The sequence below is a fragment of the Ostrea edulis genome, chromosome 9 (assembly GCF_947568905.1).
Source record: "Ostrea edulis chromosome 9, xbOstEdul1.1, whole genome shotgun sequence".
In the NCBI taxonomy this organism is placed as follows: domain Eukaryota; kingdom Metazoa; phylum Mollusca; class Bivalvia; order Ostreida; family Ostreidae; genus Ostrea; species Ostrea edulis.
This window is the reverse complement of record NC_079172.1, coordinates 12,418,154-12,490,242: the sequence shown is the minus strand read 5'-3', so window position 1 is coordinate 12,490,242 and position 72,089 is coordinate 12,418,154. Positions and strand designations below refer to the sequence as shown.

The 72,089-nt window shown below is 35.9% G+C and overlaps 3 protein-coding genes across 14 annotated transcripts in view; 1 reads left to right on the top strand and 2 right to left on the bottom strand.

The window, feature by feature from the left end:
• The window catches only part of LOC130050045 (zinc finger protein 808-like), a 21,384-nt gene extending 339 nt beyond the window's left edge, over positions 1-21,045 (top strand). Inside the window, exons 1-7 of one of the 12 annotated variants that reach the window (XM_056148556.1) lie at positions 1-229; positions 1,378-1,471; positions 2,011-2,119; positions 4,312-4,468; positions 9,305-9,400; positions 16,627-16,764; positions 17,741-21,045. The exon at positions 1-229 is cut by the window's left edge and continues 290 nt beyond it. In XM_056148556.1, coding sequence (XP_056004531.1) covers positions 2,057-2,119; positions 4,312-4,468; positions 9,305-9,400; positions 16,627-16,764; positions 17,741-20,556 — 3,270 coding nt within the window. In that variant the 5' untranslated portion in view covers positions 1-229; positions 1,378-1,471; positions 2,011-2,056 and the 3' untranslated portion in view covers positions 20,557-21,045. Of the gene's footprint in view, positions 1,483-2,010; positions 2,120-4,311; positions 4,475-9,304; positions 9,401-16,626; positions 16,765-17,740 lie in introns of all 12 variants that reach the window. The other 11 variants (XM_056148551.1, XM_056148553.1, XM_056148560.1 and 8 more) reach the window with 11 other exon arrangements.
• Positions 21,046-29,498: 8,453 nt separating this feature from the next.
• LOC130050047 (tripartite motif-containing protein 45-like) lies at positions 29,499-35,021 on the bottom strand. The gene is made up of 5 exons (XM_056148562.1): positions 34,482-35,021; positions 32,623-34,074; positions 32,440-32,511; positions 30,785-30,874; positions 29,499-30,683 (listed from the first exon to the last, which is right to left on the bottom strand). The coding sequence occupies exons 2-5, from the start codon at positions 34,061-34,063 to the stop codon at positions 30,043-30,045; spliced, it is 2,244 nt and encodes a 747-aa protein (XP_056004537.1). The 5' UTR covers positions 34,064-34,074; positions 34,482-35,021; the 3' UTR covers positions 29,499-30,042.
• A 4,538-nt stretch (positions 35,022-39,559) lies between these two features.
• Positions 39,560-56,437, bottom strand: LOC130049954 (uncharacterized). Its single transcript, XM_056148211.1, has 6 exons — positions 56,389-56,437; positions 53,566-53,728; positions 45,030-45,307; positions 40,530-40,763; positions 40,369-40,434; positions 39,560-40,059 (listed from the first exon to the last, which is right to left on the bottom strand). The coding sequence occupies exons 1-6, from the start codon at positions 56,435-56,437 to the stop codon at positions 39,560-39,562; spliced, it is 1,290 nt and encodes a 429-aa protein (XP_056004186.1).
• Between the last annotated feature and the right edge of the window lie 15,652 nt (positions 56,438-72,089).

The window sequence follows — 72,089 nt, the reverse complement described above, 5'->3', positions numbered from 1 at the left end:
AGTGGACACATATGTATCCACTATTTGTACAATATGTTGACAGTGCATGACAGGGGGGGGCATGTATGACAGGAAATAAGGACTGAGGCATTTGCTTGATATTTACCTGAGTGCATGCATTGCATTGCATCCCATGCTGAACTAACTTCAAGGCAATGAGAGGGAATGGAACTGTCACCATGTCTCCCATCATTGGGTTATACCAAGGAGTTAAAACTGAATACTCGACGTAAATATTTGCTATATTTTGATATGGAGAAACCAGATGTTTGTAGTTTCTGTTTTATGAAACAATCTTCTTATTTTGATCCCTTACTGCAACAGTCCCAGTGTAAAAGCATAAGACTCTGGTGTCACATGTTTTGTCATGCCCCAGAAATGAACTGTTAATGCTTCCATTTGGGGTAAGAATTCCATTCACATATGAGGGATTTTTTAGCATTTGTAAAACTGCATTTGACAGTATTTGCACTTGGCTACTTTATTTTGCTATCTCCAGTAGAAGACTGGTTTGTGGAAAGAAACTTTCGTGATCATTTACGACTATTTATATGAAGGTGTTGAATTCTTAACACTTTTGTATCTCGGGGTTGTCACTAACGCAAGAATGTGTGTCCTAGACGCAGCAAATTCATTTGAGATGCAAGTTTGTCTGATATGGCGAGTCCCACAGACGCGTCAGTGACGGTCACGGACTCTGAATAAAAATCATAATTTTTTTTAGAAGCCCTGATATTGTGTATCAATTAAAACTCGTAGGAAAAAATCTAGGTAAAATGTTACGCTCTAGTGAACCAAAATAATACCACAGAGTTCAGTGTCCCAATCCGACTTGATTGTTTAGCGTCGGTCAATTAGGTGTGAATTAGAATATAATATTCAAAAGATAATTAGATAACATGCAAAATGAAGAACGTTTTGCCACAGACAAGTTATTTACTCTTATTGCTTTATTTATTTGTTTGTTTTACATATCGGGTTAAAATGGTGTTTAATATTGTGTTGTGATGATAGAAGATTCGGGGAAATAATTCTGTTGCCGTGGACAAGTAGTCGTCCGAGGCCAAGTAGCGAATGATAAAAAACAAATCTTAAAATTTATATATTTTATACTGCTTCCATTTTAATTATCTTATATAAAAAAGACTCATTAGATATCCATTGGACTCATCAAATTTTCGTAGGACTCAAGCTGCTTATAAACCACAAGTCCGGGACTCGTCTTCAATAATTTTTAGTGACAACCCTGGTATCTGATACAATCACTAAAAATAATAAGAATTCATGAAACTTATTACAAAGCAATATTGATATCCATTCATTTGATTTACTTTGTTGAATTGTATTATAATGAAACTGATGTCGGATTTCATATAGATCATCTTCAACCAATATGACAGGCATTGATTGTGAGTGACATGATGAGGAGGATCTTGGGAACCGTACAAAATTTTCTCACACTCAAATAAAAGTTGGTTAACAGTAAATAATACATTTTTCAGTCAATTCAGATTACATTATTACAACTGAAATGTTATGAACATCAGTTGTCATTCAACAAGTCACTAAACCCGAATGATGAACTGAAAATTATTCATGATATTGTTACTTCAACTTGTAGTGATTGGCAGAATTTGAGTGGCATAAATTACTGGTTAAATAAACGAAGTAATTTACAGCAACAGAGCATTACGTAGCAATCAAGATATCCCTCTCATTGTATCAGATCACCAAAAAACCACAATGACAAATTTCAAATTGAAATGTGAAGATGAATTTTAATTTTCTTGCATCCCAAACAATTTTGCTGTGTCCAGGATATTTGCATATGGAGAACCCTTTATTTACTTTTTATATGTCAATCAATAGCTGCTATCCATCTCTCCGACCCCATCGGTCACCACCTTCTCCCTCTGAATAAAAGCAAAAGTGTTTCATCATAAGAAGAAATTACCATCTTAATAGTTGTGTAATGGTGAAGGTTTTGTAACTTTTCCCTTTCTGTTACAGGGAACGTCATTTTTCACAGAGGACATGGTTTTGAGTACTACAATTTATGTATGGACATAAGCAGATGGAGTTCTTGAATGAACAGTTGATCTTAGATGCCAAGTCTCTGGTAATTGAACACCATGCACAATGATTTTAGCTCACCTCAGCTGAAAGCTCAAGTGAGCTTTTCTGATCACATTTTGTCCAGGGTATGGCTGTTTGTCCATCCCATAATATTTTACATTTTCGACTTTTTCTTGAGTACCACAGAGCCAATTTCAACCAATCTTGCCTTATTCACCATCGTGAGAAAAATAGATTCATTCCATAAATCAGAATATAATATGTGATGGAAAAGCTAAAAAATTGTGAATTTACTGAATAATATTAATCAATATGGGAATCTTTGATATCTTTTCACCTTGGTAATGCTACATCTATCTTTTCACCCTGCGTTATTTTCATTTTCAAGCATTTCATCAAAATAAAGACTATTATGAACCCCAATTTAGTAAGAAATTGAATGTCTTTCTATATTCTTGTGACACATTATCATGGTTCTTTCTCAAATTATTTCAAACCTTGATTTCAGCTCATGAAGCAAATATTCGTGCAAATTTTCATAGTTGCTCGAGTTGTTGTTGTGGGTTCCTTTTTATTTCCGTGCAGAATTACGGGTAGTGTCCACACTAGTGGGCCCCCTTCCAGGTATCTTGAGTGTTTGAGAAAAGTAACTACTTTCATTCAAAGTATTCGTAATATGTCTGTGCCTTCTGTGCACTATATTTCAGACAAAAAAACTCTCATTTGTGTTTTTTTTTTTTTTTTTTTTTTACAAAATATAAATAGACTGATCGCTTCAACAATCTGGAACCCATGCGTTACTGAATCTTTTCACCATGGTCACGATGGTCCGTGGTGTTAGTGCATTCTTGAGTAAAGGGTATTAAAGTTTGTTCAAATGAAGGATCAAGCTCCCTTCAAAGGGAAGATGATCAAGGAAAGACAAAGTAGGGTGGGGTCATTAAAAAAATCTGGGCCAGAAAAAAATTAAAATTTATAGAAATGACAGAGTAGGTTCAAGTTTGTTAAAATCATGGCCCTTGGGGTTAGAGTGGGGCCACAATAGAGGATCAAAGCTTTACTTGCAGAAATATTGGAAATATATTTAAAAATCTTCTTGAAAACAGCAGGGGCAATTTAACTCATTTTAGTATGCAAGCATCCTCAGCCAGTTTGGTATTGTAGATTCAAGTTTGTTCAAATTGTGGTCCCTGGAAGTAGGAAGGGTCTACAATAGGGGATTAACATTCTCCATGGGAATATATAGGAAAACATCTTTAAAAATCCTTTTCTCAAGAACAACTGGGTCATGATAAGTCATATTGATATGCAGGTATCTTGAGGTAGTTCCAATTCAAGTTTACTTAATTCAGAGGGTCGGGCCACAATAAGAGACCAAAAGGTTTACTAGGTCACCAGAATCGCTCAAGTGACCTATTGATTCATCTATGTTATGCATTAACAATTGAACATTCTTGATATCTACCATTCCAATTCATCTTTAGGACAAAGTAATTACAAATTGTAAATTCCAGGACTACTGCACCCCATGGGCAAAAAATGACAAAATTTCAAATATCATCTGTACAACTGAACATCTGTAAGAAAAAGTAAATGCATAGTCATGTGGAGAAGGAAAGCCTATACCAAAATTATAATTCATGATCCCCATTGTAGAGGTTCTGACTCTAGGGTGGGTCCAAACTTGGCAATAATTAATATATAAATGAAGTTGTATGCAGGTAAGATCATGAAATCAATTGTAATGTAAAGAACACATAATGATATACTTATGTTCACTCTTTAGCATGAAGAACAACGTTGTAAAGCAACATCACCTTTCAAAATGTTTGTTTTTCTCACTATTTTGTATGCAGTTTAGTTTCTAAAAAAAATATGTACCATTCATTTCACAAAGTACAGTTTCAATAAAATGAGGGTATTGTTCTTACCTGTGATGGCTAGCTGTAGTTGCTGTATGATAATAAAATGAGGATATTGTTCTTACCTGTAATGGCTAGCTGTAGTTGCTGTATGATAATAAAATGAGGATATTGTTCTTACATGTGATGGCTAGCTGTAGTTGCTGTATGATGATAAAATGAGGGTATTGTTCTTACCTGTGATGGCTAGCTGTAGTTGCTGTATGATGATAAAATGAGGGTATTGTTCTTACCTGTGATGGCTAGCTGTAGTTGCTGTATGATACTCGGTGACCTTCAAAGGTTTGGATGAGCATTAATTCTTTTGTTTCAGTGTGACCGCTTGCAGAGGAACAACTATGAAGTACTTTTACTGGTTGCCCACAAGACTGAGGCTAGTAGATCATTCCTGGAGGGTACTCAGATGGGGAGGCAGTTTGTGGAGAGCAGTGTTTCACTCTTGAACAAATTCACCAGCTTCTGTTATGATGGTATTTGTATGAACCAATATTTTTTTTTATAGATTATCGAGATGTGTTTGTGAAACACTAATGCCACCATATGGTAGCAAAATAATTCTGGCAACAAAAGAAAGGTTTTACAATAAGGAATGCACATACAAAATATGAAAGCCATTACACTAAGCATTCAAAAGTTAGGCCACAGTTAAATGTTTTCAAAAGTAGGTCTAAGTCCAAGGTGAAAGTCATGAGGTAAACAATCTTGGTACCATAAGAGAGGTCTTGTCACAGAGAATACACATGTGAAATATGAAAAACCCTAAAACTAGTTCAAGCATTCAAAAGTACCCTAACACTAGTTCAAGCATTCAAAAGTACCCTAAAACTAGTTCAAGCATTCAAAAGTACCCTAAAACTAGTTCAAGCATTCAAAAGTACCCTAAAACTAGTCCAAGCATTCAAAAGTTATGGCCAAGGTTGAAGTTTTTTAACTACTTTTGAAAAACTTTAACCTAGGCCCTCACCTTTGAATGGTTGGTGATAGGATTTATCCTTGTGACATGGCCATTCTTTGGGTATCAATATTACTTTGCTGCCATACGGGATCATCACTGTTTCAGCTTTGCACTTCTCCTTAAAATTAATGCATAATGTTACTATGCAGTGGTTGGTCATTCTCTCACCAAAAGGCACATTACACAAGCTTCATTTACACCTCTTTCAATGCTTAGAAAATAGTTCCTGCAGTAAATCACATGATGTCAAAGATAGATATGATGGAGGGTGGGGGTGTAGAATCCATGTAGTGTGGCTAGCATGCCCATGAAAACAATTGATTTGACTGCTGTGTGTGAAATTGAAAAGTAAACAATATGAAACGGAAAGATGAAGGTTTTCAGTCAAAACTTGAAAATGATATTATGTGCAGCTCATGCGTCTGCCTGAATTATGTTTAATAAATGCATCAAGTACAGCACTATAATGAATGGAGTTTTCTTTGAGTTTGTCCAATTATTCCGTTTATATCTCACTGGTAATTTTTTCTTTACTATGGAAAATGCAAAGTGAAATATTCAACTGTGGTTTCTTTCTGAGTATGTGGGCTTGTTTATTTTTACAATATATATGGGAGTTGGTGTGTATTCATTCACAATATAGTTTGAAGTTTAGGGGAAATGGGGAAAATAATGTGACAAATTCACGTGATGTAATATTGAAATAACTACACTGTTTATCAGTTGAATATTTTATTTCTATTTCAAAAATACAAAATCAGAATTTTTTGAAGTCATTGATTGTACAAGAATCTTGTTGAAGAGGTAAAAGTGAAGGTTGCGTAATACACCCTCTGGTGAGAGAATAATATTGGGTATGAATTTATGTTTATTTTTACTGTGAATTTACAGTAAGTGTGAACGACTCAGCTTCTCAAGTTCATTCGAGGTCCCGGATAGTTGGTTTCAAAACAAATCTGTCAATGATGACGCATCAAGGAAAGAACAATCACTGCGATTGGACCAATATTTAAAGGGGCAGGAATAAAAATAATTTTTGATGGGCACACGTGTCTTTACACTAGCGTGTCAATACATAATCTTTAAGCACGATGGAAGAGACTGCGAAAAGGGAAAACCAATACCAACTAAAACAATGACGTTGATTTTAAAATTACATGCCGAGGGTTTATTTTATGGTAAAATTAGTAAGAAATTAGACGTCGCAAAGGCCACGTTATAAAATTGTCAATCATGGGAACACTTGCACCGAAAATGTCGCTAACGAAGCTCACACCGGATGTACTTTTGTTTATCGAGTATGAAATTAAAAAGAAATTAAGTGTATATTAATGGAGAAATCAGACAAAATTTATTAAGAAGAAATATTTGTACCCCTGACAATGTACCATAGGTGTCTTTAATTTGTAGAGCTGCGAGAAATTTTTAGGGAAATGACTTTCAAGAAACTGCAAAGAAAATCCAAGAGAAGCATATTTCGTCTGAACACAGGGACTCGTCACGAAATATTTGTCTTTTTATACGCCCGTCTTAAGACGGGACGTATTATGGTATGGCGTTCATGTCCGTCCGTCTGTCTGTCTGTCCGTCCGTCTGTTAGCTTTTTCGTGTCCGACCTGTAACTTAAATACAAGGCCTAGAATCATCACACTTTGTCTGTAGATACATCTTGGGTAGAAGGTGTGTCGCACATTAAAACCAGGTCACTGTGACTTTTCATTAAGAAGATATCCGTCTGTCCGTCTGTCTGTTAGCTTTTTCGTGTCCGACCCGTAACTTAAATACTACAAGGCCTAGAATCATCAAACTTTGTCTGTAGATACATCTTGGGTAGAAGGTGTGTCGTACATTAAAACCAGGTCACTGTGACTTTTCATTAAGAAGATATCCGTCTGTCCGTCCGTCTGTTAGCTTTTTCGTGTCCGACCTGTAACTTAAATACTACAAGGCCTAGAATCATCAAACTTTGTAGATACATCTTGGGTAGAAAGTGTGTCGCACATTAAAACCAGGTCACTGTGACTTTTCATTAAGAAGATATCCGTCTGTCCGTCCATCTGTTAGCTTTTTCATGTCCGACCAGTAACTTAAATACTACAAGGCCTAGAATCATCAAACTTTGTCTGTAGATACATCTTGGGTAGAAGGTGTGTCGTACATTAAAACCAGGTCACTGTGACTTTTCATTAAGAAGATATCTGTCTGTCCGTCCGTCTGTTAGCTTTTTCGTGTCCGACCCGTAACTTAAATACTACAAGGCCTAGAATCATCAAACTTTGTCTGTAGATACATCTTGTGGTAGAAGGTGTGTCGCACATTAAAACCAGGTCACTGTGACTTTTCATTAAGAAGATATGGCCATATATGGCAAAAACTTGTCCGGCTCATAACTTGAAAACTATTAGACCTAGAATCACCAAAATTGGTCAACTAATGCATCTTAGGTAGAAGGTGTGTCACATCCTACTTTAAGGTCACTGTGACATTTAATTAAGTTGATATAAAAAAAAATGTTTTAATGGGTACAATCTATACTGTTAACAATATGTGACAGGCGTATCATGTGCCGTGGCGGTGCACTTGATTAAAATTTGACATCGTCTATTCTATATTTGCAAATAAATGTAAATATAGAATAGAAAGGGTCAATTCGTGACGAGCCCCTCTGGTCTGAACACGAACGAAGAGTTGAAAACTTCTTTGCTACTGATTTTATTGCAATTTAGGCCGAGTCAGTTATATATATAGAGAGAGAGAGAGAGAGAGAAAACTCTAAACACTTTGTTGAAATATTTTGACCGTGTTACCGGTCTTCTTCACGAAAACACGACTGAAGAAGACCGGTAACACGGTCAAAATATTTCAACAAAGTGTTTAGAGTTTTTTCTGTATTTTACTTCCAAAAAAGAGACTTTATATATATATATATATATATATATATATATATAAAACAGTAAAAGACATCAAAGCATGCCGTGTGTTGAAAATAAATGTTTTCTCGAAGTAGAATATTTGTTGATCTTATTACTTAATCTGACAAATTATTTTAGGGGCGAGACGAGATCAAATGTTCAATGTTAGAGAAAACTGAGTTCGCATAGTTCTCACCAAGACACTCCCCCCCCCCCCCCCCCCAAAAACTAAATATGAAGTATGTTGAAACTAATCGATTAACAAGTAAAACAAATGAAAGTGTACATTGAAACTATTAAACGTTTATTAAAATGTATTATTATGTTGTTTTAAAGTCAGTTGTCTTTTTTCCCCACTAACGTGTAATCGATGTCGGATGACAGAAACTTACGAGTTTTTACCCCCTCTTCCCCCTAACTATTTGAATTTAGAAATTTTTCCGACATCGATCTTTTCCAATGCTTTGCAAGATTTCGAAAATATCCTCTGAGAGATTTATTTTAAAATAACGATATGGAAACTGTGAATGTGAAAGAGACAACAAAACAAAAGCATTGTTCTTAAATGGACAAAATCGCCTATAGAAACATGTACTGGAATTTCTGATCACTTAAAACTGAAAGTATCTACAGGAATTTAAGGGAGTAACCTTCAATTTTTATTGGGATATAGAGGCAACTGCGGATCCTGCCTTTTCCTGCAGTATTTTCGATCCCGTCATTTTTTTTTTCTTTTCAATATTCAGCACTATTTGAATTCTGGGATATTGCTATCCTGCCTTTTCTTTACATATCGGACTCGCCTTTTTCACCCTGTATTCCCCCTCCCATACCTATTGATACTGCGATGGATTATAAGTATAACACGGTTATTCCTGTTTAAAAGATAAAATTTATAAGGTATCTGATAAAAGTTATATCTTCTAAAGTTTACGAGATATCTTGTATCTTTTATAAGACATCTTATATTTTTTTCTTTATAAGATATCCCATCACCTTTATACATGTAGATATCTAGTATATATAAGATGAACTTTACAAGACATTTTATCAACGTAATCTCAAATCTCCGTTGTCAAATCAAAACTGATATTGAATCTCACGCTACGTACGGTGCAACTTACACTGAAATCAAATAGTGAAACTTACACTTGTTGGGCATAAGATAATATAATGCCAAATATTTGGGACGGCCTACCTTTAATTTAATCGACCTATCAAAAGCGCTCTTTAAAATCACTCGGGGACTTTCCAATGAACTATGTGGAGCACGTCATGTACTTGCCGATATGTCTCGTTCACACTTACTGTAAATCCACAGTAACTATTCAAATTTACTTTCATAGATTTTGTATGCTAAATATTTTGTTATGTAACAAATTGATAGTCTTTGAAACATGCAATTAGACTGCTATTTTTTTTTTCAAATTAATTTCCAGGTACCTCAACATTAACTGAGGAAGAACACCTGTCTGTTTCATCATCAGTAGTGGGAAATGTTGCTGGAAGTGTCCGCATCAAGAAAGAAGTAGAAGGTGAACAAATATTGCAAACAAAGACAGTTCTGGTTTTTTTTTTCCATCTAGTTCATCTAAATTTGTGATTTTTAGCTCGCCCGAGTCAAAGGTTCAAGTGAGTTTTTTCTGATGAAAATTTGTCAATTTTACATTGTTTTTTTTGTCGTTTTAAACTTTTCACATTTTCGTCTTCTCCAGAACTGCTGAGCCATTTTCAATGAAACCTGGTACAAATCATCCTTGGGTAATGGGGATTTAAGTTTGCTCAACTGATAGGTCATGCCCCTCTCAAGAGAGAGATAATCAAGAAAAGGCAAAAATAGGATGGGGGTCATAAAAATCTTTTTATCAAAAACCACTTGGCTAGAAAAGTTGAAAGCTTCCTTACATAGAATAAGTTCAAGTTTTTTAACATCATGGCCCCCATGGTTTAGGATGGGGCCAAAAATTTTACCTGGTAATATACCAGAAAAATCTTTAAAAATCTTCTTCTCAAGAGCAATAGAGCCAATTATAGTCATATTTTAAATATCTAAGCATCCTCTGGTAGTGCAAATTCAAGTTTGTTCAAATTGTGACCCCCTTGGGTTAGGTTGGGGCCACAATAGGGGATCAAAGTTTCAAATGGGAATATATAGGATAGCATCTTTAAAAATCATCTTCTCAACAGCAGCATGGCCATGATTAGTTACAATGATTCAAATTCAAGTTTGTTCAATTCAGGGGACCATGGGGTAGGGTAGGACCACAGTAGGAGATGGGAGATCAAAGTTTGATATGGGAATGTATAGGATAGTAATTTATACAAATTCCTTCAAGAGCAGTAGGGCCACAGTAAATCATTTCAAAATGCAAACCTTCCTAAGTTGTTTGGTTCATTTTTAGCTCACCTGAACCGAAGGTTCAAGTGAGCTATTCTGATCACATTTTGTCCGGCGTCCGTCTGTCTGTCTGTCTGTCCGTCTGTCTGTAAACTTTTCACATTTTCGACTTCTTCTCCAGAACCACTGGGCCAATTTCAACCTAACTTGGCCAAAAGCATCCTTGGGTGAAGGGCTTTCAAGTTTGTTCAAATGAAGGGCCATGTCCCTTTCAAAGGGGAGATAATCACAAAAATGCAAAAATAGGGTGGGGTCATTTAAAAATCTTCTTCTCAAGAACCACTGGGCCAGAAGAGCTGAAATTTACCTGAAAGCTTCCTGACATATTGCAGATTCAAGTTTGTTCAAATCATGGGCCCCGGGGGTTGAATGGGGCCACAATAGGGGATCAAAGTTTTACATACAAATATATAGGAAAAATCTTTAAAAATCTTCTTCTCAAGAACCACTGAGTCAGAAAAGCTGATTTTTACATGAAAACTTTCTGACATAGTGCAGATTCAAGTTTGTTCAAATCATGGCCCCCGGGGATAAGATGGGGCCCCAAGGGGGGGATCAAAGTTTTACACACAAATATATAGGGAAAAACTTTAAAAATCTTCTTCTCAAGAACCACTAAGCCAGAAAAGCTGATTTTTACATGAAAACTTTCTGACATAGTGCAGATTCAAGTTTGTTCAAATCATGGCCCCCGGGGATAAGATGGGGCCCCAAGGGGGGATCAAAGTTTTACACACAAATATATAGGGAAAAACTTTAAAAAATCTTCTTCTCAAGAACCACTAAGCCAGAAAAGCTGAGATTTACATGAAAGCTTCCTGACATAATGCAGATTCAAGTTTGTTCAAATCATGGGCTCCGGGGGTTGGATGGGGCCACAATAGGGGATCAAAGTTTTACATACAAATATATAGGAAAAATCTTCTTCTCAAGAACCACTGAGTCAGAAAAGCTGATATTTACAAGAAAACTTTCTGACATAGTGCAGATTCAAGTTTGTTCAAATCATGGTCCCCGGGGGGTAGGATGGGGCCACAAGTGGGGGGGGGGGGGGGGGGGGGGTCAAAGTTTTACATACAAATATAGAAAAAAGCTTTAAAAGAACCATTGGGCCAAAGAAGTTGACATTTACATGAAAGCTTTCTGACATAGTGTAGATTCAAGTTTGCAAAGGATAGTTTGGGCCATAATAGGGACCAAGGTTTTACATGCAAATATATATGGAAAGTCTTCAGATATGGGCCAAGGTGACTCAGGTGAGCGATGTGGCCCATGGACCTCTTGTTTTTATACCCCAGCTATTGAAGTTGGGGCATATTGGTTTTGTCCAGTCTGTCTACAACTTTAACCTTGCTCATAACTTTTTAATGGTGAGTGATAAGACTCTCTTATTTCATATGAGCATTTGTTGTAACAAGACCTTTGCTTTTGGTATCAAAGTTTTAACCTTGTGACCTTGACCATGGAGTTCTACCTACTTTTATGAAAGCCTAATCTAGGCAATATCCTCTGAACTATTTAAGGTAATGCTTTCATACTTTGAATATAAATTCCATTTGATACCATAATGGTTGACCTTGTGACCTTGACTTTGGAGTTTGACCCAAATAAAAACTTTAATCAAAACTTTCACCTTGCTTATAACTTTTGAATGGGGTGTGATATATCTTTCTTTTTTTAATTTATGCAATCCTTGTGATAAAACTTCTTTTCATAACAGAGTTTTTGACATTGTAACCTTGACCTAAGATGTTGACCTACTTTTGAAAACTAGTTAATTTAGGCAATATCTCCTGCACTGTTTAAGGTAGAGTTTTCATATTTTATGTGTAATGACAAGATTTCACATTTCATACAGACCCTGAAACGTGCTACTACACCTTAAAAACGAACCGAACCGTTCCATGCAAGAAACGAACCGTACCGTTCAAGAAACGTACCGTACCGTGCAAAAAACGAACCGTACCGTTCAAGAAACGTACCGTCCCGTTCAAGAAACGAACCGTATCGTTCAAAAAGCGTATCGTACCGTGCAGAAAGCGTGCAGGATAATATTATGCAAACCCCGCCCCCAAAAGCCCGAAAGCGTACCGTACCGTGCAGAAAGCGTGCAATTTATGTCATGTGACCCACTTTTTCAGCCACAGTATATTATTTTCACAATGGCGCCCGATGGGAAAGGAGGTCGTAGACTATCGCTGGCTATTCGAAGCATTATCCTCAAACATCACGAATCAATAATTTTGACATATCTTTTTCTCTTCTACATTGATAACGACCCATATAGATAGATGTAGATTGGCGGATTTATTATATACACTAATAAACAATTTTTAATTACATCGACAGAGAAATAAATAGATACATACATGTGTAAAAGAATGTAAACAAGTTAAATTGATGCAAAGCATCAAATCGGCCGCAAAAAATTATTCATTTCAGCATTTTCAAGTATTTCAACAATATATAGAAAAGGTATATGAAACATTTTTATTGCAAACTATACACTTGCCTTACTTTTCTGTTAATTTTTTTAAATTCAATTTTCAGTGATCAAAAATAAAGTCAGGAAAATGAAAATCGGACTTCGCGTGATAAAGGATAGGAATATATATGTATTATCATCATTTTATTTGATTCAAAGACAAATGCAACAGATATCTAACATTATTAATTATGAATGACTGAATGCTGACAAAAAAGGACGTACAAACTTCACGTGCAGATATCCTGGATCTTTCATAATGCCGATGATAAATCACAATAAATGTGAAGTGCAGAAAATAATCATTGTGTCATTTGCGACTTTAGTGTATTCAAAACAAAATTCACTTCTTCTTAAAAACTTTTCCAATTTAGGCACTGTAATTTATATCCGGAAACTTAATAGGCTTTGTTTTTACACTTACGCACGCCCATGTCGGGGAGCAGTTCATGTAACAACTTTTTATAAAATCGTAAATTAATAAATGTCTGATGAGAAATGAAAAACAAATTGAAACGTAACAACAACCATTAAGACTTAGACTTAAGCAAATTCTAAAAACTTTTATTCATAACTTTTATGTACGTTATCAATATGGAATTATTCCATCGAAGCAATCAAAGATAACGTCTCATTTCCCCATGTGCACATTCTAACACAACCACAAATCCTGCAGCCGATAATCAAAGAGCCGAATAAGACCGATCGAGTGAAAACAAACTATCGAAACGTACAATTTATACGAAGTCAAAGCGTTCAGGCCACGCCCACCTCATTAATAAAACGTGCAAACCGTTCACAAAGCGTGCAGCTATTTTTAGCAAACCGTACCGTGCAAGAAGCGAACCGTACCGTTCAAGAAGCGTACCGTACCGTGCAAGAAACGAACCGTACCGTTCAAGAAACGAACCATACCGTTCAGAAAACGAACCGTACCGTTCATAAAGCGTACCGAACCGTACCGTGCAACTGGTGTAGTAGCACATTTCAGGGTCTGTACCTTGATTGTTGACCTTGTATCTCAACTATGTTATGACCCTTTAGGGCTATGTTGGGGCCACAATATGGGGATAAAACATTTTATGTGAGGAAAGATTTTAAAAAATACACCAGCTGGGTCAAAGTGACTTAGGTGTATGATGTGGCCTATGGGCCTTTTGTTACACCTATAGATATAATTAAGAAATTCTATTAATTTAATCAAGTCCTTCCCCACACTGGATACACATATATCGTATTAAACAAGTAATATTATTAAGTATTATGTAGAGTTTCAGACAGTCCCAAATGTCTTACAAGTCGTTTTCCTTAAGGACATGCGGGACGATGTGGCCAAAAATAACTCGTCAATGAATATTTTTTCTTTTTTTCATGAAGCACCATCAGGATGTCCTGTACAATGTGTATAAAATTTCATGGTCACTTTCTAGGTATACAAGGGAGATAATAAGCTTTGAATTACCCCCCTTTTCGAAAATTGTGAATTTTACAAGATCATTCCGATTTTCAATTCAAAAAAATAATTTGATGGAATTTTTATCTATATCTTTTACAATAATCTTTAGAATATATGCAAAATATAAAATATATAATAATAACATGCTTAAACATAACCATATAATAAGAAATTGGGAAAATTTAAGGATTTGGGGTGGAAATTGGTACTCAAAAACAGGGTAGTCCAGATACTAAGTGAAGCACTGCTCAAAAACTTCTCAATGAATTTTTTTGCAAACACTGCAATTAAAAGCTATTCATATACCTAACTTCCTGTAGAAATATGAAGGGGTGAAGCTAATCTTGATTTTGAGGTAGGCGTCCTTGAAGTTATACATTGATATGTTCACTTGGGGTTAGGCTTGGCGAAATATTTGTTATTAATAACTTTAAAGCTTATATTCTTTTCATGTACAACTACTGTTAAAAGTAATGGGGGATGGGACAGTCTCAATTTATTTGCACTACACAAAAAAAAGCTCATTGTCAAAAACGGGGGGAGGGGGGGGGTAGCCTAATTCTTCGTGCCTGTTTTGGAATACATTGTTAGAAACTATATTTGTTTTGAACCTATTGAAATATTTAGAATTTTCATGATTATGGAACCAAAATTGAGTTGATGAAAACAAATTAAAATTTATTTTTTAAAGATATACATGTATATATTAAACATATGACTTCGAACAAAACGTCTAGTCTAGCTCTAAACAATACGTCTTCTTTCAAACCACGGGTTAGGTCTAGTTAACGTCAATATGAGCTACTACTTCCTTTACAAGATCAACAGCATTTCCGCGGCCATGGTAGCTAATGTCACTTGACTCGATCGTCTCCATGCTATTTTTCAAGGTATTTATGTATCGCACATGTTGTGACTTTGCACCTTTTTCTTTTTCACACTTCTGCTTCTCGCATACATTCCGACGTGTGTCATATTTTTTTTTTTTACATTAGTTACCATTTCCGCAGCAGTGTTTCGTAAAGTTAGTAAAAATAATTTGGAATATGAAATAGTTTGAGAGATAAAGCGTACTTATATTTACATGAAAATGCTTGCAAAAATTAAACATTCCTAGTATGGACGTTAATATTTGACAAAAAGTAACGATTGTCGTCATAAGGTGGGGGGGGGGGTATTTTTCGCAAACAAGGATCTATTATAAAAGCACCTGAATAGTTCATACGTTTCCCAAGCAAGATTCGGAGAAATGTGTGTCCAGTTCTAGTTTCACACTATTATAGTAATATCAACAAACGATCATCATCTTACACTTGCACTGAATCATTGTTTACAGATGGTTGACTTTCTTTTTGTAAATGCCTAGAGATGCAAATTGCATGTGCATGTAGGAGCGATTTCGGTGACTTATAGGCTATACTATCAAAATTACTGTGGCGCATACTATATATATATATAATATATGCAATGTATGTGAAAAAGAGACTTGTCATCACTACGAAATAAAATAAAATTTATCATTTGACAAGAATTCAATCACCAAATTTACACATGACACTTGACAGCGGTAGCAAATTACGACAAAATATGATGACATTTTCCCCGCGATACAACGTCGTGACGTACTTTTTTATTATGACGTCATATAGTGTGTCTGTACAGCATTGTGATTTTTCTCGGGAAGCTTTAACTATGCTGCGTTCGGTTCTAAATTTATAATAAATTCGCAACCATCACGTGATCATCGTCCCGCATATCCTTAATTATCTCTGCAACTGTATAAGTAGGTGTAGATATTACATAGGTTAGTACAGATATTGCCCATTTTAGAATTACATCATTGCAAGGATATGGGTGTATACAATCTGATTAAAACCAGATCTCTGATCCGCTACAATATTCTTATGTCACTAATACAAAGATCTGAAGATATCCCATATAGGGTCATCAGAATGAACTTTAGATAAACCAATCAAATCATCACTGGCAAATCTTTGACAATAGGAATAAGTGACAGTGAATTCCAAAGTGTTCCGGATAATGACCTCGCAAAGGAACTGTATATGCTGAGTTCAACATTTACATTTAAGAATAGGTTTGTATGGTTCTTATAAAAGCATTTGATTGGATGACCTCAGGTCACCTAAGTGCATGCTGATGTGGCCCTATACAGGATGTCTTCAGATCTTTGCATTAGCTACATCAGAATAGAGGACAGGATCAAAGATCTGGTGTTAATCAGACTGGGCTGTATAGAAAGTATTCTCTGTATTAACATTGACTTATTACATAATAATTAGTAACTTTATAGTTTATATTCATGGTTTAAAGTTGTAAATCTTTAAAACTTTTATTTGCATATATACAATGTACATGTATACTAGTATTACAAAAATGATGTCATTTGATTTTGCTATTTCAGACAACTATGAAACACCAGCAGTGTTTGGAAGACATGGTCGTAAAATCAAAGCTCCAAGCTGGAAAAAAGATTACTACTCCCCATCCACTACAAAAAGGACTCACACCACTGATGAGGCGGAGATGCCTTCAAAAAAACGTGATTATGAATCTTTATTCAGATATTCCAACATACAGTAAATATCGGCTTTTTTGGGGGGGGGGGGGGGGGGGGGATACTGAATGTATGTGGTGAGATTTCGTTTATTCACGAGAATGTCAAATCATGGTTGGTATGCTTAGAAGGACCTACTTCCAATGTAATGTAGTATTGAATAAATCAAAGAGAGATTGTTTAATTTGTAACCTCGGAAACTTCTCGCAAATTAACCTGAATATCAGTTACTCACATGTAATGCAGAATCTACTGTATGAGCAACAATGTAATAAATCAGTTTCCATGTTAAATTACAGCTACATCTTTATTAATATGGATAAAAAAAAAATCACCACATGGAAAATTTCATAAAACTAGTTCCATGAAAGACATATTTTGGCTCTGTTGATTTGTTATCCAATGAAATGCTGGGGGTGTGTTGAATTTTCTACATGGTAGTAAAGTTGAGGCTTCAAACTATCCACACACAGTTATCCATTGAGTGAATTTACAGAGTTAATGGCATCTGAACTTTGTAAACTTTTTCTAACATATTCAAAAGAAATGTACATGTATTTACAGATATTCATTAGTCAAAATCTATATTACCCCATTTCACTGTCTAAAAGTTTTTATTTCTTATTAATCGTTAGTTAATACTCTTTAAAGCTACCATGGAAAAAAAAATGGATTGGAGGTTGTGAATTACCAAAAACCTAAAATGATGGCATATTTGAGTAAATTTGAATATGATATCATGATGATAGAGAGGTAATTAAGTGCCATTGATTAGATATCTGATGGCTCATTTACCCATACATATCAATTTAGCAGAATTATTTGTGAAACTCTACAAGTCTTCTATTCTAAATAAAGGGCACTAACTCTAACTAGCTCACAAAGTTGTCCTTTGCAATAGAATTTAGAAGGTGCAAGAAATGTACATGTAGTAAAGTTTACTAATTACTTTTATTTAAAGGTATCAGAGCTAAAGATTCAGAACCAAGGAAACAAATTCATACAACAGAACCCATGATGAAAAATGAAAAACACAACTCACAAAATGACAACCAAACGAAAAAAAATGCTTCACTAAAATCCTTGGAAAAGGAAATGACAAAAATAACTACAGAGAAAAAGAAGGAGAAAACAGATTCAAAGGTTTTGATCCCAAAATTGCATATGGCTTACTCATGTAGTGTGTGTAGCCAAATTTTCAACAGTTCAAAAGAGCTAGATGAACATGAAAAGTCACACAAGTTGAAACATTTCTGTCAGCTTTGTGAAGAAGTATTTCACACAGCAGAGGAACTTTTCTTTCATTGTCATAAACAGCACAGTGATGATTTCTGCTTTTGGTGCAATTTGATAGAGGTCAGCACAGAAAAGATGAAAGATCATGAAGAAAATTGTCCACCAAGCAAAGAATTCAAAAGAAAGTGTCATTTTTGTACAACAACTTGCCATTCTAGCAATGCATTTGAAGACCATATTATAAACTGTCATGGACCAAAGGACCAGAAGTGTTCTCAATGCAACAAAAGTTTTTCATCTCTACTTGCATTACGTGACCATCAAACAGAGCACAAACCATCAAAGGAAAATCATTGTGTGGAGTGTGATAAAGACTTCCCCTCTTCACAGAACTTCATTGATCATGTAGTAAAAGATCATATTTCTGCAGGATCCGGTATACATCATAGTGTGATGATGGATGCAACTGAAGATGCATCTGAGGACGTAAATAATGATGAAATCAAGACAACGAGCATGATTGGAAATGATGAAACCATTGAGACTGACACCAATAATGATTTACCAAGGGAATCTGAAAATGCAGAAGATATGCAATCTGCTGCATCTGATGGTAGCAATGATGATGATAGTAGAAATGGTGATGAAAAAAACAGATATGGAAATCATTCTAACTCCAAGAAAGGAGATCATTCAAAGCTTCCTTTGAAACTTGGTAAGAAATCTAGAAAGAAATCCTTTACTTGCACAGAGTGCAATGAAACATTTAACAGTTTCCGTGCAATGAGAAAACACAATAGACAGCACAAGAAAGTTCAGCCACAGAGAGATTGTAGACTCTGCAAAGAAAAATTTGATAGTAAATATGCTGAATTGCTGCACTTGTTAGCAAACCATAAAGAAAACTACTGCCTTTGGTGTGATGCAACTTTTAATGATGACACAGAGAAGGAGGCACATGACAGTGCATGCACTCCAATGGATGAAAAAGTCATGAAGAAATGCCATGTATGTCCCAAATTTTTCAGTAAAAAACAGTCTTTTGAGAAACATTTTGCTGTTGTCCATGATGATGAATTCAAATGTAGCATCTGTGGTCATGTCTCCGTTTCCAAATGCCTGTTAGAGCGTCATACAAGTGTTCATGGTCCGGGAGAAAAATGTGAATGTCCAGAATGTGGAAAGGTGTTTATGAGAAGAAAGAACCTTGGCAGGCATATGAGAGAGGTGCATAAAGTTACGAAACAGAAAGTAGTGAAGGAAACATGTCCTTGTGAATGCCAGGTCTGCCAGATAGGTTTTCATTCAAGAACTGAGCTTGCTGAGCATATTAAAGAGTCACACATGGCTGAAATCAATGAAAAAATAGTAGACAATCCAAAATTTACCATCAACTTCCATGGAAATTCTATATGCAAAAAATGTGGTAAAAATTTTCCAAATAATGATGAAATGGCAATTCATTTGGCAAGTCATTTAGGCATTCTGAATAAAAATAACTCTTTTATTTGTGATGTATGCGGAGAAAAGTTTCTTCAGAAAAGCCTGTTCAGTGCACACAGGGCAAGGCATGTAAAACAAAAAGAATACCAATGCACCAAATGTGATAAAAAATTCCATGTTAGATCTTCTCTTCTATCGCATATGGAGACACATAGACTGAATAAAGACTATGTTTGTCATATCTGTGGCAATGCTTTTAAGAGTCGTCATAGTCTAAGAATGCATGCAATGAGACATAACATTGACCGATTCCATGTGTGCAAGTATTGCAATAGTACATTTCGTTGCTATGATGGCCTCAAGTATCATTGGGTTGTTTATCACCCAGAGGAAGTCAAACGGAGAAATCTGACGGTGTTTCCATGTTCTTACTGTGATAAGGTCCTTGCTACCAAAACACAACATGCAAGGCACATGGCTAAACATGGAGCCGATAGAAACCATTGCTGTGAAATCTGTAATAACAGATACTGTACGGTTGCTCAATTGAATGCTCACATTAAAAATACTCATACACCTCAACAAAATATCCACTGCAATGCATGTGATCTGTATTTTATGATTCCATCAAAAATGTTGCGACACATGAAGTCTCAGAAACACAACGAGAATTGCATAAAGAAAGGAATTGACCCCAATGATTTCTATGAATTACTGGCAAACTTGGAGAGAACAATGGTAGAATCTGTAGATCTTCAGCAATACAGATCTGCCAAAACCAGCACTAAATATCGAAAGCTGTATCAGTCAATATGTGGTCAGAAGAAGGATTTGGAAGTGGGGACTGGTGAACTTGTGAGCATGTTACAAGACAGTGAGGTTCAGGAGGCGGTGACACTGGATTTGACCAATGTCCAGTACATCTCTCATCTGCCCAAAGCGTTGGAGGAAGTGGAAATTTCAGATCATAATCTGAAGCCGAACACAGACATCTTTGTGGTCTATGATCATGGGCCGGGAACCAGCAGAAATGTCAGCCTGGATGCTCAAGCTGTGGAGACCCTCCAGTCCATTTTGAATCTCAGCAGTCAGCAGTAATATTTGTCCAGCATCAGCAGTCGTCCAGTCAGCAGTAATATTTGTCCAGCATTAGCAGTCATCCAGTCAGCAGTCGTCTAGTTAGCATTCACGATCGTACAGTCAGCTCAGAAAAAAATGATTCCCACATAGCGGTTAAAAATCTAGAAATAATAATAGTCATTTAAATGATGCCTAACAGGCCAGGAACATCGATCAATGTCAAAGTTAAAGTCGAATAGTTATAAAAAGAAACATGTTTTATTGATGCTTCCAATTACTCTTTACTGGTATTCTCTTAATATTTTATTAAATAAAATATGTGTTTACTTTTAGTATACTTAATGTTTCATCTTACTCAAATGTTCCTTTTACTGATGTTGCAAGACTGCCAATTTTTACATGTATTTGATTTATGAGAAGTGTTTGTGATTATGCATGTGACATGCTTTATGTATGAACTCTTTGTTAGTCATTGGACATATTCTAATAAAAATTCCAGGTGCTGTTTGTATGATTCTCAAGTAATTTTTTTAATTCTTAAGTACTGTATACAGGGAAATATTCGCCTTCATTTTATTTTTGTCCCTTTCGTCCTCATCACTGGGCAAAATTTAGAGTGAGCGAAACTTTTTTCTCGCATATCTCTCTTTTTAACACAATTATGTCTATGCAAATTTAAAACGGGGTGAAAGTGTAGAAAGGTGAAAATAACACAGGGGAAAATAATCCTGGATACAGTACTGTAGGTTTTGGCCTTTTCATCCATCCATCTGTCTGTCTGTGGCAAAAAATAAAATCTTTGACCTGGTGACCGTAACATTGATCTTGCACCTACTCTTAGAAAATTCAAGTATAAGCCATAAGAGGTTATGTTTTTATATTAAGCATGTGCATTTTTTGTGAAAAGACCTTTCCAACAATATAAGATTAGTTAACTTTTCATCCTTGACATTGATTCTGTGACATTGACCTTGTTTTTGGAAGGTTTTAGAGAAAAAAACTTTAACCTTGGTCATATCTTTTACAACATAAGAGGTACAGCTTTCATATCGTTTTTGTCATTTTTAGCTCACCTGAGCTTTTAAGCTCAAGTGAGCTATTCTGATCACCCGTATTCCGACTTCTTTCTGTCTGTAAACTTTTAACATTTTTGACTTCTCCAAAACCACTGGGCCAATTTCAACCAAAGTTGGCACAAAACATCCTTAGGTAAAGGGAATTCTAAATTGTCAAAATAAAGGGCCAGGCCACCTTTCAAGGAGAGATAATCAAGAAAAGGTAAAAATAGAATAGGGTCATTAAAAAATCTCAAGAACCACTGGGCCGGAAAAGATGAAATTTATAGATCACCTTTATTAGGTAGTGCAGATTCTAAATTGTTAAAATCATGGCCACCGGGAGTTGGATAGGGCCACAATAGGGGATCAAAGTTTTACTTACAAATATAAAGGAAAAATCTTCTCAAGAACTACTGAACCAGAAAAGCTTAGATTTATATGAAAGCTTCCTGATGTAGTGCAGATTCTAAATTGTTAAAATCATGGCCGCAGGGATCGAATGGGGCCACAATAGGTTTTTTTTGTCGTTTTTTTTTTAACTCACCTGAACCGAAGGTTCAAGTGAGCTTTTCTGATTGCTTTTTGTCCGGCGTCTGTCTGTCTGTCCGTCTGTCTGTTAAAATTTTCACATTTTCGACTTCTTCTCCAGAACCACTGGGCCAATTTCAACCAAACATGGCCAAAAGCATCCTTGGGTGAAGGGCTTTCAAGTTTGTTCAAATGAAGGGCCATGTCCCTTTCAAAGGGGAGATAGTCACAAAAATAGGGTGGGGTCATTTAAAAATCTTCTCAAGAACCACTGGGCCAGAAGAGCTGAAATTTACCTGAAAGCTTCCTGACATATTGCAGATTCAAGTTTGTTCAAATCATGGCCCCCGGTGGTAGGATGGGGCCACAAGGGGGGATCAAAGTTTTACATATAAATATATAGGAAAAATCTTTAAGAATCTTCTCAAGAACCACTGAGTCAGAAAAGCTGATTTTTACATGAAAACTTTCTGACATAGTGCAGATTCAAGTTTGTTCAAATCATGGCCCCCGGGGTTAGGATGGGGCCCCAAGGGGGGATCAAATTTTTGCACACAAATATATAGGGAAAAACTTTAAAAATCTTCCTCTCAAGAACCACTAAGCCAGAAAAGCTGAGATTTACATGAAAGCTTCCTGACATAATGCAGATTCAAGTTTGTTCAAATCATGGGCTCCGGGGGTTGGATGGGGCCACAATAGGGGATCAAAGTTTTACATACAAATGTATAGGAAAAATCTTTAAAAATCTCCTCAAGAACCACTGAGTCAGAAAAGCTGATTTTTACATGAAAACTTTCTGACATGGTGCAGATTCAAATTTGTTAAAATCATGGCCCCCGGGGATCGGATGGGGCCACAAGGGGGGATCAAAGTTTTACATACAAATATATAGGAAAAATCTTCTCAAGAAATACTGAGCCAGAAAAGCTGAGATTTATATGAAAGCTTTCTGATATAGTGCAGATTCTAAATTGTTAAAATCATGGCCCCCGGGGATCGGATGGGGCCACAATAGGGGATCAAAGTTTTACATACAAATATATAGGAAAAATCTTCCCAAGAACCACTGAGCCAGAAAAGCTGAGATTTATATGAAAGCTTTCTGATATAGTGCAGATTCTAAATTATTAAAATCATGGCCCCCTGGGGTAGGGTGGGGCCACAATAGGGGATCAAAGTTTTACATACAAATATATAGGAAAAATCTTTAAAAATCTTCTCAAGAACCATTGGGCCAAAGAAGTTCACATTTACATGAAAGCTTTCTGACATAGTGTAAATTCAAGTTTGAAAAAACCAGGGGTATGTTTGGGGCCATAATAGGGACTACGGTTTTACATGCTAATATATATGGAAAATCTTCTGATATGGACCAAGGTGACTCAGGTGAGCGATATGGACCTCTTGTTCTTCTTTTTCAACCAAATTTTGTCCAAGCCCTAACTAGAGAACCCTTTGACTTTAAGACTTCAAACTTGGAACATAAGGAGGTGGTATGGAGGAGGGGTGCCCCCCCCCCCCCCAAAAAAAAAAAACGTTTGACCTTGACCCACTTATAAAGTCAAGGTAAATCTTTTATGTCAACATATAGTCCAGGCCAATAGCTGAGAACCCATTAACATTACGATTTCAAACTTGGAACGTGGCAAGAGGACATAGATACAAGGTGCACTGCACCAAATTTTTTTACCTTGACCCCTTTCTTCATTTAAGGTCAAATTAAGAAAAACATGAATAGACCATAACTTTAGAACCCTTTGACATTAAGACTTCAAACTTAAAATATGAGAAGGGGGAATGAGGAAGGGGAGAATTCTACCAAAATGTTTGACCTTGACCCATTTATAAAGTCAAGGTCAATTTTTTATGTCAAAATATAGTCCAGACCAAAAGCTGACTTGACAACTGTTTGACATTAAAACTTCAAACTTTGAATATGGAGAGATGATATGGAAGAGTGCACCAAAATTTTTGACCTTGACCCCTTTCTTCATATAATGTCAAATCAAGAAAAACATGAATTGACCGTAACTTTAGAACGCTTTGACATTAAGACTTCAAACTTAGAATATGAGAAGGAGGAATAAGGAAAGGGAGAATTCCACCAAAATGTTTGACCTTGACCCATTTATAAAGTCAAAGTCAATTTTTTATGTCAAAATATAGTCCAGGCCAAAAGCTGACTTGACAACCATTTGACATTTTGGAATATGGAGAGGTTATTTGGAAGAGGGGTGCACATCAGAAACATTTTTTACCTTCATCCACTTACAGTGTCAAGGTCACTCTTTTACATCAAGGCTATAACCTGAGAACTATTTGACATTAGGATTTCAAACTTACAACTTAGAAAGCAGATATTAAGACAATATGTACTGTACCAAAATATTTGACCATGACCCATTTATCCATTCAAGGTCACTCTTTTACATCAAAGTATAGTCAAGACTATAACCTGAGAACCCTTTGACATTAGGATTTCAAACTTACAACATGGAAAGCAGACATTAAAACAAGATGTACTGTACCAAAAGTTTTGACCTTGACCCATTTCTTCATTCAATGTCATGTTTAAAAAGAACTTGATGATTTCATAACTAAGATTTGTTTGACATCAAGACTGCAAACTTGTAATATGGAAAGGCAATATTGAGGAGGGGGTGCACATCACCAACATTTTTTACCTTGGCGTACTTATATTGTCAAGGTCACTCTTTTACATCAAAGTATAGTCCAGACCATAACCTGAGAACCCTTTGACATTAGGTTTTCAAACTTACAACATGGGAGGCAGATTTAAGACAAGATGTACTGTACTAATTTTTTTTTACCTTGACCCATTGATTTTGATGCAAGCCGTTGTTATTGCCTCTTATGCTTGCACTCATTATTGTTGCCCTGGTTATTAGACAATCAAACTTTGAAGGGGAAACATCTGTTGTTTTTTGTAAAAAACAAACAATAAATAATACCCACTAGTTGGTATGTGTATTCCTTGTTGTAAGACCTTTCCATTGGTACCAAATTCTTTGACCACGTGACCTTTACACTGACATTTGACCTACTTTTAGAAAATTCTAATATAATTGTGGGGATCCAGGTTAGAATAGGTCCTCAGTACCCGTTGCTTGTCTTTTAAGAGGCAACTAAATGGGGTGGCCCTTCGGATGAAACTGCAAAAACTGAGGTCCTGTGTCAGAGAAGTTGTGACATGATTAAAACTCCTCTCTGCTCAAAGGCTGAGCATAGGCCTAACTTTTGTAGCCCTTAATTTGCAATGGTGACGTCTCCATATGAGTGTAGGATTCCTGAGTGGGACATTAAACAATATATATAAGCTATATGTTATATTGTTTTTATAGTAAATGTGCAGTTTTTGAGAGAAGACCTTTCCATCGATACCATATTTGTTGACATTGACCTAATTTTTGGAAATTTTCATAAAAAACTTAATTTAACCTTGGTAATATCTTTTAAACTATAAGAGGTACAGCTCGTATATTTGACATGTGTATTCCTTGTGGTAATACTTTTCTATTGGTACCAAAATATTTGACTTTGTGACCTCTACATTGACCTTTGGTCTACTACAAACTTGTAGTATAGCTATTTTTCAAGTCGTAGGAGGTACTGTTTTTATATGCGCGTCAAAGACAGTATGTTTTATGGTATGGCATCGTCCGTCTGTACCGACCTTGTAGGCAAAATACAAAATGAACTGTAAACTCCAGGATCTTACAACTTGGTACATTTTTTCCACCATGATGAGAGGAAGATGCCTATTGTTTTTAAAGGTCAAGGTTGTATCAGTTAATAGGAAAGCCTTGTAGGCATCATACAGACCGAACCATTGGGGCTAGGACCATCAAACTTGGTACACATACTCCTCATGCCAAGTGGAGGGCGTCCTTTGTTCTTCAAGGTCAAGGTATTTTTCAATAGGAAACCCTTGTAGACAGGATGTAGACTGAACCGTAAGCTCCAAGATCTTGCAACTTAGTACATTTGATAATCATATGATGAGAGGAAAATTCCTATTGTTTTTCAAGGTCAAGGTTGTGGTATCACTTAGTAGGACAATTTTGAAGCCAGGATACAGACGGGACTGTTGGGGCTAGCACCGTCAAACATGGTACACATACACCTTTTGCCAAACGGAGGATGTCTATTGTTTCTCAAGGTCAAGGTCGTAGTCTTACTTAGTAGAAAAACTTTGTTTTCATTACGGATACAGATATTGCTCTGAAATGTAGTCACAAGCTTCCTCTCGGATGAATATAAGTTCAGTTTGCATTTCAGCTGGATTGGTGCAACATGATCTACTTTAGGGGTAAAATAGGTCAAACAGTTTTTCGTTACGAATAGAATACAGGTATTGTCCTGAAATTTTGTCACAACCCCCCTCTTAGAGATATACATAATCAGTTCACATTTCATCTTGATTGGTGCATCGTGCCCTACCTACTTTAGGGGTAAAAGTAGGTCAAATTGTTTTCTGAACTTTTTCTCATCATGGATACAGATATTGCACTGAAGGTCTAACGGGCGTATGCTGTTTACTGTTTGCAGTACTCTTCTTATATTAAGCATGTGCATTTTTGTGCAAAGACCTTTCCATTGGTACCAAAAAAATTTTATCTTGGAATTTACCTCTGACGTTTAAAATTTGTTCACAAAAATATTGTAGCCGGGGACTTGAATGTTTCACAAACACATATTGATCGTAAGGTTGATTGCTGCATCAAGATTTTATTTAATGGCTCTTTAAGCACCTCGTATGGAGTGTGACTTCACCTGCCACGGGGGTAGGTTGGGGCCACAAAAGGGAATCAAAGTTTTGCATACCGATGTAAAAATATCTAGGGAAACATCTTTAAAAATCTTCATTCCGATAACAGCAAGACCATGACTTACCCATTAATATGCAAGCATCCTCAGGTAGTGCAAATTCAAGTTTGTTCAATTCAGGGACCTGTGTTGCCACAATAGTAGATCACAATTTTATATAGGAATTTACAGGGAATTAATTTCAAAAGTTATTTTTGAAGAGGAGCAGGACCACATGAAATATATCAAAATGCAAATGTTCATCATAAAGTTGTGTGATTCAAGTTGTGGTTTTTTTATGCCAATGCAACTATTTCAACCTTGGTCATAAATTTTGAATGGTGATTGACAGGACTCTTATATTTCATATGTGCAGAATTTTTTGGGGTAACAAAGATTTTGGCACACCTGAGCTGAAAACTCGCATGGGCTTTTCTGATCGCTATTTGCCTGGCATCCATCTGTCTAATTTTTAACATTTTCAACTTCTTCATAAACACAGGGGTAATTTCAGTTGCCACAAAGCATGATTGGGTAAAAAGGATTCATGGTGTTTTTTTTAAATGAAGTGCCACACCCTTTTGAAGTGGGGATACATGTAATAAAGAATTATTTCAAAAAAAATATTGCATCTTTTAAAATCGGTGATTGTACTTGCTGTATGTAATTTTGGAGAACTATAACACAATTTTCAAAAAAATTGATTAAAGTAAATAACATAAAAGACATTGGTGGCCTTAACCTTGGGATCTGCTGGTCAGTAACTCGGCCCCTATCCACCGAGCTACATAGATATACAAACAAATCGATCGATGCAAGCAATTCACAAAAAAACATTTGAATCGCAGTCTTGTGATGTAGCACGTGTCACAAAACATGTCTTGCTGTAAAGAGGTAAATTAAGGTAGTACTCTACATCGTCATAATGGCTGACTTCCTTTGAAAACGTGGATGAAAAAATCGACATCAGCATGAAATATTTGACTTTTCCTTTCCCATTTAAATACCTAGCCCAGTGGGTTAGAATACCGACTGCTAAACTGTTGGTCGCAGGTTTGAGTCCAGCAGGGGTTTTAATTTTTTTTCAGATTACCTTCTAAAACTATTTTTTGACAAAATAAAGTAAATTTGCAAATTTTCAACTTCAAAATATTGTACATATCCTCCATTTTTCATCTACATCAAATTTCTCTGGTGTAGCATACCTCCTTAAGGTAGGGTTTTCATAATTTGTGGATAGATTTCTTATTATGTTGCATTTCTATCCATGATCATTAACCTTGGAGTTTGACCTAGATTTCAAAACTTTAATAACTTTGCTAATTATGTTTTAATTAAACTAGTTGCATGTATAAGGCATCATTGGTTAAAGGAGATTCAAAATATTTCAAATGAAGGGTCATGTCCTTTTTAGTGGGAGGATGATTGAAAATATTTAACATCATTATCAAAAGTCTTCTCAAGAACCCACTCGACCAAGAAAGCCAAAACTTGTGTTAAAGGTTCCTAATACCAAATTGAAAGATTCAAAATTGTTCAAATTGATTGGTCCTCGAGGGGAAGGGTGGGGCCACAATAGGTGATCGAAGTTTTATATATTGTCTAGATCAGCATGGTCATGCTCCTAGTCAGAACCCACAGGTTTTCTCTCATTCAACGGTTAAATGGAGTGTAACGGAGAGAAAACCTGTGGGTTTTGACGATGGACCATGATTAGTTAATATCAATATGCAACCATTCTCAGGTAGGTTTAGTAAAAAAAAAAAGGGGGGGGTGGGGGTCTCAGTTTTACATGACAAAATATTTGGAAATTTTGTACATGTACCTTGTTTTCAAGATCAGCAGAAGGATGATTTGTCATTACTATGGAAGCATCCATGGGTACTGCAGAAATCATGGCCTGGGGGTAGGATGGGACCTGATTAGGGGAACATTTTCGTGGCGTAGTGGTTAGAGCATCGCGCTCAAAATCACACGGCCTCTCACCTCTATTCGGCGTGGGAAAAACAAGATGCAGTTGTGGAACACTGATGCCCCCATACAGCAGGAAAGTAATTCAGATACCCAAAGAAAAATCTTGTCACGAGGAATACACACGTAAAACATGAAACTCCATCACCAGACATTCTAAAGTCGTGGTCAAGGATCAATGTTTTAAGAATTTGCAGACAAACGGACAGATCAGTGATTAATCTCAAGTTATGGGGGCATAAAAATAGCTATGGTGGAAATTTGATGTAATTTTTCATTACAAGTGATGAAAAGCAAGCTTAAAATCATTGTGTAACGTCATGCGTTGGAAAATGTGTACTTTAAAAAAAAATGTAAATGTCTCAAATTGTTATTGCTTAGGTCCACACAGAAAATGTACATGTATAAATGAGGTAAAACCGGATGCTATGGGGGAAAACGGTTAGCTTGAACACACACCAGTATATGTTTATATTGAAATCGGAAATGCTTCAAAAACAATAGTGAAGGGGATTTCAAAAAAGGGCTGTATGGTTTGTGAAAAACAGTTTTTAGTGTCTTAATAAAGATTAATGTTTATTTAGGGTTAATTTATTTTTTATACATACATACATGGCAACATATTTTCACCTCAGCAACTCTCCTACATAAAGAGGAGATATATTGTTGTTCATGTCATAAAGTGGACATCAACAGTAACGTACTGAGCTATAAAATGCAAAACGACATTCAAGCTTACAAGATCATGAGCAAGCCATTTAAAGAAATAAACATATGCATGTACCTTGCTCCATCTACATCGATACATTAATTTCTCTTGCTGTTGGAATAAAACATCTACCTATCGATTTCTTCTGTGAATCGTTCATCTTTTCGATTTCTTAACTCACACTTGTTAATTAGTGCAAATAGGTCAATAATGAGTTCATTCACAGACTGTAGACAGAGCAATATGATTATGAAAAACCAAGTAATGATGGACACAATGGTCAATATTTCACAAATTAACGTTTAATATATCACGCCTCTTTGACACTCCAACGGAAAAACGGTGGCATGATCACTCCTGACAATGGTACCAAAAATGGTTCCTCGCGTATCATCAAGCGAAGTGATACTAATAGTCAAAGGGTACCTCTAAAATTGTGGAAATGTCCTTTCCGGACCGAAGGGTTAGAGACGAATTAACCAAATCAGGGTTATATAATCCAAATGCTGGCCACAGTGGTTTGGTCATGTCAATGTTTTTAAATCTGAGAATAAATTTCCTGTTTTTGGCATCCACAACAACCCATTCTCTGTGACGCGTGTCGAGAAGGAATCCATACGTAGTCTTGAATGCCGTTCCCGGAGGCGAGTTTTCAGTGATTGGGGTGTGGTAAAACCGCTGACCACTACTCCACCCTTGCAGACATATGGTGCCACATATATGACATTTTCTAGCGCAGACGACATAGGAGAACTGATGATTGTCAATGGTATAATGTTTGTCAACATCAGGTTTGCGACAAAGACCTATCTGAAAGATAAGGTCCTGTCTCAGGGAACGTGTTATGAAGAAGCTGACATTGACTTCAAAGTAATACTGTCCTGTTCTTCCCATGGAACGATTTGCGATGGTTCCGCGGAAATTCTGGAATGCTTTGGACAGATTTCGAGGTAGACGATGACGGCTCTTCTGATTAGTGATGGTTTTCAAGTTCTCCAACAGTTCGTTTTGTGGATGGATTGCCAAATGATCTAGGTTCATATCTGGACCTGATATGACATATAAATAAAAGTATACATACTTATTATCATACAGTTTTTACATGTAAATAATTTCAATCAAATCAAGTTTGTAAAAGGGTTGAGCTTACATATAATTTCTCCAACGGCTTTGTATTTTTTGGGGGTCACTGGTTTGGCCCTGGCTGTTGTCGTCAGACCTTGAAGATTCAGCTTTTCAACTATGAATATAGGCCACAATATGTATCTATATGATTTGATTACCGTAACTTCATCGATTATACAAATTGCCCCATGCACCGCACCCATTGTATATATATGTATAGCCCCATGATGCAACCTAGAATTATTCTTCGAGTAAATTAAGGGATATTTCCTATTAAAGGACACAACTCGTGTTTTCAAAGTATACAGAATTATATGCATTTTGTCTTCCTTATGCTTATAGAAATTAATTGTAATAGTTTGTTCGCTGAAGTATTGCAATAATTAGCCACAATATGGACTTAAATCTAAGCCCCGATTTCAAAAAGCCTAGTTAATTAGATAGGTAATCACGTGGTACAGTGACGTCATATGCGACCTTCGTCGATCAACTTGTTGTAGAAGTAGTGTTAGATATTTTTAAAAACTCGGGTTTTAGGGGCCTAATTTATTTACCATGGATAACATTTATTTCGATGTTGACAAATTTCCCGAGTCTTATATCTTTTAGCCACCAGTGCATACAAATAGCGACCCAAATGTAGCGAGAAAAGCGACTATGAAATCTGCATAAATTTGCGAGTAAATAATGTTTACATGGGATCACTGTCTAAACACAATTTGGTAATGCCATTTCTGTAAACAACTGTAAATAGCGTTGTTGTTTTTCTAAAATAAACAGTGCAATAATTATTAAATTTATTTTTGGAGAAGTTAGATAGGCCTAAATTATGATACGATTATGTATCATTGACAACTAGGCCTACTATCACGGATGCATTTCGAAAAAAAAATTAATAATAATGATGATCAAACTTATTGTGAAAATCACAATACTTTTAAATTATTTTATTCAAGCAATTTTATTAATCAATCATTATTTTTTGTTATCTACACGTTGTTACTTAGGAAGTGGGAGCGCGGCGTGCTGTTGTTGTAAACACGTACGCGTTCCTTAAAAAAAATGAAAGCATTATAATTCAATTCAAAGTCGGGAAATATTATATTTTATTATTTATAATTGAAAGTTCAATTATCTTTTAAAACTACCAGTTGGTAGACACTGCTAGCAAAGTTTTGCCTATATGTTGTTACAAGGTGAAGGTCAGTTGGTGTGAGTGTGTATTGAATTCGAGAGCAGAACGGAAAGCATATGCCGTAGGCCTATATGTAACAGTGCGTAGCTTCGATAGAACAATTTTCTCGCAGTTTATCTACGTCTTTGTCCAAGTGCTTGTTTGAAAAAGTACAGGGACAAATTCTTCTGGGGTTTTTTATGGCAAAGTCGTTGTGCCGACAAAAAATATTCACGTCTTGTCCCTCATACCTTCCTTCGAAAATTGAAAAAAAAACACAGTCCAAATCCTCTCTACTGACAGTAAGTACACCCTTAAACGGCACAAAACACCCTAATGCAGTGTTATTTACAAGCTGTTAATGTGATAATTGTTTGTTTGTCAATTAAATCTAATCTGTTTATAAAATGGCTATCAACTGTTTTCAAATCTTCTCGCTCGAGAACAAAACAAGAAAATGGATAAATAGGCATGAGTGTATATCGGTGAATTTGAGTGATATTTACTTTCAGTTGTGCCGCTAGTCTCTTGTACAGTCAGTATATCTGGTTCTTCAACAGCCTGTCTCTCCTTTGGGGCTAAAAAGAAAAATGTAACAATAAACAGTCTTCTATCATTTGACCTCTTTGTCGTGAGATTCTAGAGCGATTTTCTGTAACCAACAAATTAATATATAAGCATAAAATTACTAAGATCGGCTAAGCTGCCTTCAGAAGCCATTTGTTCCGGGTGTTTGGCTACGAAAACATATCCCTCCGGCTTCAACAGCATCCCCAAGATTTTGACAACAGCTATATATTCACCAGGTCTCGGAGCTGTAAACACGACTTTGTAACAACCATGGGATTTCGTTTTGTCGTGGATCAGTGCTGGAGTCCGATGATTCTTGCTGCTGATTATTTCGACCTTAATGTCCAGACCAGCTTCGTGAAGTGGACGGTTTTGAAAGTCGTTTAAGGTTATCAACAAGGGAGACTGTTCTCTTCCCACGGCGATATCCAAGACCTGGACACGAGTATTTGGGAGGTACGCTGACGTTGCCCATACGTCACCCATATTTTGACAAAAATCCACGAAATCGTCGTCCATATTGATGGTTTGAAATTTAATGTTTGCTGTTGCGTGTGGGACAATATCAACGGATTGGTCCCTCAGCGTATACATCCGATTGAGAATCTGGTCTTTCATTTGCAAAAATTCTGCAGAATTACTGTACTGCAGGTGGTCTTCTGTGAATTTACAAGCTTGATCTAGTTGCCCTTTCTGTTCAGTTAATCGATCAAGTTGGCCATCAAGGTCTTTCTTTTTGTCCTGTGACACCATCGCTAGTTTTTCTTTTAGTTCCTCTTTCCTTTTCTCCAGCGTTTTCAGGCATGCAGAAAAATGTGCGTCCAACTCTTCGTCAACAGCGTTTTCTTTCAGGTAGAGGTTTTGAATTTCGTCTTCAATATGTCCAATCGCTTCATCCACAGACGTTTTCATGTGCTTGACATCTAACAACTGCCCCTCCACAAGACGCTTATTTTCTACGTATATATCGTTTATATTCCTGACATCATGCCCATTCTGCTGATGGTCTCGAACAACACAGAGACTACAAACAGGCTTTGCACAGGACTTATTCGTACAGTAGAAGGAGAAGGGTTGACCCTCATGTCCGGGCACTGTGCATGTTTGTTTATTGTGAAATTCTTCCAATGGAGAGTTTTTTAGTTTTTCTAATGACATCAACTGATGCCGTTTTGTCAGTTTAGTTCTTTGATGAGCGTCGGTACATCTTGCACACAAGAATTCGTCGCATTCTTTACAGCGCATTGTAGCGCGTTCCTTATTGGAAGAAGTTCCACACTCGTCACAGTAAAATTCCGCATTTTTCTTCTGAATTCTATAACAGTCGACGATGTGTTTTCGTGCACTGTCTATTGGAAATCCGCTTATGTCGTTGCGCAAGGCCTCAAACTTCTCCCCACAGTCTGGACATTGCACTTCTTCCTTAATGATTCGGGACTTCAAGCATTTAGTGCAGCAAGTGTGCAGACATTGCAGAATATGGGGCGCATGTAAATCGTCGTCAAAGTACTTCTTGCAATCTGAGCACTTCAGGAAATGCTCCAGATTGTGGGAGGCCATGTTCAGATTCTCTAAAGAAAAATTAATTCAAATAAGATACTTTATGATTATTTCTATTACTTATCCATTAAAATTCATTTTAAGTTTTTAATTTGCGTGAGGTCATGTTAAGATTTTCGAAAGAAAAATTCAAATAAAACATTTTACTTGAAAATTTTATTTGTATTTTTTTAATATTAAAGTTAATGTAATTTCTAAAATGATTACTTTCTAAATATTTTGATACTTATTTGTTCTTTATTGTAATGTCAAACGTAATTTTTGGAGATTTTTCTTTCGCCAATTAAGTCGATACATATGAATAATTCTTTCTCTTGATTTAATACTCAACGAATTAATTAATAAAGAACTAAAACCTACCAAATATGTATATAAATTATTCAGTAAATTGATTTGTGGTGGTATTTATTAAACTTACCTTTACCTGGAGACAGTCGCTAAATTAGACACACGACACGAAAGTCCTTGTTATACCACAGGTTCCTTTGAGCATGTAATCTCATTGTTTTAGATCACGCCGTTAATGAAATGCATCCATTGTTTTAAAGTCCCCATGGAAGAGCGTTGGAATGCCCATTGTTTCTCATTAGCAACGGCTTGAAACTGATATTTAAAAGTGATATATGAATAGTAAACTAAATACCGACAAGTTAAAGTGCCGTATTGTAGTATGTTTTATCTGTCAAAATACCCCTTCCATTTCGTATCTACTGCTTAGCAAATAAACAAGTATTTACCTTTTCTCGTGTGAGTAACTTAACCAAATATCAATATTTGCAACCATTCCTCGATTTTCAAATGCAACAGATTAGAAAATTGAAAACATTTCATTAACGGAACAATGATTTATATTGAAAATTAAAATTGACCGATGATTAATGTTTTTCATTCCACCCCGCTGCATACACACACTCGTCTTAACGGGAGAAAAGATTGCTTTACACCTGTATTGTTGGTAAAAAAAAAAAAACAAAAAAAAAAAACAACTATGTGACAACACACGCTCTAAGTGTACATGTTCAGTGTGAATAACCTTCTCTAGGAAACAATATAGAAAATGTAAAATTTAAATCATTAATTAAACAACATGCAACTTTTTATCATTATAGTTTAGATTATACCCAAGGTTGAAGATGTACTCAAACTTCATTATTTTCCCTTTCATAAATATGACAATGCATAATCTTCCAAGGAGAATTTTTCTGGAGGAGTAAATGTATCTAGCTCTAGCTTATTGCTTCTAAAGTTTTATGTGGGCTTTTTAGAAAACCAAATCTCTTTTTCTCAAGATAATCTGTAAATAAAAACAGTTTATTGAATGTTTAGGTCATAAAGATTGGGAAAAAATTACCAATATTGACATCAGCATGGCATTTTCAGCAATCCTTATTTAAGTTGGGCTCACAACGTATACATTATGAAAATATTTCAATTTATCAAAATAAGTGATTATATATGATTTACTAAAGATTATATAATTTATGTTGTGTATCATACACCGAACAAAAACCGAAAGACAATTACAGTTTCATTAATGTTATTCCATGTGCAGGGGAGAAGGATTACTGCTGACAGGCAAGAACAGAAGAAATTCATTCTAACATATATATATATATATTTTTCTATGTTTATATATTGCTACAAATACATTGTATGTAAAGTCTCTTGTAAAAGCATTTGTTTCATGACTGAATCCATTTAAGGCCGTTTATAGATCTACCTTAATTCAGATTAGAGAATCGGGGAGCATCCTTACTGGTTTTGTTAAGCCGGCTTATTCTTTTAAGAAATTCCACCACAGTGACTACAGTCATTCAGGACACGGGCAGCCACAGGGTCGTACAAAATATTGTGTACATTTTAGAACTTCCCAATTGTGAGTTTTTCCTACAGGTATTATGTCATGTGAAACCATTGTTGTCATACTTATGGTAATGTGTTTCATTATTCGGGTTGTTTTGTTTAACACAATTCTTTGTACATGTTATTTGGGCAATAAGAGCATATTATTCTTGTACGATGAATTGCTTCTGTCTTTGATATACCCTCACCAAAGGTGTTTTGTTTTAGTTGTACCATGTGCCAGGCAGAACACCCGCAGATCAGCCTTACATACATGTAGTTTTAACCTGCTATGTGATGCTGAGGATGTCAAACCGGTTTGCGGCATTGACATTATAGAAGTATAAACGGTGATACGTGAGCATGAATACAATTAGCACGAGAACAACTCTCTGTAATGATAATTTTATATACTGTCTACCGACAGTAGTTTGAATAAATAAACCACATCTTTGAGTAAAAAGATTCTTCATAAGTACACACAGACACTATATGCAGCTTTAGATTTACTGTTGTTGTCCTGGTTTTAAGTATAACTTTAAGCGGTGTAAAATTACTAAAATGTGCTTTACTTGTTTGAATTTTGGAGAGCTCTCAGACTTAAACACCAACAAAAATCGATGTGGATAAACAGTGGTGGGTATTATGATTTTTAAGCTGAAAGATTCTGCGGAGATGAATCACCACATCCGTAGTTGGGGAGGGTTACATTATTACAGCTGAGGAAATCGAGAAATGCTTTCCGAAGAAACAAGAAAAACACCATGCTGCTGTTTAAAACTCCAGAAGTTAAATATGGCGTGTGGCAAGTTGCTTGGCCATGCATCGCGTTTAGCGGAAATGAAATAATTCATTACAGGTGCGCCTGCTGCTACGGTGTACTGAGGACGTGTTCCAAACTAGAACTTACCTTTGTAAGGTATCACTGAAAGAGTGATCAAAAGAGGCGAACCTTTCTAAACTTATATCAGCGTTGCTTTTGGCAAAATAGACTATCAACACAATATCTGATACTGGAAGAAAACCTTTGAGAGATTTAGATTAGTGTATATTCGGAATATGCTATGATTTGGAGACAATGTACATGTACGAGATTTACATGGGGTGATTTTTGTATCTGCTATGCATGGGTAATTACTTTCTCTCAGGATGGTAAAGATTGAAGCTTGATTGAACCACAGAATGAAATATTCATGTTTAATTTTCATGCATCATCGATCAAACGCTAATTACTATTGAACAATAGCAGGGTGCTTCAAAACACCATTGTCTTTTTTCTATTGTCTTCTTTGGTTCGCTGCCTTTGTACTCAAAAAGCAATTCATTGTAAGTGCTGTACACGACACCGAACCCATCTGATTAAATTATTGTGCAGTAATATACACGAAACCGAATCCATCTAATCAAATTATTGTACAGTACTGTACACGAAACCAAACCCATCTAATTAAATTATTGTACAGTACTGTAAACGAAACCGAACCCATCTAATTAAATTATTGTACAGTACTGTAAACGAAACCAAACCCATCTAATTAAATTATTGTATAGTACTGTAAACGAAACCGAACCCATCTAATTAAATCATTGTACAGTAATATACACGACACCGAATCCATCTAATTAAATTATTGTATAGTACTGTACACGAAACCGAACCCGTCTAATTAAATTATTGTACAGTACTGCACACGACAGTACTGTACATTTCACAAAATCCATCCTCTAGAATCATTGTACGGTACTGTACAGAACCCCAAATCTATCCAATAAAATTATTGTATGGGACTGTACACTTAAATTATTGTATAGTACTGTACAAAACGCCAAAATCCATCCAAAAAATTACTGTACGGTATCGTACACTACATTATTGTACAATACTGTACAAAACGCCAAAATCCATCTAATAAAATTATTGTACGGTACGGTACACAACATCAAACCCATCCATTAGAATCATTGTTCTACAGATTCATTCAGTATATAATAAAGTTATTGTACAATACTCTAAAGAACACAAATTTCATCCAATATAGAATCGGAATTATTGTACGGTACTGTACAAAAACCACACCCATCCAACGTAGAGTAAAAATATACATTTTGTATATACACATGTATCACCAAACTTGACTGACGACACGAACAATATGCAGTTGTCAAGTTTTCAGGACGATCTGTCCCTTCCTCAGGGCGATAGAATATCTATATAGATATGAATGTAAATAAAAAGCAGAAACAAACTAGCACTGAAACTGGACTGAGTTATGTCTTGACTATCGTTAAGAGAACAACAATACTTTTTGACGAGTCCTCATTCGAGCCAAATATGAAGTTTTGCCCGCCCTTTCTACATAATGATCTTTTTAAAAAGTCATTCTACTGAAGATTTTATTAGCGATAATATGATAATCATATGGCATCATCAAATGTTGAAGACAACGGACATAGAACAATTTCATAAATTCTATAAAGACTGGAAAATTATGATTAGGCAAGCACGGCCCCTTGTATATGTCAGAGGTGGAAACAGGTGCCTAGGAGGAGTAAGTATCGCCCGGTGACAGCTCACACTCGGCATGATCCCTCTATCTAGATCAGCTATCTAGTCAAAGTCATGATGTAAAGAATGGCCTAACAATTGGTATGAAACACGTCAGACAGCATTTGACCCAATGGCAGGTTGTACATGTATTTGTAAATTGGATCGTTATAACAACCCTAGAATTTTCGAAATGCTGACTTCAAACGAGACTGTTGAAACCCTCTTAACATCAACTTACTCGTCAGTATCTTGTTCATCATATAAAGGGGGAAATCACTACAGACGGTTCAGCATATAACAATATACACTCAATCAATCATTTTACGAACTTGTACAACAATGAAGTGCAGTATCAACAATGCTGAGGTATTACATCTCTTCTCACGTTGAGGTGTTATTTCTCATTTCACGTTAGAGGTACCCGGTACTTTGTACAAATACAATCGGTATATTTGTTTTTTGTGTGTACATGTATTGTATTGTGTCTCATTCGAGAGTTTCCACTCATGTAGAGACGTCACCAGCTTTAAATGGATGAAGTGCCACAAAATCTGACCTACATGTATGCATAGAGCTAAATGACGTAGCGGTGCCAACTTTATTGTGCCAATAAAGCCTACCTTCATACGGAAGTTTTAAGGTCATATTCGAAAAAACCGTGCATTTTACAACTACTTGGTAATGCTAAACTCTTGGCGAAAGAACAGTCACTACCAATATATGTTAAACGTCTAAGGTTTGACGTAGCATCGGGATCGGGAATCAAACCTGCGCCTCCAAGTCGTGAAGCGAATGCTCTAACCACTAGGCTACATACAATCAATGTTACACAGTCTCTAATCCAATAAACAATTTCTGACGTCATGGAAGCTCACAGGGGCCATCCTATTGCCTTGCATCGTCTTGTTCAGGGCGTTACCTGACGTGGTTTGAACCAATTAAATTTCAACATTTTTGCCTAGGTAGGATTCAGATTTTTGTATTGCGGAAAATAGTCTTGCTGTTTAAACCAGTGAATTCATTCTCATTCACATTCTGACTTCGTTCACTCTATAAACTGCTGTTTCATGCAAAATAGTTTAAGTATATACAACTGTTACATCCAACTACTGATACAAATCCACCTGGTTCGTTCCGCTTTGTGTTGGTGTACTCGCCAGTTTCACCTGATTCGTTCCGCTTTGTGTTGGTGTACTCGCTAGTTTTTTAAGCATGATGTCCGGGGTATCGTTCTTCTCGTTACCGCCACTAATTCTCTTGGTCTTCCTTTTGAAACATTTTTTGTTTATCTTGTCACACTTGACTCTAGTGAGGTCCATTAGACAAATAGAGCCCAAAACAATACTAAGAATTACCACGCCCATCGACCCTATACTGGTGGCGGAAACTCTGTGATCCGCCACACTGATTTTGCTTCGCCTATGTGCCGAGGTGTTTTTCTTGTTTACTGACAACTCCTTTTTTAGACGGTTTATTTTCTCTACCAGAGTTACATCAGACACCGTAAGGTTTGTTACAATCGAGCATGGACATTCACATAAATTGGGTTGGGTCGTTTGTTGTTTTGTAGTTTCTTCAATAGTTGTGGTTATTCGCTGAGTTGTATCTACAACAAACATTTAAGATGTCACACTCCTTAGGTTTGATCTTACAGCTAATGATCGGAAAACTACAAAAATAGACATTGAGGCATACGCAAAAATTCTGAAGCTTTGTGGGTCAGATTTTCCTGGTTCAAGAAAAATAAGCATATTTGTGGGGGTTTCATATTGTGAGTCTTATAGTAGAGTTGCTGTGGGCCAGTTTGTCTGTTTTTAGAGGAAATAACCTCCGTGAATATGGCTTAACAAATGCACCACAAAACAATAAAATTTAAACCCTCACGAAATTTAATGAATTTACAGTGTATACATACCTGGTTCTGCACATAAATCCGTGACGAATGCCTGGTCATTGGGTGTGTATGATAAATTGTAAGAACCTGCGGACATATAAACATAGATAACGCATGAGATAAAGAAAAATAATTACATGTACATCTTGTTTTCCTTTCCTGGTGCATTAAAAAGTATTAACCTTTTGGATTGCAGAAGGTGAGACCAGCGTACAAGTCTGGGAAGTAGCAGATGTTGTAGTAGGGGTCTGTGCTGACAACAGAAGACTTTATGATATGGCACACAGTAAAATCGTCCAATGTCAGGTACCGGTGTGAACACCCGCTTCCGAGGTTACCGCATAGCGCTTGGCACTCTGCGTCCGACTGGGGTCTCATGTACACGGATTCGTCGCATGACTGCACGCATGGAAGCTCTGAAAATTAAACAAAATGTTACTTAACAGGCATTTTTCTAAAAGAATATGTACGATGAGTGGTCTATACAAGTGTTAATATACATATACCTGTTCTGGTTATAATCATTCTGCAATGGCTGTACATGTACAACTATTTGTTGGCTTAATACCGGTATACTAGTACGCGTTGTGTATGTACATGTACAACTATTTGTTGGCTTAATACCGGTATACTAGTACGCGTTGTGTATGTACATGTACAACTATTTGTTGGCTTGATACCGGTATACTAGTACGCGTTGTGTATGTACATGTACAACTATTTGTTGGCTTAATACCGGTATACTAGTACGCGTTGTGTATGTACATGTACAACTATTTGTTGGCTTAATACCGGTATACTAGTACGCGTTGTGTATGTACATGTACAACTATTTGTTGGCTCAATACCGGTATACTAGTACGCGTTGTTTTGTTGTGTAGACATACATGTACCAAAGCAACATAGCTTCAATTTCCAATGAAGTTTTAGGGGTCAAAGGTCACAGACGCCGGTTTGTATATCTAGACAGTTACTGTACACTTGATTTCGGCGGCCTTTGATGTCATTGATCATCCTATTCTGATAAGACGTCTTGAGTTTGCGTTTGGTATTTCTGACCCGGTCCTTAATTGGATTAAGTCATATCTCTCAGAGAGGACCCAAAAAGTGGCCATAGGATCTACCTTAGCCGATGATTTCCGTCTCAATTGCGGCGTACCACAAGGATCTGTCCTAGGACATCGGCTCTATGCCATTTTCTCCAAACCTATTGGTGGAATATGTCGTAAAAACAATGTTCTACATCACTGTTATGCAGATGACACACAAGCCTATATGGTCTTCAAACCTAAACATGACTGTCAACATACCGCTAGCCGCCTTGAGGCTTGTATGAACGAAATAAAGATGTGGATATCCGCTAACATGCTAAAATTAAATCAGGACAAAACAGAGTTCATTGTTTTTTTTCACCGAAAACCATAGTCACTGACTCACCATCGTACCATCTGAACTTTGCTGACACTATTATCAGTGAGACACCGTTTGTGAAGAACCTAGGTGTATGGTTTGATAAGACACTTTGCATGCAAAAGCAAATCTCATCTGTGCCTCATGCTTGCTATCATCAACTGCGTAACAACTGACGAATACGATCGCTCATCACAGAAGATGCGTGCAAGACCCTAGTATGTGCCCTCGTGACATCTCGGCTGGACTACGCCAATGCTCTTCTTTTCTGTATTAACACAACCGACTTGGCAAAACTGCAGCGGATACAGAATATGGCAGCACGAATCATCACTCGTACCAAGAGAAGTGATCACATAACTCCAGTCCTGATTTCTTTACATTGGCTTCCTATTGACAGGCGCAGCCACTACAAAATTATCCTCTACGCATAGAAGGTGATTCAGAAGATGGCACCAAAATACTTGAAGGAGGTGATCACTGTTTACCAACCGAATCGTTCCCTAAGATCTGAAAATTCACTGACATTAGTTAGACCTAGATGTCGAACCTCCACATATGGAAACAGGCGCTTGAATGTGGCAGCAGCTACACTCTGGAACTCTCTGCCTGATAACCTCCGCCGTTGTCAGAATTTAAACACTTTTAAAAAAACATTTAAAAACACATCTTTTTAGACTTGCATATTATTAGTATTATAGGTGGTTGAATCTTTATGGTTTCTTTACCATCATTTTAACATGACTTTTTCAAGCGAATAATTGTATATTTATTTCCACTATTGCATTCTATATCATTTGATTGTACGGCGTGGAACTTTTTTCATGCATATCATGTTTTAGGTTTTAGTAATTTTACTTCACATTATTGATGTTTTTCTAACATTGTTTTGATATTATCTGTCTTAATGCTATCATAATTTCCTTTTACTACGTTTATAACATGCTGTATCATTTTTATGATGTGCAGCGCTTTAGAGTGGTTATTTATAGTCATATAGGGCGCTATATAAATAAATATTATTATTATATGATTGCAATTTATTTATCTAAAAATATTGATTTCTGAATTTCCCACTTGCACAGAAGCAATTTCTTGGAACTTTAGAATGTATAAGTATTGAGTCATGTGACTTTTACGAGCATGCAACTCTGAAAATGGTGACCCTATCGGAGGTATGAAAATATGCCTAAGAATGTAGCTAATGTACATGTCTGCGAAGTGAGGGAATCGTAACAAATATAAGGAAGTGACATAGTCTTGTTGTTAGGGCGCTTGCCTAGCAACCGAGAGGTCCCAGGTTCAATTCATGATCCAGGCAATCTTGTCACGACGATTGTTGTAGGCAGTGAATGTCCCTTCGCTAAAAGCCCAGCAGTCGTAGGTCATATGGATATGACCTAAACATCGGAGGTTCTGTGTTACTCGTACGATATTCGTTGCCATGGCGAAGAACTCTCACGGCGACGGTCTTGACACCATGAATAGGTCAAATATGTTGTTATACCGTTATAAATTACTTTCTGTATCAATCGATACAATAAAAAGTCCAATAATTCAAATGTTCTCACAGTAAAATGTTGACCGGTCCTGTTTTTGATGTTGGACTGCTCAGTCAACATCGATTGAACCTTTGACCTATGACGTCACGCCTCATTTGCGGCAATATGCGGACCCCTCTAGAGAGTAATACATGTACGTCTGCAAAAAAATTTTGTAATGGACATGTTCAGCATCATGTGCACCTGTTGAGTTTAGCGACTCCTTGCTTGACTTGAATGATGTGGATTTTCTCGAATTACCTCTGGACAATTTAGAAAATGCAGTTGAAAACAAACCTAAATATCCATAGAAACACCAATTCCGATTTTAATCATTATTCTATCGTTGTTAACAAATATTTAAAAAAAATTAAGTTACATTTTAGATAACCTAATTCTGTGGTATCGATTGATTAAACAATAAAAAAACTGTTAAATGTGTAACTTAAAAATTTATTTACATGTTAAGGAAGTTAGCTCCTGAGCTTTTGAGTACAGCTGCGCAGGATGCTACAACTAAGTATTCACTGGTTCATTACTGATCCCATTGGTGCAAATATATTACATAGCTATTGCTGAACCCTATCCAGTTTAAAATTTTTGTCAATTCAAATTTTGAAAGGGTTTGACAGGGACTATATTTTGTGGCGGAAGGATTCACAAGTCAAAAAGTTCTAATTCTGCATGATATTACAGTTTCTGTTTCATCCAATGTATCGTCTATTTTTATAACCCTATACGTGTATTTCAGTTTTATAATTCATGATAGTTAGTTGAGACTTGGAACTAGTTCAAATGTGGTAATCTATTAACTTGGTTGATATATTCTTTAAAAAGTTTTAATTAATTTACTCGAAATTTTGTATTTTCAGTATTTTCGCCAACAACAAAAAAATTGACTCCAACTCCCACTTTTTTTAGTTGCATTTTAAATTGGAAGACCAGACCTTGAAAATTATATGAAATTTTAGAAATTGACATTACTCCTAATATGTCCTTTTAAACTCTCAATTTTGATATCATGAAGTTTTTCGTATATCATGTACAAAAAGTCATTATTTATTTCCTTTACTAGTATTAATTTCTTTTTTTGTCTGTAGTGTTAGAGGATATGATTATGTATTTATTTTATGCAATAAAATTTGTGTTGCTTATGTTGTGTTGACACTAACAGAAAAATCAAGTTTAATTGAATAAATTTTAAGTGCAAAAAGGTCATGTTTAGAACACTAAAGCTCAATAACAAGCGTTGCGACCCCAATTTTTCTTTTTAATTTCCCAATTCTCCTTCAATGTAGAAATCAAAAATACACTTCCCCCAAAAATTGACATTACTCCAAATCTCAGGTGCGAACCTCTTTAAGTTTGTTACTGATTGAATAATACGACATCAGCTACCGTTCTAGTTTTTGATTACATGTAATGAGAGATGGCATAACAAAACATTTGTAGACTGAGTTCTCGGTCAACACGTGTTATGTTGGACCATCGAAGCAAAATGTTGCCTTCGTCCTTCAGCCTCAGGCAACAGTTTGGCCCTCAGGTCCAACATGACACATAATGACCTTAAACTCAATGAACAAGTGCAAAATGTCATTTCCTGGTGAGACCCAATGAGACGGGGATTCTCTTATGTGACGTACAACAACAATCAAAGAATGCCTGGCGCCACTGCACACCAAGAAGTTAAACTGAAAAGGTAAACAGTGACATTCTGAAGTACCTACTTACCGTCCATCAATTTTATGCAAACGAAGTAATGCTTTTCTGGACATGGTTGCCCTATCCAGTACTTGTATACACTGGCTTTGAAAGGTACCCAGTAGACATCAAATAAAGCGCAGGGATAATCCATGACATAGGCAGGCCTATTGACTTCCCATTCCAGATATGTCACCCGTGAACAGTTGTCATGGTAAAGCTCAGTTCTGTTGTTTGGGTCCCTGGCGTGGACATCCATCCAGTATCGTAGTCCGTGGTGCCTTCGGGGCAAAGATTCGGTCGGAATCCTGAAGGTATTGCAATAGTGTTATTTGGGTTAATAGATGAATTTTTGTTTTGAATTCATGCTTGACATGGTATATGCCTGAATGTATTTTTAATTCAAAAAGCCTAAATCCACTCTGAACACATTTTAAATAAAAAATTACCTTCAGGTTTTCTGACAACTTTATTGTTGACTAGTCTTAAACTACGTAGTTATTGTATATACAACATGTCTTGTTTGTCTATAATACTTTCTATTTATTCCGAAAGACATTTAAATATTGCGATGTTTCACATGTTTACCTTTCACTGTTCTATGTTATTCATTACACCCGCCATTTTGCCGATCTTCTTGAGTATAATTTGTTTTCTGCAATTTCATTGGCTAAGAGGCTTAATCCTCGTTTATCAGATTGAACGTTATTACTTATTTATTTTCGTAATTCTTATCACAGACATTTTCCATTCCCCTCCGGTTATACTTACTTTTCACTGGAAAATTTATATCATTTGTTATCAACCATAATTCTAAATCTATATTTACTTTTGTTATGATAAATGTACAGTTTACAAGTCTTTTCATTTCAAACAAGGTGTTGAACATAATCTAGGAATCGCAACCGAACCTGGGTACAACACGGAAACGATGTGTTCAATGATTTATATAGAGTTAAAAGTCCTTCTGATTCCAAGTACTATTGACATTGAGTTCTTCGAATAAAGACGATAGAATCTGTAGTTTGGGAGAAGCTAGACTTATTACAGTCCCAGCTTACACCGCATCCCGTTTCAGTTTAATGTTCTCGGATTTCTCGCTTAAGTTTAACGATCTTAAATATACGTTGGTATTCCCTACCAACGTAAAAAGCGTTTAGTGAGAACATTAATGCACACTTTCGGACTCGGAAAACGTCGTTCGGGAATGTTTCTCCAACTAAATTTATTTCAGTATTCATTTACTATTTAATAAGATGTAAAACAATATAAAAAGGACACCTACTAGAGTCCGTTTGGTTAGGGATATTCAGCATATCTCGATTTTTAATGTATGATACGAAAATTACTCGAAACGCCGCGTCATTAAAATTGACCATTAACTACGATACGAATTATGATTGATTCCACTATAATTCAAAACAAAAATCAAGACAAAATATGCCCAGGAAGATGTCTGAATGCAGTTTACGGATTTTCAAGTTTAGAATGGAGCAAAAACTATGTACGAATTGTGAAAAGGAGTTAAACAGTCGATCAGCGGTGTGCGAGGACGAGAAGAACTAGAAGGGAAAGCACCATATGGGTGTTGTTCCCAGAGATTCTACAGTAAAGTTAATCTTAAAAGGCACAGGCATATACAATGTATTTGATTTTGAGCGTGGAATTACGGCACAAAAAAAGAGGACATTTCCAAATACAAGACAAGGATCTTAGGAAAACACATTGCATGAAACAATATGACTGCCATGTGAACACAAAATGATGAAACGAAACATATGTAGCATATGATGGGTCATCAAACTAAAGGCATTTGAAACAGTCGCCTTTGTCATATAATTTGCTCTTCTCAATACAGTACCTTGTATGGGAGGCTAAAATTCAAATCGTAGGGATGGTTTAAGATTCTCTAATGTTTTCATATAGTACAAGAAATAAAAAAAAAACTTTCACTGTCAGCTGAAGCTATAAAATAGTAAAAAATTATTGATATTAAAATGAAATGTTTTTATATAGATACATTTCTGATTCTTCCATGAAAGAAATCGTACTTTTTCGAAATGGACAATTGATAGGAAATTAGACAAATATGGCTATCACAAGCGGGCAGTGAAGAAAACTATAAGGATTCGTGAGGTCAACAAGAAAAATAGTGTGGTCTGGCGCAGAGGCAATCTTCATAAAGGAAAGGTTAAGATAACGAACAGTGATCAATCTCATACTTCCTATAAGCAATACAAAATAGATAGTTGGGCAAACACGGACCCCTGGATACCCCAGAAGTGGGATCAGGTACCTAGGATGAGTAAGCATCCCCTGTGGACCGGTCACACCCGCTTTGAGCCCTATATCTTGATCAGGTAAACGGATTTATCAGTAGTCAAAATCTGTGTGTCAAGAACGGTCTAACAATCGATATGAAACACGTCATACAGTATTTGACCCAATGGTAGGTTGTATTGGCAAGCTAGATCGTTATAACGACCATAGAATTTGCGAAATGCTGACTTTAAACGAGACTGTTGGAACCCCTGCACCATCAACTTGTTTGTCAGTAGCCTGCCTCGATTGAAAAACCGACCAAACGCAAAACAAATATCGAATCAGTTGAGAGACATAAACACCATATACAGGTGATAATGGAATACTGCTACATAAATATGGGAAGTTGACGATGGAGAAGCTGAAATCATCCCGTTTGTCATAAAGTTGAGTTGTTAGTTTTACTTTCAATAAAATATCTAAGTATGAAGCAGAAGTGGACGACTCTGTGGTGTCTTTTATTTCGAGTTCACAGGGATATATCGAATCGACATATGAATGAAAGTTATTCTTGTTAACAGATAAAACGTCAACAGTATATCTAAATGTCGAATTGAAGGTCACAAGAAGGGTAAAAGTCTGCTGTAAAAGAAGAGTTGACTGGGAATATGAAGATTGATTGATTGTATGTTGTTTAACGTCCTTTTCGAAAATGTTTCACATGAAGAGCCATGTAGAACCCACTCCAAATGTAAAAGTGTTGGACTGTGTTCAAGAAATGAATAGGCCCATCCTGAGTATTTAATTACACAAATGTAGAAAGAATGTTCATGTGGGATTATTCAGGGACTAACAAATGTGTACGGACGTAAACGCATATGCAAAAAATGTGATAATTCACGTTATTTCGTCGCCATTATGGTTTATCCTTACTTTCTAGATATTCAATATTTTGTTAGAGCACATTTAAATGAAAATGTGAACGAATAATCACTGTTTCTTTAAAATTACTTGCAAATATATTCGTGTCTATACATGTTTTGTAAACTTGGTGTCTTTTCAGTAGTACATTAATGAAATACAGTTTATATCAATTTTTGAACATTCATCTTTTATATGAGGCAGTTCAATTGATCTTATAATATATGATATCCTCATTTTCACAGTTGGTAACCATTTTTTTGTGTACACCGGGTGTTCTCTCGATCCCTTTTGTAACAAATTTCGGTCTGTAGACACTGCTCTTGTCTTAAGCCTTCCACACAGATGCTTTCGTTGCTGTATATCAAAATGATGAACACCGAAATTAAAATAGCATCTTGGAGAGAGAGAGAGAGAGAGAGAGAGAGAGAGAGAGAGAGAGAGAGAAGCATTATGTGAAGTATTTTAGGAAGTAAATTCTTCTCCATACAACCTTTACCTTTACCTAGTTATAACACTAACAAAACAGTTTCAGTGCAACAGCTGTAGAAGATTCATAATTTGAAAGTCACTTTGCAGTCGCTGCACACAAACGACCAATGCACATATCGGTCTGACTCAGGATGGTGATTTGTATTGTAAATGCTGTGAAATTCCGGATTGCCAATGTAATTGATCCTTTGAGTGATAACATTTGTTTCACTCGAATTTGATTTCTGTTAACATTCCATGTATTTCACATGAATGTTTTTGTGATTGTCTATAGAGTCCGTATCGTCAACCAAGTGGTGACGGTGGCCCGCTTAGTGCTATAGTCCTGCAACTAAGTGGTGACGGTGGTCCGCTTAGTGCTATAGTCCTGGAAGAAAATACGTGTTCCAAATACAAATATCTCATCCTCAGGTGATAGAAAAGTGTTAAACTAGTGTGACAGTCAAACAGATTGTGATCAAGCAATGTGATGAATCCTACCTTGTGGTCCTTAAGTTAGCGATAGGTTGGATGATCTAGGGTATTCAAATGTTGATTACAAAGATTATATCATCAAAATATGAAGGAAACGACTTAGGATGATCACGAACGATGACTGCGTTATTCGGATTATCAAATTGAGTGGTTACTCCTTTGTTAACCTCACCTTTCTGGATGTAATCATATCTGAACTTGTTCGATCGTATTTCCAATGACTTGACCAAACTCTTGACACGAAACTGTACCATGTTCTCTCCTGTTACTCATTGTCAGTTCATGGAGGAGTGTTTTCCCCAATCATACTACAATATGCTCTGATATTGAAGTACCTCCATGACAAAAAATACAGCCATGCTCTGGCATCTGTATTTGAAATTATCGCTTCCCATAACTGAGATGGTCATCCTCCAATGTACATGGTAGGTAGAGGAAATTCTTGTTCAAAAGGTGTCTCCTCAAATTCATCCTCAGATTGTGTCTTACTGTAGAACTAACCCACGGTTCATCCTCTTCCTGTCACCTTTTGTGTACGTCACGTCAAATACCTGCACTTGTAAGATCGCCATTTGATCTCATAATTGATCTCACAATGAATTTTACTTTTTCTGAAAAATGAGCTATAGTCATAGACACTCACTCCACTATTTCCTGTATTATGTATGACTGACGTCAAAATAGTCTTCCATGAATGAGCAACTTCGTTGGTTAAAGTCTCTATTCCTTCTCTACATGTCTTCTAGGTTTGGTCAGCAGATGTGTTGAGTCGATATATCGCACTTCGTACTGTTTCCTGGCAGGGAAGATTTCTAGAACTCATTCACATCTGGGACTTCTGATGCCCTGCTTTTGATATTCTCTGGCCATGCCATTTCTGAATAACTAATGAGAAAGAATTTTGGAATTTTTGAAACTGTAATGGCAGATCCGATGCCCTGCTTTTGATATTCTCTGGCCATGCCATTTCTGAATAACTAATGAGAAAGAATTTTTGAATTTTTGAAACTGTAATGGCAGATCGCTGAGCCAGAGACGACTTTTTTCGGTTGTATTGACCTTTTGCATTTCGTGTGACATTGGATATTTGTAGGTTTGTCTCTAAACCAACAAGGTTTAACATTTTCAAATCAGGTTTCCTCTATTTCCTTTCAGAAGAGCAGGACGAATTTCTTCTGATGAATCATTTTGACATCTCGTTTATTTGCATATTATGTCTTACACTTGAAAAGTGTCACTCGAAATGGATGTCAATACCATAAGTAATTCTTCAAACGTACCTTTCTTTGACTCTTTTAGATACTGGTATTTCAAATCGCCATCATATGACTTGAGTTCTCTTACAACTTCTTTTAAACGCTTTTGCATCCCTTCAATTTTACTAACTACGACCTCAATCATTTCCAATCTGCGTAAGTCAAAGTCATAGTCCTCACGTAAGCCTGTTTAATTTTTTGCCATTTAAAGTAAAACAAATGCATTTTAAAGAGATTTTCGTTCAAAGTTGTTACCGGACTTTCTTTCCCAGTGAACTCGATTTGGATCAAAGTTCCTCAATATGCGAAGGCCTGGTACAACGAAATCTACGAAAGAGGATTCCGGTGTTGGACTGGTTGATTGATTGATAATATCTTATGGAGACGTCACCAAGACCAGTGAAGGGCTTCAAATTTAGGCCTTTGCTCCGCGCTTACAGCCATTGAGCCGTGAGGGTTCTTTACCCTGCCACATCCACTGTGACACGGGACATCCGTTTTTAAGGTCATCTCCAAGGACCCGTGACATTCACACCTGATGCCGAGCGTTTGGCAATGGAACTGTCACTACCTGTTTTAACGACTTAGGTTTGTCGCGGCCGGGATTCAAACCCCAACCTTCACTCTATAAATTCACCTTCATTCTTGTATCCACTAAGTAGGCAAATTTTACTCTACAAAATCTCCATCCGTGCTTCCAAACCATGTTTGGTCAGAGTATATCATGCTCTACGTGTTACCACAAGAAAATAATTTCACAACTTCTGCCCAGAGCAGGATTAATGGAATTTTCCGTTCATTTACAAGTCTAAAGAAATTAACTATCGTTTTATCCATATCATCATTTCTTTAGGGGCTTTTCGTCACTGTAGGCGCATGCTTGATAAGCTCCCGTGAGAAATTTCCTCTTTATGTTGCCTTCCATGTTCTCTGTGAGCTACTAGCCATATACGTACAATGTATCTTCTTCCTCCTCCATTAGTGGTATGTATATTGACATTGATAGACGCCTTATTGACCAAAGCACGAGCCGCATTTACTTTTCCACGTTTTGTAAGAGAAGTTATCCATGTTGATCTGTATATGGATTTCAAACATTTCGGTTGAGCATCACTGAATAGACATTATTTGTCGAAATGCGCATCTGGTGCATCAAAATTGGTACCGTATAAGTTTTACATTATGACCCCTGGGTCAAGGCCTCTGCTGGTGGACTGTTAGTCCCCGAGGGTCTCTACAGCCCAGTAGCTAAGTACTTCGTTACTAGCTTGAAAATACGGATGTATATTTAATTGCTGTTATAAAATTTAGAAATTCATTTCAAAATTAAGGATTATCTCCCTCATGCATAGCTCTTATCCTTGGACGAATTTGGCTCCACTTTTTTGGCACGCTGTTTTTGGCTATATTTAGCTCTAAAACTTCATAGTTATTTCGGATTTCAAACATTTCGGTTGAGCATCACTGAAGAGACATTATTTGTCGAAATGCGCATCTGGTCCATCAAAATTGGTACCGTATGAGTTTTACATTAAAGATCTTGGGGGTAACGGAGACTTTGCAAAATGACTTCTCGATGCACCTGATCCCAACTCTGGTGTATCCAGGGGGTCCGTGTTTGCCAAACTCTCTATTTTGTATTGCTTATAGGAGTTGTGAGATTGATCACTGTTCGTTGTCTTCGCCTTTCATACTCCTTCTGAGAATTGCAATCTTGTTTGCTGCATGTGTTGTTTTTTGTGTCTCTTGGTTTGGACAAGAAGTTTGTCGGAATGTACAATTAGTGGTGATGTCGTAGCAATGACGTAAATCTTTTTTCTTTTGTCGAAGTCCGCTGTCCCATTTATTTTTTATTCAGAGACAGATGAGATTTCTTCAACATATCAAGGTATAAAAATAGCACAAAAATTACGTTGAACACAAATTGAAAATTCCATCTTCAGTTTTCATTTTGATGGTGGAATCTCCTTATAATTCATATCGTGGATAGTGATTAATTGTAATGATTCAACTTTTGAGCAATTTTCGTATCATATTATAGAAATGAAGATGTGCTAAATATACCCATACCAAACGGACTATATTCTCGCTATATACACTTTATATTTTGATTGTTTGAGACTACTAGCGTACATTGGGTAAAGAGCGTTTTACTTTAGGGAGAGCAAGATCGTGTAAAACGTAGAAGAAAGTGTAACTTATCGTTCAAAATTATGTCCAATCACACTTCATTCACGCCATTTTTCCGAGATACTACTGTAATTATTCACGTATCACGTAGTCTGCCACCGTTACAGTAGATATTTTGATTAGGAATGACTTTGCAGCCCTGTGAACATGCTTGTTTGTACACAGCCTTGCTATATCAGTGCAACGAACTTTACTTACTACTAACAGGACAACTTCAATCGGAACTGTAGTATGTACTCACAGCCAACCATGTAAAGTTACTACAGAAACTAACGTTATGTAATTTTAACTTTGATTCGCACCCGAGTTGAATCCAGCTTCCACTCCAAGATAACTGAGCTCAAAGATGGCGGCGAAAATAAAGATGAGAGTCTTTGTAAAAGAGAAGAAAAAAAGATTAAACCCGAACAAATTATTTTTTATCAAAATATTGTGAATGGCTTTGATTGATTGTGTTGGAAGTATATTTGAAACATTTGAATCTGTTTTTATCGGTCGATTAACAACGGAAATGATGATAATTATCAAAATTGATAATTGTTGTTTCTAAAATGCTTCTCAGGACAAACGATATAAATACAAAATGGAATTGTTCAACGAACGACAGTTGTTTTCCTTTGATGGCAACAAACACATCAGGTGTTGAATATTACGGATTTTTCATCTACGTCAAACAAAATAATTCATAAAGTTTAAAGAGAAAAGGAAAATGTCTAACATTTCTTAATTTACTCGGGAGAGCACCATGTTAATCGGCTGTTATCACCTAAATTAGGCAAAAATTATTTTTGAAAAAAATATGCTACATAGTACGAACTATAGTCTAGTCGAAGTCGCCCATAGTGTTCCAAAATGTGGTGTATATTCATCTCTATCGCAGATTTGCCATGGTGCAATAACATCTGAGTAGTATTAAAATTATGATTATGTTGTGACGTTAAAGATAACTACTAAGCTATCTCTTAACTTACAGGAGTAATTTCCACAGGGACCACGCATTTCTATCTTCCATCGACAATAACAGTTGTCCGTTGTTGCGACAAATTTCTCTGGCCTCGTTCCAAGTCTGGTTGACGTCATATACAGTAAAAACAAACCTCTGATTGGACCATTCTGGAAGTGACGTGGACATAGCTACAAATGAAAAAGAATTCAGGAAATATGCAAAAACAATGAAAGAGGTAAAACATTTCTCTCTTCGTCTACTTGAATCGAAGAAGAAGAATGTGTCTGGTTCCCTGACTCACTCACAAAGAAGACATGCGGTAAGCAGAATATGTACATACAGGGAACCAGGCTCAAGATATTATGGTAATGCAACGAAGGTGTGCACTGTGAAGCCTTCTCATCTTTACATTTTTGGACAAAAGAGAAGGTAAAGATTAAGCCTTTCTGATTGACGAAAAAATCTTGTGTGATGCTTCAAACAATCTTTTTCTGATTGAGCCGTCTGCCACTTTTATGATGGACTTCTAGGTCTGAAGAGTGTCATTGAATTTTTATGCAGCTTCAACTTGGATGTTTTCGCACTCTAGTGTGCAGTGCAAGTCAGGTCTATTTCCGAGGAAAGTCGTAGGCTACAGAATCTTGAAATTGCATGGAACATCGACGTAAGTAAGGATTTCCTTGATTACACATCCAAAGTATACATTTAGTATTATTAAAAAAATATTTATGAAATGCTATGATTTCAATATCGTTGCTTTACTTTTAAGTTCCAATCACTTTTCACACTAAAATGTCTTTTCCTTTATCTCACAAGAGAAAAGTAAAGGAATCGGTTTTGAATTTTATAATATTTTAAGATTCGCGTGAGATCATGGTAGAGCATACTTATTTAAGCATCAGAAACAACTGAAATGAAGATAATTGCAAACAGCCTTACGTACATGTATGTAGTATAAGTACCAAGGTCAGGATACATCATCTTAAAAAGGGACAATTGCACCAAACATAAACTTACTGCATCAAAACATGTAAAATAGTGAGCTAGACAAAAAATTATCAAAGTTCACTTTGACCTTGGAGGTATTACCTTGAATTAAGGCCATGACATGTCGTCGTCCCATAAGGAAACTTTCCACAAAGCAATACTTTGTTCCCCTTTAGCTGTAGAAGTTACGATCCGGACAAAGCGTTACGGACGGACAAACAACGCCACAACATAAAACGTCCCGCCAACAGACTAGCGCATAAATCTACTCTTTGGTTAGGTTACCGTGTTGCGATATACTACATACTGAATCAGAACCGAGGCGCATTTTGATAAGTTAAAGGAAGATAGGGTTTTATTGAAACTATTTTTGCAGAACTGAATAGCAGACAATACTTAAAGCATTGAGAGAGAGAAAGAAAGAATTTTTTTTAAATTTCCGACTTCATTTAAAACATGGGCAGCACAGACTATGATATAAAGATGTGACAATATTTGGTTTCAATCAAGAGGCGTTATCAAGACTTCATGCACTTAGCCAGAGGTATCGAATAACTGAACAATAACATGAAAAAGTAAATATAACGAACATTGATCAATCTCACAACTCATGTAAGGAAGACAAAATTAAACGTTTACACGTGTGCAGGTGTAGAACATGCTGACCTATAAAAAAATCATTTCATAGCGAAATTCTGCAAAACTCGTATTAACTATTTTCATGTATTTTGACTACGGATTGCTCTGTTTATCTGATCAAGATATGAGGCTAACGGCGGGTGTGACCGGTCAAAAGGGATGCTTCTCCTAACACCTTATATCATCTCTGGTGTTTCCACGGGTCCGTGCCCTAGTCTTAGTTTTATATTCTTTATAGGATTGATGATGTTATATTTACCTTTTTGACTGAAAATACACACAGAATAAAACCTAATATACATATTGATAAGAGAGAGAGAGAGAGAGAGAGAGAGAGAGAGAGAGAGAGAGAGTCCCTCATTACATAATTAATTATAGATCATTTCGACGAAAAACATGTAAACAGTGTCACGAGAGAAGAGACTAAGAAAATTGAAGCATCATTGTGTTATCATCAATAAATAAATAGCAAAGCTGACCGGTATGTACATTTGTAATTTCAAGTCCATACCTCTTAATCTAAGTATTAAGATCATAAAATATCTTAGTGCAATCTACATTAAACATTTTACTGCATTTCATAATGATATAATCAAACTACTTCTACAGTACCAAGAGTTTGATACGGCATATTAAGGAGTATAATATCGACCTTTTTCTACAATGAATTATCCAATCTATTGCTGATATTACGATATCAAGGATTACCTCATGAAATAAGTTTTGTAGTTTTTCCATGGTAAATCAAAATTTTTACAATAATATCCCATTTTTTAAACTAATCAACCAAAGTGTGAGATAATTTACTTTAGTAAATCAAAGTATCAAAGTTTTTACTACCATCAAACGTAGTTAATTATAGTAAATTATATCTAACCATTGTACTAGTCTATTGTGTGGGGATCCGGGTTAGCACCCCTTGCTTGTCGTAAGAGGCGACTAAACGGGGCGGTTTTCGGATGAGACCGCAAAAACCGAGGTCCCGTGTCACAGCAGGTGTGGCACGATAAAGATCCCTCCCAGCTCAATGACCATAAGCGCCGAGCATAGGCCTAAATTTTGCAACCCTTCACCGGCAACTCCATATGAGTGAAATATTCTCGAGAGAGACGTTAAACAATATTCAATCAATCCATCAATCAATTATGTATGTACGTTTTTTGTAAGACGTCGAGTTACTCTGTATGTAACTGTCATTCCTAAATGTGTAAAGTACACTTACAGATCGTTCCCACGACAATGGTTATACATCGAAGGACTGCCTGGTACATCTAGAAAACAAAATACATTATATGTAACTGCATTTCACACGTTTATTTATATACTCCTGAAGAGTTAATTAAACTAGTCGAGCATACTCAATCCGCTTTGTGACATGTTTATTGTACTGCTGCATGCTCGTGCAGATCTCTGTAGAGAAAACCATTGTCGACCGAGGCGAAACTGACATTGGCATTGGTTTTCTTTCTTGGGATAACAATTCCCTATGTTTCTCTTGTTTGTATGCAATAATTATTATATTACACCGAATGTTAAAATCTATATTACATTTGACAAACTTTACACGAAGCGTCGTATTTTGTTATGGTGAACCGGACATGCATGAATTCCGCGCAGCCAACGGGTTTAAACAGAACTATTTTCTGTAAAAAAAAAAAAAAAAAAATATTGGTATGTGTCAATGCAAAATTTACCGGTCATAAAAATTTAGATATCGAGAATAATTATCAATCGTTAGAAAGAGGCCCGTTTATGTGAAACAGTTCTCACATATCAACACCAACCGGGAAAATATCATTGGGTGAAATCGGGTGATATCCACTCCCCTGGGAACAGGATTCTCGATTATCTCTTGTTGATGTACCTTCGCTCGCCCTAACTGTAGCACCATCAACTTATTTATCAATGTAAGACAAATCTCTCTATACATTTCGCACTTCATATTTTATACACGTGTCTTCTATAATGCTTATATGAAGACCAGTGACCATTTTCACAAAAAAATCTAACCAAGTGTCTTACACTCACCTGAGTGCAACTACATGTATGCCCTCAGTAAAAATGCCAATTTCATCACCGACAGTGTATGTGCATGTATGTACTCATTCAGAAATATAAGAGTAGAAAATTCTAAAAGAATTACAGTGTTTTAAAATTTTCATTTTAATTACAAACCAAGTTAAGAGTTTTTTGTGTGCTTAGGTTTTTCGAAAAAATTCTCAAACTTGAATTTGAGTTTTCTTTTATTTGAACAGTCAAAATTTGAGAAAAATCTCAGATTTAAGTCCAAGTTTCGACTGAAAGTTTATCTCGAGAAACCCATGGCCAGGCCAGCAATAATAAGATATCTACGTTCTTATGAAGTCTAGAACTGAAGTTAAATGTGTTCGGGGCTTGAATTTAAGGGGCGGGGGGGGGGGGGGGGAATAATTGAATATGAGTTTTTGCGTCTATGAATATTTATAAGAAAACACGTAAAATACATTTTTGTTTACTATTAATTTTGATAAAATGTATTATTTAAATTTCCTACAGTTAATCGGAATAATGCTGTCGTGTTCTTTTATCTTTGCAATGAAATAAACAAAATACATGTAAATATAGGCACAATTTGAGTCAGATTGATAAAGGCACAAATTTACATTTTTCATGATGCTCAGAAAAGGTTCCAATTCGTTTATAATTTTGTCACTGCCAGGAGATAAAGAAAATAAAAATGTACATCGCAGGAGCTTTTGAACATGAAAATGGAAAGATATACATGTATAGAATTTTATCTAGTGGTCAGATGTTAATACATTTATGCGAGTATATTTTTATTATAGGCGTACATATGTATATTCATTCTATAAAACACACATTTCACACGTGTAGTGCGATTTAATATTTTTAAAAATCTTTTTTTACAAAATAGAAAGAACGTTTCCTTACCTCAGCTTAACCTTGGTCAATTTAGAATTATTTCAAGTAATTCCCAATTTGATGCACATATTCTGATTAAAATTTCCATGCCGAGAAAATAAAATTGTCAAATTAAAGATTCACACAATTCAAGGAGTTTCACCAAAGGCATGTACACTGCCTTCAACGTTCTAAACATTTGCGGTTTATGGACATTTAACACTATTTCCTTCTAACGTATACAAACCCTGAGTCCAATTGCTAAGAAATCAATGCACTCACTAAGCCTGATTTATGTTACTGGAATTAGATTTATATTTCAATACATGTAATAGCTAACATGGTATCGGGGTGTATTAAATATCGATTTTTTTGTTCTTTTTAATGAAATTGTTTGTTTGTATATATACCCTGATGTTCCCTCGACAAAATGTGTTCATGTTGGACGTATATGAGTTTAGTGGTCGGGGTTTACGTCAATATGATTATTGTTTACGATATCGAAGTTAAATAAAGAGAAAAGTCAATGATGTAAAATTCAATTTGAAACAGAAACATGCGCTTAAACAAGCAGCACATTGTTTTCTCGACTGCGCTTACAATGTATCGAGGAATTGATAATGAATTAAACTATGTCCCAGGTTTTGAAGCTTCAACTGCTCCGTGTATAGTAGATGTACATATATATTGAAATTGTTCTTCGTCATTGACTTACTTATTTCTGTCAATAAAATCTTCATGTAGAGAAAATGTTATGATATATATGTATAAGGAATACACATACATCGTAATATACATTTATAATCTCTCTCTCTCTCTCTCTCTCTCTCTCTCTCTCTCTCTCTCTCTCTGGATAGAGTGAGATAGACCATTCATTAAATTTACTGGGTTTTTGAATGAGTATCTCAGCATGAAACCTCCATATTTTCATCAATATTATGTCCATTGATTAATGCTGGAAAACGTTAATTGGATTAATAAACGGTTGATCAACGGTAAACACAGCTAAAAATCCAACAGCTATAAGCAAAAAATTGAATTCTTCAAGCCGAACCTTGATATCGATGAAACCTAACAAAACGAATTAATGTGTTTTACAGAATTTCAATAAAAAGAACGTTCTGCGGGTTAATTAATTTTATTGGACTTTTTGCAAGTATTCCCTCAAAACGGTGCTGGAGTAAACGTGCTGTTGTACATGTATATAAACATCCTTATAAGTACAAAAATCCACCTGAATTGCGTGGGAATGACTCCGTGGATTGACTCAGCCAGTCTTTGATTATCTTAATTCCGATGCAATTGAATACAGGGAAATGAACTGAAATCGACCTAAGGTTGTTTTTCTTCATTCATTTTTAATGTTGAAGTATTTTAATGCGTTGATTTCAAATTCACCTTTTTTGCATTTTTGTTTTCCAAATGATAATATCGTTAGATAAATTTCCGTTTTATCATGATGAATAGATATCGGATGTGTGTAGGTATAGACTTGCCTTGCATTAGCAGAGCCAGAGACCCCCGACGCGCAGATCACCAATTCACCATACCTATAGATATTAGTCAACATACTTCTTTTTTTCGGAATCAGCTTCTAACATACATTTTTAATATCTAGTTTTCATTTCGATGAAAAATGCTAAAACAACACATAACAGAAATCATTGACTGGAAATTCTATCATTGTCCACCGACACTGAATTGCATTCATTCAATCGACATGCTTATTAGTATAGTCCCAGTGTAATCAGACGAACGGGAACAAGCATTGTTAATTGTCATTAGTTCATCACTGAACCCCAGTCTACATTGAACGATTGTTTAAGCCTGCGAAACGGTCCGCTCAGGGCGGCGTATTGTATGTGCTGGTGTGCTCGGAGATGAGTTCCCAATGTCCGTACAGGTACAGTGAATGTAACAAACGGAATAAATCATCACATAGCGGAAGAAAAGATTCTAAATCCGCTCAGCAATTCATCTATCATTCATGTACATATACGGGAAAACATCGAGATTTGACAGGCATGTTAACGTACACTTAACGAGGGAATATTCCTTTTTACCATAGCGGCTAAACTTATTCCTTTTGATATCTTATATTGATTTTTGATTTTGTATCTTTGATACAAAAATGTGAAGAAATAAATAAATAAAGAAGAAAAAACCCACCCTATCATTTCCCCATCTTGTAAAAAAAAAAATGGTGACGTTCTCAGATTACTTTCCAATTTAATCAAGTACTTTTATACAATACATGTGCATTAATGATATATTAAAAAAAAGGGGACAGGTATAAGGCACTGCGTGAAAATTGTTTTCCTTTGATTTTAACAAGACTTGCACGACAATATTTTTTCTAAAACATGCATAAACTACCGTCTATTGTGATAAATAATCCTGTCTAATTATGACCTGTTTCTAATTGGAAGTGATCATACGATAGCTTCAGACATTAACCACGTGTATCCGTGCAAGTTTGGCTGAAAAAAATCTTTGTATATAATCCGTAATTTTTTTTTAAAATGTTGACTTTTTGAAAATGAAATGGGCGTAAGCACTCAATATGAATGCTACAAATTAAGGAGGTACATCACACCGCGCTGAAGGAATATGAAGGCAATTAGCCTTCTCTGGAGTCATTTTCGGACCATCGGAACTCCTGATGATCGGCGCCTCAGTGACGAACCCAGACTTACCACCAAATCCTCCCTCAAATTCGTTTTCTACATTGCGGAACAGCAGGCATAATAGCGAAACTTTCCTAAGATATGTCCTAGGACATAACGTAGAAAAAAAGTTTGGAACAACCTATGATCAACTTAGAACACGTTTCAGGATGTATCTCGACAATATCTTACGAACATCTTAAGTTAGGACGTCCTTAATTCCTCGAGAGTATATATATATATATATATATATATATATATATATGAAATATATATATATATATATATATATATAAAATATATATATATATATATGAAATATATATATATATATAATATATATATATATATATATATATATATAGCACTAAATAATCACAACTAGGTACTGAAAAGTTTCGCCCCAGCCCGGGGTCGAAACAGCGACGTACGGCACCCACCGCCTAGCAAGATTGTCAAACCAGTGTATAAGTCCACTCGGCCACAACGACTTCCCTATATATATTATAGTTTCGGTTCTATGTAGTTTCAATTTTACACAGTTATTTTCTATTAAGTTTGGGATTAAACAATCTTATAAAGTATTCCCCCTTTGTAACTCTGGAAATTTCGCTGTCATTATACATTTTATAAAATGGAAATATGTTGAAATCTCCATGACCACAATTGGCAAAATGTTCGGAACATGGCGAATTTATGATACTTGGATCGCAAATTTGCTGCTTGTGGACGCGCACACGGGCGTTCAGTTTGTTGGTCTGTCCGATGTAGTTTTCATTACAGGTAGGGCAGATCATACAATATATTACGTTTTCGTATTTGCATGTCATGTTAGAATTTGGTGTTAATTTTTTGCCGCATTTCAGAATTTTTTCTCTGCCTTCCTCTAGATGATTACATGTACCGCAACGTGAATCCCCACATTTTTGCACGGATTTGGAATTTTCCGTAGTAAATCGGGCGCGCGTTAGAATTCTCTTCAGATTAGGAGCCTGTCTTCTGCTGTTTTTTATTTGAGTTTCTTCTATCAGGTTTTTGAGATTTGGGGATTGTTCTAATATAGGAAAAAATCTTCTAGCTGTTCCAAAAATATTGTGGTTGCGTGGGTTATGCGTAATTACAAAAGGAGTATCGTTGTTTACATCGTTTTCTTCGTGTCGGGAGTTTCTTAACATAGATATAGGTGTGTTCCGTGCTTTGGTAATTCCATCATTAATGAGGTTTTCCGGATAATGTTGTCGCCGAAGGTATGCTTTCAATTCCTCCAGTCTTTTTGACCGTAATGAAGTATCCGTAATTATTGTACATATCCGTCTAGCCATGTTGTATGGAATGTTACGTTTAGTATGGGAAGGGTGGCATGAATGGAAATCTAAATAGTGATGTGAATCTGTTTCTTTGCAATAAAGATCCGTGATTAAAACATTTTTGTTACGCAATCCTTTGTCTTTTTTGGCTTTTATATAGGAGAAAGTACACTTGTAGTGAAAAGGTTACCTGACACTGTCCAATAAGTTGACAATCGCTGTCCATTATTTTTAAGAATGGACAGATACTGTCCGTTCTTAAAAATAATGGACAGTAATTGTCAACTTATTGGACAGTGCCAGGTAAACCCAATAACTTTATTAGACGTCTACAGGTAGGCTGAAAATAAGAGAAAGACAATACGTTTGTCAAAGAGATACAATTTAATTTTAAATTCCCTACAAGTGAGAATCAACACAGATATCGGAAACACTTAAAAAACTATATTTCCCCTTAGTAGAATTCTCTGCTTCAACTTTAAGATTCACAATCTTTTATTTCCATTGGTAATTATTATATCGCATCAAAACTTAAATTTGAAGGAGATATTCCTATGCTGTATTTGAATTTCGCTGGATCCAGAGGCACATTCCGAAACTTCTTCACAACGCTTTTTCTTATTTTTTTCTCTATTAGCATATCCTAATTCTGATTTATTATTTCCGCTTTCATATATAATTTCATTTCACGAGATGGGCGTAATGGGTTCTTTTGGCTGGCATTAATTATTCCCTCATCCAAATATTCGAAAACACGATGCTTTTCAGATCAAAATTTGGCTCCATAACTTTCTCATCCTCCATATCCAGAAAATAAAACTCATTAAGATATAATATTCGCAGTACCTTCATTAAAATCCTTAAATTTTGATTGTGGAATGAAAATGCTCTCCCCATCAGAGGACAACATGTTGATATGGCTCAGTACTACAGAGTGAGTGAATATAAAACCTCAGTACAAGAAAACTTACCTGACACTGTCCAATAAGTGAACAAAAGAAACATACTTCTACGCAAGACTGGTTATATTGTCAGGCTATTCAAAAATAGCTTTATTCATAATTATCATTGTCAATGGATTTACCTGAGACTGTCCATTCTTAGAACGAAAGATATAATGTTTTAAGTAGGATATAAGCCTACGGACCTCGATCAGTTCTTTCTCTCACTGAATGGACAGTTTTTGGCTTATATCCTTTACTAATATTGGTATCATCCTTAATGATTCGGAAATCCAAAAATGGCAGTTCTTTATCACTCACATCCATAGTAAATTGAATTGATTGATGTAATTGATTGATTTCAGCACGGAATTTTTGTAAATCATCTGTAGTTTTATTCCAAAAGATGAAAATATCATCGAGATATCTTTTCCAATTATGTCGAATCTATTGTGCAAAATTTGCATAAAAAATCTCAGGAAGTTTATTCTGTAGTTTTTCTTCCAAGTAACCCATTACTAAGGTTGTATAGGTAGGAGCCACTTTTGTCCCCATGACCATGCCTTTAATTTGAAGATAGAATTGATCATCAAATTGAAAGTGGTTATTTTCTAAAACTACTTGAAGAGCTTTAAGTATAGAATCTTTAGAAAATCTTTCGTTAATTGCTGTTGGATATTTCTCAATCCAAAATTTCACAACTTCTAGTCCCAAGCCATGTGGTCTGTTGGTGTAAAGACTGATAACAGCAAAACTAACCAAAAATGTGTCTTCCTGTACTTTTTCTGGAATGTAATTGAGAAAATCCAAATCATCACGGATAAAACTGGGTACCTTTTTGCATAGCGGTTTAAGAATTAAGTCGAATAGATTGCTTGAGGAAGGCCCTGCTACTATTGGGCGGAGTTTTAAATCCGAGGGTTTGGAAATTTTTATGCAAGTACTCTGGCTTCCTTGTATATTTTCCTGAATTTCCTTTGATTTATGAATATTTGGTAGGCCGTAGAAATTACTGGTTTTCACTTCAAAATTAGTGAGATAGTCCACTTCGTTTTTTTGTGTCGCCTGCGTTACGCAGTGGCGACATATAGGGATCACTATCCATCGTCTTGCGTCGTCCTGCGTCGTCGTCTGGCGTCGTCGTCGTCACAAAAAATTTCGGTCACAGTTTTCTCAAGAACCACATGGGGCAACTCCCTGATATTTGGCACAGAGCATCAGTGTGGCCAACTGTATTGTGTAAGACATTTTCGAATCTGTCGCTTATCAACTTCCTGTTTACCGGGACTTGCAATTTTTTACAGCAAAAAAATTTCTGTCACAGTTTTCTCAAGAACCACATGGGGCAACTCCCTGATATTTGGCACAGAGCATCAGTGTGGCCAACTGTATTGTGTAAGACATTTTCGAATCTGTCGCTTATCAACTTCCTGTTTGCCGGGACTTACAATTTTTTTTACAGCAAAAAAATTTCTGTCACAGTTTTCTCAAAAACCACATGGGGCAACTCCCTGATATTTGGCACAGAGCATCAGTGTGGCCAACTGTATTGTGTAAGACATTTTCGAATCTGTTGCTTATCAATTTCCTGTTTAGTGACAAAAACCATTTCAATAATTTACTTTTTCAACATTATACGTGATATATTACATATAGAATGAACTAGCAGGCGACACATGTCTTCCGGGGAAGACTTAATACTGCGTTGTGAAATTATCAGCAAATTCTTTTGTTACTGTATCTCGACAATATCTTACAAACATCTTAAGTTAGTACGTCCTAACTCCACGAGAACATTCTTATATATCGAGTATCAGTAAAATGTTATTCGAATTATGTGTTTCTTGACTTTTATTATTGGATGTATTTACTGTATCAAATACTGAACTCTTTTTACAATATATATATATATATATATATATATATATATATATATATATATATATATATATGCTATTCGATCGTGACATACTTCCTAGTAAATAGTTAAAATTTAGAGAATAGAAAGATATTATTTATATTGATATTCTTAATAAAGAATAATAAGAAATTATAAGATTAGTTACTAATTTGATTAAAATTTAAAAGATAAACGGATATCGCGATATTCGAACCCATGCATGTTGGTGTTTCATATACTAGTCCATGCATATTAGTTATTTTTACAATGAATGCAATGCGAAGTCGCTGTGTCATGTAATACCTTTGTAGAATAGTTTAAAATGGAACCAATATACATGTACCTTGACGATTACATGTACAGTTTACGTTGAAGTCATCAATGAAAATAATTGAACAGTGGTTTTTACGACACAAGTCAAACCTGAATTTGATTTGTGAGTTGTACGAATTAGTGTATCAGGATGAGCAAGAAGAGGAACCCATAATTCTAAACTGAGGGATTATCTAGCGGGTTGTAAATGTCTTTAAATATCGTTTCATGGTTTCTGTGAGTTATTTGCATCAATATCAAAATTTGTACAAACTTGGGGTGATCTTAGGACAAGGGTTATGCTGCACTTAAGTTAGGAAAGCTTGGAGAAACTGGCGTAAGATTAAGACATGTCCTAAAACATACTTAGAACACGTCTTAGTCCTAAGATACTGTAGCTTCATGAACATGCCTGCGCATTACTAATTGCGGTCGACACTATTTGTAATCCTTTAGGAAGGAGGAATATCTAGTTCATCGACTAATTTAAAAGCATGGCGGTTTGAAAGCGTGCAGACCCAACAATGGAATTTAAAGCTTCGATAAACTGACTTAAGACTACGACGTGTCCTAAAACATACTTAAGACATGTCTTAGTCCTAAGATAGCTTCATGAAGATTCCTGCACATCACTAATTGCGGTCGATACGGTTCATACTGCTTTAGGAAGAAAGGATTATCTCATCAACTAAAGCATTGCGGTTTGAAAACGTGAACAACCAACAAAGGGAGGGAATTAACAGGCTGGCAATCGGATACACAAAACGTACATCAATACTTACGTTTCAATAGCAAAACTGGTAGAAGATGGTGCGTAATGAGAAGTTCCGTTTTGTTTAAAAGTTATGGGGAGAAACCGTGTCTGGGAGTGACAATTAGAACGTTTATTTAGCTGTTGTGTAACAGAAGTAAACAATTTTTTAGGTGGAAATGTGATTTGAGGAGGAATCTAGCTGTGGAAGAAAACATACTCGACTCGTTGAGATGAACGGTACCCTGACGGTACAGCGTTACCGAGAATTTTTCTCTCCAGTAGTATCTGCGAACCAACCGCCCTGGATTAACATTACTGCATACAAAAAGCAACAGCAAAAGACTTCCAAACTCATTACAATGATGTCCATTGTTTTGGACAGCCCATCAAAATCTCCAGATATCTCGCTAATTGAGCACGTTTTGGGATGAGTCAGGATGCGCAGACCTCAACCATAAAAACTTCAGCAAATGGCAGCGGTAGTAGAGTAGGAATGGAAGAGGAGCCCAGGGCATATGACCGACCCCTAAACACCTTCTTCATACAGGAATTAACACGTCCTATATAATTTTTTTAAAAATCAATAAAAAATACATAGAGATATTTCATTTCTTGTCAAATGAGGAATATATGTATATAGCACATATAAGATGAGTCATATGTCGATTCAATATATCCCAGTGAACTCGAAATGAAAGACACCACAGAGTCTTCCATATATGCTTCATGTTTCTATATTTTACTGAAAATAAGACTAACAGCTCAATTTCATGACAAACGGGATGATTTGATCTTCTCCATTGTTAACTTCCCACAATTACATACCTATATATCAACATTAAATTATCACCTGTATATGATGTTTATATCTCTCCACTGATTCGATATGCAATAGCTTGTTCTATGTATGATCAGTTTTTAAATCGCGACTGACCACTGACAAATAAGTTTTTCTATCTATTCCTTTTTTTCATATTCACTTAATCATCAGTAAAAGTAAAGAAGATACATATATTAATCATTTTATACAATATCACACCATCTCGCACTCTTTCACACTACTATCATACAGCATAATTGGTTGAATACTTCTTATTCTAGGTTACAGATCAAAAACAGTTTTTTAGTTTCCCAAAGTCTGTCAAATTTCAAAACTTCACATGATTTATTTTGCTACAAAGTCAACTTTGTATTTGAAAAAAAAAAGATAATGTATCAGCCAAGTAATACGAGGAGTTTTATTTTGTTTTGAACAATTGAAAATATATTGTTTGGTATACAGAATTATGAAATTAACAACTTTATCACACAAACTGAGAGGCGTGTCACCAAATTAACATTGGTAACATTAAAACCAATTCTTTTTTTATGTTTTTCCTGCAAATATGTATGCTAAGATTATTCCAAAGTGATAGAGTATCAGAACAAGATATAAACATATGTTGTATTGTTTCTACATTTTTTTATTTTTTTTTACAAAATGAACAACAGTCATCTGAAATTATACTGATTTTCTTGAGGTACATGTAACTGAACTGACAAATAAGCTGATGTTTCAAGGGTTTCAAGAGTCTCATTTAAAGTCAGCATTTCGCAAATTCTATGGCCGTTATAACAACCTAATTTGGGTCAAATGCTGTGAGACTTGTTTCATACCTATTCTTAGGCTGTTCTTGGCACACTGATTCTGACTACAGATTACTCCGTTTACCTGATCAAGATAAAAGGCCCATGGCGGGTGTGAGCGGTTGACAGGGGATGTTTTCTCCAACAGTCTGTTGGAACTCCCATGGGCACAAATTGTTCCTTTGTTATCTGACCTGTTTTCATATTCATATGAAGCAGAAGTTATTTAAAAAATTCTACGTAAGAAGAAAAAAAATCTTGCTGTGGCCTTCAATTTGACATTTAGATATATCGACGACGTTTTGTCGATTAACAATGCTGATTTTCATTCATATGTCGATTCGATATATCCCCGTGAACTCGAAATAAAGGACACCACAGAGTCGTCCACTTCTGCTTCATACTTACATGTAGGTATTTTATTGAAAATAGATTGTGACGGCAAACTAACAACTCAAGCTTATGATAAAAGTTGATGATTTCAGCTTCTCCATTGTCAACTTCCCATATTTATATAGCAATATTCTATTATCACCTGCATACAATGTTTATAACTCTCAACTGATTCCTGCAATAGAGGTATGATATCGATCATCAACGGGGCAAGACGATATACAATCATCCACCAAAAGTATTCGTAAAAATCAAAATGACCGACCAATGTAAACAAAACATTTATCATAATATAACAGAAAAATCTTACAATATGACAAATAGTTTTGTTGTTTGTTTGGTGTTTATGATTTTTTTTTTCAATACTGTACATATTATAATTTTTTAAAAACTGTTATAACCGAGAAACTAAAAGCATTCTAAACCAAAAAATATCAGTTTCAAAGTCTAAAATTTTTGTGACTTTCTATAGCATGTTTTAAAATTTAGGCGAACTTAATTCTGCCCATATATATTTTTGCACTTTGTTTTCACTGCAAATTACTGTCAGATTCCCCTCACCTTGTACCGTTAACCAAGAATTGGTTTTCCTCCATCTGTGTAAAACGAGTGCATGTGTGACGGAAGTCGGTAAATAAATGCGCGACTCCCATTCTTGCAAATACATGTACTTTCAAATAGTTAGCGAGACAATGCTGCAGGAGTTACCTTTCAGTAAAAACTTAGTAAGTTTAACATAAGAAATATATATCGTTTGTCCGGTACCATTTTCTGTGCCATCAATCGTTTACGATTGATAACAAGTTTTTATGTGCTTTCGACCGCACCCTACCTGTTTATTTAAGAAAGAAGTATAACAATTAGGCTTATACAGTTGTGTATTGAGTTACCTCTACGCATTACTTTAGGAGTGTAAAGCGTATTTACATTCGCGAATACGTAATTGTACACCTGATTTTAAACTTTAATGCGTATTTGGTAAAAGTTTATGGATATTTACGCTGATACGCACCTTATCTGGAGCTCTGCTTGAGAGTATTTTATTGACATAAACGGAAAACTAACACCACAACTGTGAGACAAAGGAGATGACTCCATTATCAATTTTTTATCTTTGTGTAGTAAATATTCCATTATCTTTAATTGATTCGATATGCGATAGAATTAGAATGCTCTACATATAATCTTTTCTTAAAATTGAAACAAGCTTCTGACAAATAAGATGATGTTACGGGTTTCAACAGTATCGTTTAAAGTCACCATTTCGCAGTTTCTGAAACTGCGTAGGAAACCAAAGGAAAAGCAGAATGCGACCTGGAAAAGAAAAGAAACACAGAATTGCTAATTCTGTCGCTTTCAAATACTCCATTAAACAGATTGGACTAATATTTGCTATTCTTGAAAAGAATATAAATGTATATGAAGAGGGAAAGGACCACGTAAGAAAATCGACTGTTGTTGTTGATACAGATCCAATGATCACATCAGGCGAAAAAGAAGTGTAATAAATATAGAAGTACAAATGTACATCCTGCTTACCTTGATACAACTGAGGACTTGATAGTCATGACTGTATTTAAGGCGGGAGAACAAAATGCATACTTCTTTGTATACAGTGCAGCTTGCACCTGACAATGACGACGATAGGGAGAGTCAACAATTCAAACTTCTCCATTTGTGGAGAAGAATTTCATGGTCGATCGTGTCAATGTGGTAAAGACACAACAGTGAGACAGACCAAATGAAGGTACACGGGCTTGGTAAATTTGTTTCCTGACGTAACAATTTTGATCCGGCATGAGAACTGATCTTTTGGTTCTACAGAAGACTTGAAGGCTGTCCGGGGAAAGGTAGCAATTTATTTGAGGAATTCTAGAATGATATAGATTGTCGACCCAACATAACCTCTCACATGAGTGGAGTGTGGGGGAGCATGATCAAGGTAGCCAGAAATGTATTCGTTCCATGCTGCTTGGAACGCGTGTTAGAAATTTCATACATGAAGTTTTAACAATATTGATGACTAAAGTTACTGGAATTGTGAATTCTTTTACTTTCATCACAAGCGATCCAGATGTATTATTTCATAACATACTTCTTTAACAACAAACGTCTTGAGATCCTCATACTTAGAGCTGTATCAAGTCTCAAGGAAATTGATCGGGAACGCTGGAAGCAGATAAAAGTTCCCTGTGACATTTTCTGGAAATATTGGCGTGATGAATGTTTGAAAACTCTTTAAACTCGTGGAAAGTTGTCGTATGAACGCTCCAACATCGAAGTAGGAGACGTCGTGCTGTTACATGAGAATATAACAAACGTGAACAATGCATGTGCCCTGGAGGAGTCGGTGAACCTGTTGATCGACGGGCTAAAACTGTGGAAGCGCGTGTACCTAAAGATGTGACCATCTCAGCATACAAGCCTCTCGTCACTAAAGTCATCAGTGTTGGAGTGATATGTGTTTGTGTTATTGACTAGTTGGAGTGATATGTGTTTGTGTTATTGACTTGTTGGAGTGATATGTGTTTGTGTTATTGACTTGTTGGAGTGATATGTGTTTGTGTTATTGACTTGTTGGAGTGATATGTGTTTGTGTTATTGACTTGTTGGAGTGATATGTGTTTGTGTTATTGACTTTTTGGAGTGACATGTATTTGTGTTATTGACTTGTTGGAGTGATATGTGTTTGTGTTATGGACTTGTTGGAGTGATATGTGTTTGTGTTATTGACTTGTTGGAGTGATATGTGTTTGTGTTATTGACTTGTTGGAGTGATATGTGTTTGTGTTATGGACTTGTTGGAGTGATATGTGTTTGTGTTATTGACTTGTTGGAGTAATATGTTTTTGTGTTATTGACTTGTTGTAGTGATATGTGTTTGTGTTATGGACTTGTTGGAGTGATACATGTTTGTGTTATGGACTTGTTGGAGTGATATGTGTTTGTGTTATTGACTTGTTGGAGTAATATGTGTTTGTGTTATTGACTTGTTGGAGTGATATGTGTTTGTGTTATTGACTTGTTGGAGTAATAAGTTTTTGTGTTATTGACTTGTTGGAGTGATATGTGTTTGTGTTATTGACTTGTAGTGATATGTGTTTGGGTTATTGACTTGTTGGAGTAATATGTGTTTGTGTTATTGACTTGTTGGAGTAATATGTGTTTGTGTTATTGACTTGTTGGAGTGATATGTGTTTGTGTTATTGACTTGTTGGAGTGATATGTGTTTGTGTTATTGACTTGTTGGAGTAATATGTGTTTGTGTTATTGACTTGTTGGAGTGATATGTGTTTGTGTTATGGACTTGTTGGAGTGATGTGTGTTTGTGTTATTGACTTGTTGTAGTGATATGTGTTTGTGTTATTGACTTGTTGGAGTGATATGTGTTTGGGTTATTGACTTGTTGGAGTGATATGTGTTTAGGTTATTGACTTGTTGGAGTGATATGTGTTTGTGTTATTGACTTGTTGGAGTAATATGTGTTTGTGTTATTGACTTGTTGGAGTAATATGTGTTTGTGTTATTGACTTGTTGTAGTGATATGTGTTTGTGTTATTGACTTGTTGGAGTGATAAGTGTTTGTGTTATTGACTTGTTGGAGTGATATGTGTTTGTGTTATGGACTTGTTGGAGTGATATGTGTTTGTGTTATGGACTTGTTGGAGTGATATGTGTTTGTGTTATGGACTTGTTGGAGTGATATGTGTTTGTGTTATGGACTTGTTGGAGTGATATGTGTTTGTATTATTGACTTGATGATTGTAGAGTGTCTGTCATGTTTGTGTTTTGCATTATGTCATATTTCTAGGTCAGATGTAAATTATGATTTACCTCTATGTTCATTTGTTCAGCGCCATTTTTCAACATTTAACTGTATGGTCATTGTTATATAATAAATATTGTGCGGGCAGTGCGCTGTTTCATATCGTCCAGAATTTTAGTATCCTCCTATTTGCATTTTATTTTTTTCATACATTTACTATTTGGTTTTAGTATGTTTTCTGCACTTTTCTTGAACGGGATTTGGAATCCAGTTTTTTGTACTTGGCGTCATCCATTGCTGTTTGTTCGTCTGTTATACAATATTTCTATTATGTGATATATATTTTAAAAGTAATTA

Coding starts and splice junctions, on each gene's coding strand:
- LOC130049954 (XM_056148211.1), bottom strand. CDS start 56,437: ATGTACCAGGCAGTCCTTCGATGTATAACCATTGTCGTGGGAACGATC. Junction 45,308..53,565: donor TCCCTGTGGAAATTACTCCT/GTAAGTTAAGAG, acceptor CAATACCTTCAG/GATTCCGACCGAATCTTTGC. Junction 40,764..45,029: donor TTGCATAAAATTGATGGACG/GTAAGTAGGTAC, acceptor TTTAATTTTCAG/AGCTTCCATGCGTGCAGTCA.
- LOC130050047 (XM_056148562.1), bottom strand. CDS start 34,063: ATGGCCTCCCACAATCTGGAGCATTTCCTGAAGTGCTCAGATTGCAAG. Junction 32,512..32,622: donor AGGCAGCTTAGCCGATCTTA/GTAATTTTATGC, acceptor TTTTCTTTTTAG/CCCCAAAGGAGAGACAGGCT. Junction 30,875..32,439: donor GACTAGCGGCACAACTGAAA/GTAAATATCACT, acceptor CTATATTCATAG/TTGAAAAGCTGAATCTTCAA.